General features: G+C 45.5%; 1 protein-coding gene and 3 pseudogenes across 1 annotated transcript; 3 read left to right on the top strand and 1 right to left on the bottom strand.

Moving 5' to 3' along the window:
• Positions 1 to 1178: 1178 nt before the first annotated feature.
• Positions 1179 to 1532, top strand: LOC107970390 (large ribosomal subunit protein eL34-like; annotated as a pseudogene).
• Positions 1533 to 3658: 2126 nt separating this feature from the next.
• ACBD3 (acyl-CoA binding domain containing 3) lies at positions 3659 to 45750 on the top strand. The gene is made up of 8 exons (XM_001140648.6): positions 3659 to 4011; positions 24428 to 24569; positions 25499 to 25639; positions 28742 to 28900; positions 31067 to 31241; positions 35601 to 35787; positions 37817 to 38101; positions 43607 to 45750. Exons 1-8 carry the CDS (start codon positions 3726 to 3728, stop codon positions 43816 to 43818), a joined length of 1587 nt encoding a protein of 528 aa, XP_001140648.1. The 5' UTR covers positions 3659 to 3725; the 3' UTR covers positions 43819 to 45750.
• LOC129143121 (uncharacterized) lies at positions 43938 to 44970 on the top strand (annotated as a pseudogene).
• An 18006-nt stretch (positions 45751 to 63756) lies between the features above and the next one.
• On the bottom strand, positions 63757 to 64054 carry LOC112208640 (NADH dehydrogenase [ubiquinone] 1 alpha subcomplex assembly factor 8-like; annotated as a pseudogene).
• Between the last annotated feature and the right edge of the window lie 7149 nt (positions 64055 to 71203).

Genomic DNA, 71203 nt, shown 5'->3' on the forward strand with positions numbered 1-71203 from the left:
CCAACCATATTCAATATGTTAAATTACAAAACAATAAAAAAGTCCATATAATTTTTTTTAATGTATGTCTTTTTTTGAGACAGAGTCTCTCTCCATCACCTAGGCTGGAGCGCAGTGGTGTGATCTTGGCTCACTGCAACATCCACCTCTCAGGTTCAAGCAATTCTCCTGCCTCAGCCTCCTGAGTAGCTGGGATTACAGGTGCCTACCACCACGCCCAGCTAATTTTTGTATAAAAAGTCCATGTAATTAATTAATTACCATATTTTACCTACCTTCCTAGGTATATTCTATAGGTTTTAATAATTATTGTATACTTTTTTAAAAAATAACATTTTTTTCTGATTACAAAAGAAATGCTTATCGTGAAAACTTGGAAAACAGAATCTAGCATTTCATGAAGAAGGGTTATATTTACCCTACTCATTATCATCCCAACAGTTATTGAATGTTAAAGGTAGAACACTGAGCAAAACACAGGGGAATATATATGTATATATAACATTTTGAAGGTTAGGCACATAATATGCATATTTTTAAGCTAATGAAGCTAAATATAAAGATCCAAGCTAAGTGGGAAGAACACAGACCTTAGAGCAGTAGAATTAGAGTTTTTAGTCCTCTACAACTAGAAGTGGGTTTACCATAAAGTTAATGAAGCTCAAGCTTCAGGGCCCCTTGCTTACACAGGCCCCTCCCAAGGCCCTTAGAGCGGCCTTAGCAGTATACGCTTCTGTAACAGTTTTGAGAGTAAGATATGTAAGACCTCTGTCTTCGTTTCTAACTTCCCTTCGTCATCCTCCTCTGGTTAGGAGGTATTGAAATGGCTATAGGCTTTGTGGGGGATTTGGCTAAGGGGACAATGAATAGGGATACATTTAATTTGGGGTCAGTGGCATGCATTTAAGTGGTTTGCAGTCACTTCTGCATGTTTTTAAATTATTGCTCACCATGGGTGTAGGAATGGCTTTCTGGAATATACCTACTGCCCATTATGTCAATTCAGCCAGCACCATGTCACAAAAGTGCAAGGCCAAAGGGCGAAGGAACCCTATGTTGCCTGACACAGGAAGTACTTGGGTAGTGGAGGAGCAACAAGGTTTGAAAGAAAAGAAAGAGCTAGTAAAATTCTTCCATTCTTTTTCCTCTTCTGGGGATGTTGTCTATAGGCACACAGAATGGTCCAGCGTTTGACATACTGTTGTAGGCTTTCCTACAATACAGCTTCTAATAAAACTAGGCTGTCCTGAACCCCTGGTAATAGAATTGCTTACCTTTATACCAAGAAGGCTGGGAAAGCACCAAAATCTACTGTGGTGTGTACCCACGCAGACTTCAAGGGGTTCGTGCTATAAGACCCGAAGTCTTATGAGATTGTCCAAAACACAAAAAACCATGTCAGCAGGGCCTATGGTGGTTCCATGTGTGCTATATGTGTTTGTGACAGGATCAAGCATGTTTTCCTTATCGAGGAAAAGAAAATCATTGTGAGAGTGTTGAAGGCACAAGCACAGGGTCAGAAAGCTAAATAAAAAATGAAGCTTTTTTGAGTAATTAAAATTAAAAGACTTAAAAATATGCTTCCAACCATCAGAAGTGGAAGATTATAAGGAGAGGGATCAATTCTCTCAATGCCTAATCAAAATGAAGGTTCTCACTCACTGAGAATCTAAGTCATATCTGCAATTATAACTGCACCATACTTCATGTTTTTATGTGAAGCATGCAAAAGGGAATAGATTAGAAACCCTATGTTTATGGGACAAAAACTTATAGTTGTACTACAGTGAGTCTGTCTGTATGTGAAGTTATATGTCTTATCCACCGTAATGAATGAGATCCTGTCTGAATGCAGCATACAAATCTTGTCCTGAAAAAACCCTCGGCCAGGCGCGGTGGCTCACGCCTGTAATCCCAGCACTTTGGGAGGCCGAGGCGGGCATATCACAAGGTCAGGAGATTGAGACCATCCTGGCTAAAACGGTGAAACCTCGTCTCTACTAAAAATACAAAAAAATTAGCCGGGCATGGTGGTGGGCACCTGTAGTCCCAGCTACTCAGGAGGCTGAGGCAGGAGAATGGCGTGAACCCGGGAGGCGGAGCTTGCAGTGAGCCGAGATCGCGCCACTGCACTCCAGCCTGGGCGACAGAGAGAGACTCCGTCTCAAAAAAAAAAAAAAAGAAAAAAGAAAAAAACTCTCTAGGGCTTCAGTAAAAACCACACACAAAATTGTCACTGAAGCAGCCAAACGGCCATAAAAATCTCATAGCATATCCATGAAACTTGAGAGAGGTTTCCCAAACTGAACAATAACCCTAAAAAAGTACGTTAACAATATCAGTAATGAGTTGTGATGCTGAAATAAATTTATAAACAATTATTAAGAAACAAATTTAATCAGCCATGCTGGAGAAAAGACTGATCTTTCTCTTTTCTTTATAGAGAATTACAAAATACGCCGGGCGCGGTGGCTCTCACCTGTAATCCCAGCACTTTGGGGAGGCTGAGGGGGGCAGATCACATGAGGTCAGGAGTTTGAGACCAGCCTGGCCAACATGGGGAAACTCTGACTCTACTAAGTTTACAAAAATTAGCCGGGCGTGGTGGTGGGCACCTGTAATCCCAACTACTTGGGAGGCTGAGGCAGGAGAGTTGCTTGAACCCGGGAGGCAGAGGTTGCAGTGAACCGAAATTGCACCACTACACTCCAGCCTGGGTGGCACAGCAAGACTGTCTGCAAAAAAAAAAAAAAAAAGTTACAAAATAATTGTTATAGGAAAAGGCAATCAGAAGTACGCAGCCAAAACAAAGGTGGGAAAAATGATCATAAATGGTGCTCCCAAAGTCTGGAAACACAGGTGAATATACATAATGTCGGGGGCGACTTCAATCTTTTAGAAAAAAATAGGTTTCTGGGCTCTCAGACGCCCTGTAGAAGAATATCAGGCAGTCAATGAAAATATTACGGTTATGTGTGTGATGTTTGTGGGTTTTATTAACTTTTAAAATATCATTTGTTTTTTCTTTCTCTTTCTAAATATACATTCACTTTCCTACCCTTCTGCGCGTAACTTTTCGTACTCCTTCCTAATGAGGGTCCCCACAAATTGTATGAGCTGCGCTTCCTGCAAAACCAGGATTAGCCCCGTCTGCAACCTCAAAGTCACTGAATTTCTCTGCAGTCTCAGTTTCCCCTTTTAAAAAAATTGGGAATTTGCCCTGCATTTCCTTAGAGTTGCTGTGAAGGCCAAACGAGATGGTGGTGGGCAAAAGAGCTCTGCCAACCACGCAGGCCCCTGCAAATGTGAAGGGCCTCTGACCTGGAGGGTTGGGTGCTGGCCGACCTCGTCAATCCTCCCTACTCCGACCCCCGCGCGGGGCTCCACTGACCCCGCCCCTGCTGGGCACTGACAGCCGCAGCACCGAACCGAGCGGTGGGGGTGGTAGCACCCGCCCACCTGGAGCAACTGGGATCCGAAAGGATGGGGTGGGGGGGAGGGGAGTTCGGGACCAACGGGAGTTGGGGAGCCTGAAGGGTGGTCGCTGAGCCAGGGCAACTGACGATTCCGGAGGGGGTGGGGCACCAGGCCTCAGCCCCTCTCCCGGAGCCCTCCAGCCTCCTCAGCAGCGGAAGTTCCGGTGTCGGTAAGCGGAGGTCAGAGGTCAGCAGGAAGTCGATACGTGGCCGCCGTCTGTCCCCGCTGAGGAGGTGCAGCAGCCGGAGATGGCGGCGGTGCTGAACGCAGAGCGACTGGAGGTGTCCGTCGACGGCCTCACGCTCAGCCCGGACCCGGAGGAGCGGCCTGGGGCGGAGGGCGCCCCGCTGCTGCTGCCACCGCTGCCACCGCCCTCGCCACCTGGATCCGGTCGCGGCCCGGGCGCCTCAGGGGAGCAGCCCGAGCCCGGGGAGGCGGCGGCTGGGGGCGCGGCAGAGGAGGCGCGGCGGCTGGAGCAGCGCTGGGGTTTCGGCCTGGAGGAGTTGTACGGCCTGGCACTGCGCTTCTTCAAAGGTGAGCCGGGCCAGCCCCACCCCCGCCGCTTCTGCCCGGCCCCGGGAGCCCGGCGTGGGCTGTGGTCCCCAGGGTGACTGGACCAGACTTGCCCTCACCCACTCATACTGGGCTGTGGTGACTCAAGCGGGGTTCCCTCCTTGGGGGTACCCGAAGTTTGTCACTACCCGCTTGGCCACTAGGTCACACCCCTGACGGGCCTGCAACCTTGGTTTAGCAGTCATGTCCCGCCTCCCAGAGGTTACCGGGACATTTTACCTGATTTAGCTTCTGGGATTTCCAGGAGCCCAGGTGGAAGAATGAGCCCACTTTCTTCCAAAGGATCCCATTCTTGGATTGCCTTTTATTATTATTATTTTTTTAACTGACGCTTTTCTTTTCCTATTTCCCATGGCTTGTCACATCAGAACCCGCCGATTTTTACCCTTAGTGGAAGAAATCTGTCAAGAGGTTCCATACATAGCTTTTCCAGCCATTCTTGGGAACCATAAACTGGAACAGGACTTGATCCCCTGGCAGATTGATGTGGCAGAGAGGAGGAAGTAAAGTGTTAAGCTCATCATCCTCTCCGGCTTGTCAAACTCTTGAGGAGAGATGTCCACTATGTTCTAGTAACTTCTAGGTGGTTAAAATTTTACATTGTAAGCAATGTGCAAGAGTGAATTCTCAGAGTAAGGCCTAACAGTACCTTCTGTGCTTTTCGCATAATTAATTGTTAAATGTCTCTTGTCTTAGAGCAAGATTGTAGTGTGCGGATTTTTTTTTTTAATTGGGTGATTCACTTAGTCAAATGGTGGAGAGACCAATCACATGATTTTTGTCAGTGGGAAAAACTGATGAAAGCCCGTTAGTTTGATTCTTAAAGATACTTAGTCTTGTAGGGCGAATGGACAGGGAGGGACATCAGCAAATGCAACTTTAAAAGTGGTTGCTAGGTTCCACGTACATTCCAGAACAGCATATTTATGACACTTTCCCCAGAGGGAGTACCTTTTGGAGTACATATTTTACTAGCCAAAGTTGAGTAGTTCAATGTAATGATACACACGGAAGTTGTTTTCTCTCAAAATAACTTTAATTGTGCAAACTAGTGAAAGTTTTATAAATTTTCCAGAACATTTGATCATTTCACATTCAATGACATATCCGTGGTCATTGCACAATGAGTTGAGCCCTCTGTGTACTAACTAGCTTGGGGAATTGGTAATGGCTAATGGGTTTTGGATCATTTGACTTTTAGATCACCGGCTTGAATTTAGAGTTTGCTGTAGTGATGATATATTACCACTTGATAAAAATCAGGTGGTTTCTGTACAATTCATATAGCTACATTCCATCTTAAATTTTTATTCTTGGAACTTATTTTTCAGTAAAGTATATTGTAGCAGAGAGTAAGAGTAGAAATGAACTAATTCCTTTTTTTTTTTTTTTTTTGAGCTGGAGTCCTGCTCTGTTGCAGGACTGAGGGAGGCTGAGGCAGGAGAATCACTTGAACCCGGGAGGCGGAGGTTGCAGTGAGCCAAGATGGCACCATTGTACTCCAGCCTGGGCGACAAGAGCAAAACTCCGTCTAAAAAAAAAAAAAGAATCGCTTCAATATGGGAGGCAGAGGTTGAGGTTGCAGTGAGCCGAAATCATGCCACTGCACTCCATCCTGGGCGACAAAGTGAAATTCTGTCTCAAAACAAAGAAAAAGATTAAAACACTGTAACGTGTAGTATACTTAGCATTGTTTGGAGAGTCAGGAAGCTCTGGATTCTAGTTACCTTGTAAACTAGACAATTAACTTTTCCAGAATCAGTTTCATATGTATAAAGGGAGCTGGATTCGATAAAATATGGTGTCTCAGATTTAAGATTCAGTGGTCTTAACCTAACAGATTATTTTAACATGTGTCTTGAGTGGTAGGAATCCTGGGGAAACTTATAACATGGGGCCTAGGTGTTAGTCACCTTAGAGAATAAAGCTACACTGATAGGTGTGGTTCACTCACTTCCTAAATGAAGTTCTCAAAGCAATATCCAGGTACTAAAAAGGAGAAATAGCTGTGTAGCGATTAAAAGCTACCTTTCTGCATGTATCATTGGAGACTGTTAGTATATGAGACACTAACTGACGAAAGGGAAGGATGTAAAAGCAGTCAGAAGAATTATGGAATGTGGAGTGAGCCAAGTAATGCTGCCTTTGTTTTGTTTTTTGTTTTTGAGATAGAGACTCACTCTGTCGCCCAGGCTGGAGTGCAGTGGTGCCATCTCGGGGCTCACTGCAAGCTCCACCTCCCGGATTCACGCCATTCTCCTGCCTCAGCCTCCCGAGTAGCTGGGACTACAGGTGCCCACCACCACGCCCGGCTAATTTTTTGTATTTTTCGTAGAGATGAGGTTTCACCGTGTTAGCCAGGATGGTCTCGATCTCCTGACCTCGTGATCCTCCTGCGTCAGCCTCCCAAAGTGCTGGGATTACAGGTGTGAGCCACTGTGCCCAGCCTGGTTTTTTTTTTTTTTTTTTTTTTTTTGGCAGAGTTTGATTCTTGTTGCTCAGGCTAGAGTGCAATGGTGCGATCTCAGCTCACTGCAACCTCTGCCTCGAGGGTTCAAGTGATTCTCCTGCCTCTGCCTCCCGAGTAGCTGAGATTACAGGCATGTGCCACCACGCCCAGCTAATTTTGTATTTCTAGTAGAGACGGGGTTTCTCCATGCTGGTCTCGAACTGCCGACCTCAGGTAATCTGCCCGCCTTGGCCTCCCAAAGTGTTGGGATTACAGGCGTGAGCCACCGTGCCCGGCACCTTTGTTTTAATGTGTGGATTTTTCTGGTGGAACACTTGGTGTTTTGTCAGTCTTGCTGGGACTTTCAATCGCTATTCTATGGTTTTATACCAGTATCTCACGAGAATTAGAAATAACATTACATTTTCGGCTGGGTGTGGTAGCTTTTGCCTGTAATCCCAGCACTTTGGGAGGCCGAGGCGGGTGGATCACAAGGTCAGGAGATCGAGACCACCCTGGCTAACACCGTGAAACCTCATCTGTACTAAAAATAAAAAAATTAGCCGGGCGCGGTGGCAGGCGCCTATAGTCCCAGCTACTTGGGAGGCTGAGGCAGGAGAATCACTTGAACCCTCAAGGCGGAGCTTGCAGTGAGCCAAGATTTCGTCCCTGCCCTCCAGCCTGGGCAACAGAGCAAGACTCCATCTCAAAAAAATAAATAAATAAAGGAAAGAACATTACATTTTCTCTTCCACTGTGGAATAAATACGAATCTTGAAAGCATGGATATATTTTTCCATTGCAAATAGCTTGGGTTGGAAATGACAAGCCCTATTTCTTATTCCATCCTTGTCAGGGTGGTAATAGGCCAGTGACTGAATCAATTATGTCAACTATTCTTAATTTTTTATGACAGTAAAAGTAAAATAGATGAAGATGTGGGTAAATGTAAGTTAGCATTTTACCATCTAAATTTCAGACATTATTGACTTTTCAGTATGGATAGTTTTATATTAGGTTACAACTATAAATGAATAGTACGTTATCTTTTGCTTAGAGTCCAAAAGAGGAGTTAAGGACCCAGTGACAACTGCAATACAGTGTGGAGGACTGAGGGAGCAGATGCCATTCCAGAGGGGGGAAGGCCAAGAGCCATGAAAGCCATGAGAAGTCAAAGCATGTGTGTTTGCAAAATGGAAAATAGAAAGCAGTTTGATGGAGAGACCTGGGAAGGTAACTGAGTTCAATTCTTGGAAGGACTTGCATGCCATTGTCATTTTTTTTTTTCTGAGACGGAGTCTTGCTCTGTCACCCAGGCTGGAATGCAGTGGCATGATCTCCGCTCCCTGCAACCTCTGCCTCCTGGGTTCATGTGATTCTCCTGCCTCAGCCTCGTGAGTAGCTGAGCTTACAGGCTTGTGCCACCACACCCAGCTAATTTTTGTATTATTAATAGAGATGGGGTTTCACCATGTTGGCCAGTCTGGTCTTGGACTGACCCCAAATGATCTCCCCGCCTCGGCCTTCCAAAGCGCTGGGATTACAGGCGTGAACCACCGCGCCTGGCCATGTAAGTATTAATAGTTCGGCCTTTTTGTCAGTAAATTAGAAGATGAGGAACCACTGGAGGTTTTTAAAGGGAGGAACAAAGTTGCTCAATTTTTTTTTTTTTTTTTTTTTGACAGTCTGGTTTTGTTATGCAGGCTAGAGGGCAGTAGTGCGATCTTGGCTCACTGCAGCCTATGCCTCCCAGGCTCAAGCCATCCTCCCACCTCATCCTCCTGTGTGACTGGGACCACAGGCACGAGTCACCATGCCCGTCTAATTTTTGTATTTTTGTAGAGACAGAGGTCTCGCTTTGTTGCCCAGCTGGTCTTTAGCTCCTGAGCTCAAGCGATTCACCCGCCTTGGCCTCTCAAAGTGCTGGGATTACAGGCATGAGCTACCACGCCCGGCCAGAGTTGCCCAGTTCTATTTTAGCAATGTTAAGCTAGGTTTTCTTATCTCCATGGGTTAAGGACCCACAGGAATCCAGTGGGTTCATTTTATTATGGCCTTTATACTTCTTGGATGGAGTTGACCTGGGGAATTGTATTTTGGTTTTTAGAGTTCTTTGGGGTGGACTTTTCCTTCTCTAATACTTTATTACTGTATTACATTAAGCTGGTAGATTGTTTACATCAATTTAAAATTTCAGAGTAATAATTGTCAATAGTTATTGAGTAGATGTTTACTAAATCTCAGGTACTATGCCAAAAACTGTATGTACATTATTTTGTTTAATCCTCCAAGAGGCCTTCTGTAAGGGTATTAATCCCATTTCTGAGTTAAGGATCCTGCCTCAGGCCCCTCAGTTATTTGGAAGGTAAGTCTTGGACTCATTTTCTTTATGGAATAGTTCTACTAGCATTGCTATTGATTATACCCAATTATGTTACTGATAGCAGAGTATTATATGTTGGGAGAGTTATATTAATGATAGCAAGCAAATGGACAACTGAAATGGTTCCATTTCCTCTTGTCTTCTTTAAACATAGGCAACTACAAGAGCATTTATAAATGGCTTCCTTAATGTTTTAAAATACTGTACAGCTGTAATTTATTCATTAGAAACATATATAATTAGTGTGCCTCCTGGACTTCAGTGGTCTATCCTCAGATAATTTCAAGTTTGTTACTATGGAACATCTATTAGAGTTCTTTTTCCCTTTTATTATCTTTACCTTTAGACATAAGTATGTAATACTGTAGGAGGATATATAGACCTAAGAGAGACAGATGTAAGACAGAAAAACAATTATAGCCACCAAGTTCATGTTAAATTTGAGCTGAACCAAAACTTTCCTTTGACTGGATTCAGGAATGTGTATGTGTTGTTGTTGTCATTGTTTTTTTTTTTTTTTTTTTTTTTTGAGATGGAGTCTCATTCTGTCACCCAGGCTGGAGTGCAATGGCGCGATCTCAGCTCACTGCAACCTCCGCCTCCTGGGTTCAAGCAATTCTCCTGCCTCAGCCTCCCAAGTAGCTGGGATTACAGGCACATGCCACTACGCCCAGCTAATTTTTGTATTTTTAGTACAGACAGGGTTTCACCATGTTAGGCTGGTCTCGAGCTCCTGACCTCAGGTAATCCACCTGCCTTGGCCTCCCAAAGTGCTAGAATTACAGGCGTGAGCCACTGTGCCCAGTGTGTATATGTTTTTAATGTAAGTGATTTTAACATTTTCCCGAGGCTTCCCTTTATCACACATGCAGTGCACTAAAGTACACAAATACTAAGTGTGTAGCTTGATGAGTTTTCACAAAGTGGACAGTGTAGCCAATGCCCAGGAGCAGATGTTTTATCAGTTAACTAACACAAGAGCTACTGTGAATCAGTATTTAGAAAGGTAAGCTCTGGAGTCAACACTCTTTAGGGTGTGTTTTCCTTGCTCTGCCACTTAATTTTGTTAACTTTTTGTGCTTTCCTGTACTCAAAGGGTTGTTTTAGGAATTATAAGAAATTATATATATAAACTCTTAGCAGAATGCCTGGCTATTGGTATTTTTGTGGCTGCTTATGTTGTTGAAAAGGAGGTACTTCTGAGAATTGATTATGGATGTTTTGAGTTAATGGAGGGGAAGTCTTAAAACTTTTACTAAGCAGTTAGTATATGCTAGGCAATTCCCAGAGTGTTTCCTACTCATTGATTTAGGAATACTGCATTGTTTTATCCTTTTTTCTTTTTTTGGAGACAGAGTCCTGCTCTGTTGCCCAGGCTGGAGTGGAATGGCCCAGTCTTGGCTTACTGCAACCTCCGCCTCCTAGGTTCAGACGATTCTCTTGCCTCAGCCTCCCGAGTAGCTGGGACTACAGGCACGTGCCACCCCACCCAGCTAATCTTTGTATTTTTAGTAGAGACAGGGTTTCACTATGTTGGCTAGGCTGGTCTTGAACTCCTGACCTTGTGATCCACCCACCTCGGCCTCCCAAAGTGCTGGGATTACAGGCGTGAGCTGCTGCACCCAGTTGGTTTTTCAGTTTTAATATTTGGTTTTTTTTTTGGAGATGGAGTTTCACTCTTGGTGCCCAGGCTAGGGTGCAGTGGTGCGATCTCAGCTCACTGCAACCTCCGCCTCCTGGGTTCAAGCGATTCTCCTGCCTCAGCCTCCCAAGTAGCTGGGATTACAGGCGTGCACCACCACACCCGGCTAATTTTTGTATTTTTAGTAGAGATGGGGTTTCTCCATGTTGGGTCAGGCTGGTCCCAAACTCCCAACATCAGGTGATCCGCCCACCCGGCCTCTCAAAGTACTGGGATTACAGGCGTGAACCACCACGCCTGGCCCAGTTTCAATATTTCTAAAAGATGGATTTTAATCAAAGTGTATTCTCTGTGAGGCAACAGTGTGATGTGGCCATGAAATAAAACAGATTTGATCTTAAGCTGCTTTGGTGGAAATATGGTAACTAGGATGAGGGAAAGAGAGAGATAGTCCTGCTCTCCTCTGCACCAAGGAGTACACCTCAAACAAGCCATGGATACTGCTTGTTTGAGGCATCATCCTTTAGGGTTAAAAACAAAATGGAGCTCATTCAGAAGAGAGCAACTTGTACCTAGTGGGAATTCAAATCCCTGCCATTATTATCATAATGGCTGCTGTTTAGTCAGTGTCTGCTCTATGCAGGCACTATACGAAGATTTTGGGACACATTTCTAACACTCATATGAACCCTAAGGAGCAGTATTTATTTTATTGATAACAAAACAGATTTCAAAAGATTAAATAACTTGTCCATGTTATATACTTAATAGCAGAGCTGGGAATTAAATTTAAATTTGAAGTATGATTGACTAAGCTGGGAATGTGTAGCCAAGAGAATAGAGAACTCAGGGCAAACACAATACATATTTTGTGACTTTCTTGAGGTCTAATTAGTTAGATGTGTTTTAGTTAATGCTGAGGACAGGAAATAAACCCTGTGGATGGAGTTGAGAGATACCACCTCAGAATAAAGAGCTAAGAATCACAGCTATTCAAAGATGGATTAGACTGCTTTGGGACAGTGAGTTCTTATCACCAGGAAGTATTCAAGCATAGGTTAGCAATTGCTGGGTGGATATTGTAGAGAGGATTTGAGATTTAGTTTGCAGTTCAATCACCTATCTTTAACATCCTTTCCACGCCGTAGATTTTATGGCCTTCTTTCATTAAATGAAGGCTAGAAGGGACATTGAAATAATTTGGTACTTTCCTTTGCCTCCAGAGAGAAGAGAAAAAATATGATTTCTCCTATAAAATAGCAATTGAGGTGTGAGCCTAATAGTCTTTTTTTTTTTTTTTTTTTGAGACGGAGTCTTGCTCTGTCGCCCAGGATGGAGTGCAGTGGCGCAATCTCGGCTCACTGCAAGCTCCGCCTCCCGGGTTCACGCCATTCTCCTGCCTCAGCCTCCCGAGTAGCTGGGACTACAGGCGCCCGCCACCATGCCCGGCTAATTTTTTTTTTTTTGTACTTTTAGTAGAGACGGGGTTTTACCATGTTAGCCAGGATGGTCTCGAACTCCTGACCTGATGATCCGCCCACCTTGGCCTCCCAAAGTGCTGGGATTACAGGTGTGAGCCACTGCGCCCGGCCCCTAATAGTCTTTTGTATACTTAATTTCAGGTGGGAGGGACTTAATTGTAATCTTTCAGAGCTTTGGATTTGGTATCAAATTATGCTGTCCTATTTGAACTGTAAAGTTAAATACTTGTGAGTTTAGTAAGAACATAATGTAGATCCCATTATCTGTTTTTAATTGCCTGAAAAATGTGTTTTGTGTATCATGTTAGTTTCCTATTGCTCTTGTAACAAATTACCACAAATTTATTGGCTTGGGCTGGGTGTAGTGGCTCACGTCTGTAATCCCAGCACTTTGGGAGGTTGAGGCAGGTGGATCACTGAGCTCAGGAGTTCCAGACCAGCCTGCGCAATATGGGAAAACTCCATCTCTGCAAAAAAAACCCACAAAAATTAGCCAGGCTTGGTGGCTTGTACCTGTAGCCCCAGCTACTCAGGAGGCTGAGGTGGGAGAATCACATGAACCTGGGAGGCAGAGGTTGCAGTGAGTGAGATCGTGCCACTGCACTCCAGCCTGGGCTACAGAGCAAGACCCTGTCTAAAAAAAAAAAAAAAAAAATAGTGGCTCAAAACAACTCATACTAAAAATCCATCTGCACTTTAGATTTTCCTGCAAGCCCTAACGTGTACCGGACAACCTGTTCAGACTCTCATGGTTGGGAATATCCTCTGATGATCTGACTCCCCTAGTCTATGGATTAAATTGATAGAAGATCTGATTTGTATAGTAAACTCCTCTGTTCATACGGGTATTGACTGTTCCTGATTCAAGATGACAGCTACAATGGTACTGTCAAAAACAGCTATGTGGGGCTGGGCACGGTGGCTCATACCTGTAATCCCAGCACTCTGGGAGGCTGAGGCAGGCGGATCTACGAGTTCAGGAGATGGAGACCATCCTGGCTAATGCGGTGAAACCCGTCTCTACTTAAAAAAAAAAAAAAAAGCCAGGAGTGGTGGTGGCCACCTGTAGTCCCAGCTACTTGGGAGGCTGAGGCAGGAGAATGGCGTAAACCTGGGAGGTGGAGCTTGCAGTGAGCTGAGATCACACCACTGCACTCCAGCATCAACTGGGACCACTTGAACCCGTCTCGGTTCAAGCGACAAAAGCAAGACTCCGTCTAAAAAAAAAAAAAAAAAAAACAGCTACATGGGAATTTGTTCCTCTGCCGCATTGTGCAGTGACTGGTTTCACCCAGTACTTTGATGTGAGAATAAGCACTTTCCTCATATCAGGAATATTGTGGGTGTTTCCTGTTACTCACGGCTGAATGTAATCTTCGGTACATTACCAATTATGTTTGATTGTATGTGATTAAAAATAATGTGCACATTTTTTCCTCAAAGTTGCTGGACATGTTTCTTCGAAAGCAGTTAATAAATTCTAACAATTTATCTACTAACAAATACTGTTTTTTTAAATTTACTGAGAAGAAATATTAAAATATCTCATTGACAGTCATGGATCAGATAAACTTTATAATTAGCCTTATAATTTTGCTGATTATTTGACATTGTGAGTTCACAAAAGTTGAGGCATTTTTTTCTTCATGTATATTTTACTTTTCATATTCAAATAGTCATAGTTTTTATGATAATAATTTCTCATTCACTCATAATACCAAAAGTTAAGTCGTGCTTTTCTGAGTGCCCTCTTGCCAAAGACCACCAGGATCACAACTATTGTTAAAGAAGGTGTAAAAAATTGTAGTAATAAATATGACCACAAGCAAAGCAAACAAAAACCACACACACACTCTTAACGTTCTGTAGGTTAGAGATAGGTCCTGTTGGGGTAAAATCAAGGTGTCAGCAGGGCTTTGTTTCTTCTGGAGAGCACCTGAAAGCTTTTTTTTTTTTTTGAGACGGAGTCTCGCTCTGTAGCCCAGGCTGGAGTGCAGTGGTGCGATCTTGAGTCACTGCAACCTCTGCCTCCTGGTCCCGGTTCAAGCAGTTCTCCAGCCTCAGCCCCCCGAATAGCTGGGAATACAGGCACGTGCACCATGCCCAGCTAATTTGTGTATTTTTAGTAGAAACAGGGCTTCACCATGTTGGCCAGGCTGGTCTTGAACTCCTGACATCATGATCCACCTGCCTCGGCTTCCCAAAGTGTTGGGATTACAGGCGTGAGCCACCACGCCCAGCCGCAAGCTTTTGTTTATGCCCCTTCCTCCATCTTCAGAGCCACCATAGCCTCTTCAGATCTCTGACTCTTCTTTCTCCCCTTCCATTTATAAGGACCCTTATGATTACATTGGGCCCACATGAGTAGTTCAGGAAAAGGCCAACTGCAACCTTAATTCTGCCTTTGCAAGTAACCTAACATATTCACAGGTTCCAGAAGTTAAACATCTTTGAGGAGCCATTATTCTGCCCACCACTTGTGTCATAGTAGCTTATGAACTGATTACTGAAATTGTGCATGAGTTTATTCGTTTTACCTTTTTATTAAAAATGGAAACCAGAGCAATTGAAAAGGTGAAATTGGACTACAACATTTATAATGAATAATAGTCATCCTGTTTTCTGGTGTTTTTCCCATTTCCTAGGCCCTCTCCCCAGAGGCAGCTGCTTTCCATTATTTTAACTGTTTCTTCTGGTATTTGCTTCCATTTTCCTACTGCTGCTTTAATTTAAAAAAAAAAAAATTCTAATGTATGTCTGTATCTCTCTTTCTCCTTTCCTCTTCTCAGACTCTTAATTTTGTTTTGTGGTTAAATTGTTGTCTGCTGTTTGTTTTTATGTTATTCATTGCTGAAACAGATGATACACTTTGATTACATTTTTGTTCTTGTGCAAACCTTTTTATAAAGACATCTATCTTAAATGTCCTTAAATTCTTGAATCAGTCTCAGTGTTTGTGGTAAGACTTAGTTAAGTCGGCTGCCCAACTGTCATCCTGGAAATTACCTTCGTCTTTTCCTATTGTGGTTAGATTTTGTTTTCCCTGAATCACTTATTTTCCTTTGTTGTTGTTTTTATTTATTCCATTACTTTGGAAATGCACACCCCTTAATATCTTCTTGTGAAAAGAGTGCATGAGACCATGCCTTTCCAAAAATGTGTTTGTTTTACTGTCACTTTTGATTTATTTGATTGGGCATAAAAGTCTAGATTGGAAATAATTTCCCTCCGGAATTTTGAAGGCATTATTCCATTCATTGCTTTCTTTTTTCTTTTTCTTTTTTTTTTTTTTTTTTTTTTTTTGAGATGGAGTCTCACTCTTTTGTCAGGCTGGAGCACAGTGGCAATTTCGGCTCACTGCAACCTCCGCCTCCCAGGTTCAAGCGATTCTCCTGTCTCAGCCTCCTGAGTAGCTGGGATTACAGGTGCATGCCACCATGCCGGGCTAATTTTTTTTTTATTTTTAGTAGAGATGGGGTTTCACCATGTTGGTCAGGCTGGTCTCCAACTCCTGACCTCAGGTGATCCGCCTGCCTTGGCCTCCCAAAGTGCTGGGATTACAGGCCTGAGCCACTGTGCCCACCTTCCCATTCATTGTTTTCTAGCATTCAGTATTCTTTTTTTGTTTGTTTGTTTTTGAGACGGAGTCTGGCTCTGTCACCCAGGCTGGAGTACAGTGGCACGATCTTGGCTCACTGCAACGTCTGCCTCCCGGGTTCAGGCGATTCTCCTGCCTCAGCCTCCCAGGTAGCTAGGATTCCAGGGCGTGCACCACCACTCCCAGCTAATTTTTGCATTTTTAGTAGAGACTGGGTTTCACCATGTTGGTCAGGGCTGGTCTCGAACTCCTGACCTCAGGTGATCCACTCGCCCTGGCCTCCCAAAGTGCTGGGATTACAGGCGTGAGCCACCACACCTGGCTTTTTCCAGGGTTCTCTAAATTGGCTTCCTTATTCCTTTTAGTGGGATTTCATTAAGGATCAGAGGTAATTGTCTGTGTTCAATCCATCATGTTTAATTAGAGGTTTATCTGCATGTTTTCTTTTCCAAGCAGAATTTGTGTTTGGTTTTGTTTGCCATAGAAAGCAGAATTCCAAAATTGATTGAATTAAATAACTTTGTAATATTAATAATTAATGAGTGCAAGAGCCGAGGATGATGCTTGTGTTCCCTTCTGGGAGGACTGAAATAGAACTTTCCTTTAGGAATAGGGCCCTGGTTAAAGATTTTTGAGTTTCTACAAGGCTTTTTGTGTTTGTGCAGTTAGTGGTACTTATTATTTTCCTGCTAACTACATTTAACGTTTATGGTACCAGAAATAATTTAGAAGAAAATTATTCTTGGTCGGGTGCGGTGGCTCACACTGTAATCCCAGGTCTTCGGGGCTCTGAGGCAGGCGGATTACCTGATGTCAGGAGTTTTGAGACTAGCCTGGTCAACATGGTGAAACCCCTTCTGTACTAAAAATAAAAAAATTAGCTAGGTGTGGTAGTGCACACTTCTGTAATCCCAGCTACTGGGGAGGCTGAGGCAGGAGAATCACTTGAACCTGGGAGGTGGAAGTTGCAGTGAGTCGAGATCGTCCCACTGCACTCCAGCCTGGGCAACAGAGTGAGACTCTGTCTCAAAAAAAAAAAAAAAAAAAAGAAAAGAAAAAAAAAGAAGAAAATTATTCTCACCTGATTTAAAATACTAAACTCTTGTGATGTGTCAACCGGAGCCACCTGAAGAGTAAGAGAGCTGTAACCTTTTGTGTAATACTAATAGTCTGCATAGCAATATAGATTGTGAAGGATTTTTATTTTTCTGTGTGTGTGTTTTTTTTTTTTTTTTTTTTTTTTGAAGCTTAGAACTTCAGTATTGTGTGAACTGTGCTATACCAAAAGTGGTTGGGGTTAGCACAGCCTCCTGGGTTTTGTATATTCCTTGGGAGAATAATCTCTTAACCTCATCCCAAAGGCTGAAAATACATTGCTTCGACTTTAAAAATGTGTGTTAAAAAAGATAATGTGTATGTGTGTTTGATTACAAAGTACATATGCTTACTGAAAATTTGGGGAAATAAAAAATGAATAAATAAAATAAAATTAATTTGTAATACAGTCTTTCAAAAATAATTATTAGTATTAACATTTTGAGTTTTGTTTCGAGACAGGGTCTCACTCTGTCACTCAGGCTGGAGTGCAGTGGCACCATCATGGCTCACCACAGTCTCAATGCCCAAGATCAAGGGATCCTCTCTTCTTGGCCACCCTAGTAGCTGGGACTGTGGTACACGCCACCATGCCCAGCTAAATTTTGGTTTTTTGTATGTGTGTGGAGACAGGATTTCACTTTGTTTCGCAGGCTGGTCTCAAACTCCTGGGCTCAAGCAATCCACCTGCCCTAGCTTTCCAAAGTGCCAGGATTATAGGCATGAGCCACCAGGCCCAGCTGGGTTTGTTTGTTTGTTTGTTGCTTAGACAGGGTCTTCATCTGTCACCCAGGCTGGAGTTCGGTGGTGCTTTCACAGTCTATTGGAGCCTCGACCTTCAGGCTCAGGCAATCCTGAGCCTCCAGAGAAGCCTGGACTTCAGGCGCATGCCGCCACACCCAGCTGTATGCCACCACACCCAGCTGTATGCCACCACACCCAGCTGTTTTTTAGTTTTTTGTAGAGATGGGGTCTTGCAGTGTTGCCCAGGCTGGTCTCAAACTCCTGGACTCAAGTGATCCTCCCCCTTCAGCCTCCCGAAGTGTTGGGATTACAGGTGTGAGCCACTGCACCTGGCTGTTTGTTTTCTTGATTTTTTTTTGAGACAAATTTGGCTCTCATCTAGAAAAATTATTAATTTGGAGATTCAGTAGTAAGATTTAAAGAAAGGATTATAGAGCAATTATTTTTATTTTCTTCAGAGTCAGAATCTTAATGGATTGCCCAGGCTAGATTCTAACTTGTGGATTCAAATGATCTTCCTGTCTCAGCCTCCCAAGTAGGTAGGACTACAGGTGCATGCCACTGCAGCTGGCGATAGAGCAATTCTTAAAACTAGTAAGTGCATAAAAGAGTAAATGGGAATGCAAGGACAGTTCACAAGAATGGATATACTGTTTTGTTCATTCTCATAGTAGTTGACCCATAAAGTCAATTTCTTTTGTGAGATTTGCTGGGCGTGTTTTTTGATGAGGGCCTGTGAACAAAAATGTAGGCTTAAGCACTGAAGTTCACAGAGGTCAGCGAATCTGTTTGCCTGACCAGGACTAGCACTGAAAACGTATTCCTCTTTTTTTTTTTTTTTTTTTTTTGAGATGGAGTTTTGCTCTTGTTTCCCAGGCTGGAGTACAGTGGCACGATCTCGGCTCACTGCAACCTTCGCCTCCCAGGTTCAAGCAACTCTCCTGCTTTAGCGTCCCAAGTAGCTGGGATTATAGGTGTGCGCCAGCATGCCTGGCTAATTTTTGTATTTTCATTAGAGACGGGGTTTCTCATGTTAGTCAGGCTGATCTCAAACTCCTGACCTCAGGTGATCCACCCACCCCAGCCTCCCAAAGTGCCGGGATTACAGGCATGAGCCACCGTGTGTGGCCACATATTCCTCTTTTTAAAAACACATTTATTGGCCAGGCACGGTGGCTCACGTCTGTAATCCCAGCATTTTGGGAAGCTGAGGCGGGCAGATCACCTGAGGTCAGGAGTTCAGGACCAGCCTGGCCAACCCAACATGGTGAAACCCCGTCTCTATGAAAAATACAAAAATTAGCCAGGCACGGTGGCGCACACCTGTAGTCCCAGCTACTCAGGAGGCTGAGGCACGAGAATCGCTTGAGCCCGGGAGGCAGAAGTTGCAGTGAGCCAAGATCACGCCACTGTGCTCCATCGTGGGTAACAGAGCAAGACTCCATCTCAAAATAATAAATAAATAAATATACTTTTTAAGTTTGCACTGTATTTTTAATTCTGTCAGGTGTAAAAAGGGCAGACGTTAAAATAACATCCAAAAGTACTGAAACTCAACCAGGCACAGTGGCTCACACCTGTAATCCCAGCATTTTGGGAGGCCAAGGCGGGTGGATCACCTGAGATCAGGAGTTCGAGACCAGCCTGGCCAACGTGGTGAAACCTCGTCCCTACTAAAAAGTACAAAAAGTAGCCAGGCGTGGTGGTGCATGCCTGTAATTCCAGCTACTTGGGAGGCTGAGGCAGGAGAATCCCTTGAACCAGGGAGATGGAGGTTGCAGTGAGCCGAGATTGTGCCACCACACTCCAGCCTGGGTGACAGAGCGAGACTCTGTCTCAGAGAAAAAAAAAAAAAATTTGTTTACTTACCATCCCTCAAAGCCCCTGCACCTAGTTCACATTATCAAATGCTTGAATAAAGAAACAAGTTGGCCAGGCATGGTGGCTCATGTCTATAATCCCAGCACTTTGGAAGCCTAGGGCGATTGATTACTTGAAGCCAGGAGCTCGAGACCAACCTGGGTAACATGGCAAAACCCTCTGTCTACAAAAACACAAAAATTAACTGGGCATAGTGGCACTCACCAGTAGTTCCAGCTACTCAGGAGGCTGAGGTGGGAGAATCCCTTGAGCCCAGGAGTTCAAGGCTGCAGTGAGCTGTGATCGTGCCACTGCCCTCCAGCCTGGGTGACAGAGTGAGAACCTGTCTCAAAAAGAAGCAAACGTATCATCTGGTAGGAAATGAACCCTCCCTCCATTAGTAGAAAACCCAAATAGCAGTATTTTACAGATAACTTTATAGCAATAGTCAGGGATTTCAAAAAATTTTTTTCATATCCACTTGCCCCATCTATTAGTTCAAATCATCTTCCTGCAGCAAAAAAAAATTTTGTGTGTGTGTATGTTCGAAATTGCTATTTTGCATGACTAATCAGAAAAGTTGTCTTCAGGTGAATAGTTTCCATGTGATTTTATCTTTACTGACATTTATTTAGATAAAACTACTTAATTGAATTTATTCTTAAAAAAAGAAAGGCCAGGCACGGTGGCTCACGTCTGTAATCTCAGCACTTTGGGAGGCCCAGGTGGGCAGATCACGAGGTCAGGAGATCGAGACCGTCCTGGGTAACATGGTGAAACCCCGTCTCTACTAAAAAAAAAAAAAAAAAAAAAAAATACAAAAAATTAGCTGGGTGTGGTGGCGGGCACCTGCAGTCCCAGCTACTCGGGAGGCTGAGGCAGGAGAATGGCGTGAACCCAGGAGGCGGAGCTTGCAGTGAACCGAGATCATGCCACTGCACTCCAGCCTGGGTGACAGAGTGAGACTCCGTCTCAAAAAAAAAAAGGAAAGGAAAAATGCACTCTCAGTCTCAGGCCCACCACATCTTTTTTTCTTGAATCATTGGCAGCATATGTTCTTTTATAGGCTCAAGATAAAATGACACAGGTTAATGTCTTTTTTTTTTTGAGATGGAATCTCGCTCTGTTTCTTAGGCTGGAGTGCAGTGGTATGATTTAGGCTCGCTGCAACCTCCATCTCATTCAAGCGATTCTCCTGCCTCAGCTCCCTGAGTAGCTGGGATTACAGATGTGCTGCACCACCACACCCAGCTAGTTTTTGTATTTTTAGTAGAGAGAGGGTTTTGCCATGTTGGCCAGACTGATCTCGAACTCTTGACCTCAGGTGATCCATCTGCCTTGGCCTCCCAAAGTGCTGGGATTACAGGTGTGAGCCACTGTGCCCAGCTGCTTAATGCCCTTTTTTTTTGTTTTAAAAAACAAAAACTCGGCTCACGCCTGTAATCCCAGCACTTTGGGAGGCCGAGGCAGGCCGATCACGAGGTCAGGAGATCAAGACCATCCTGGCTAAAGCAGTGAAACCCCGTCTCTACCAAAAATACCAAAAAAAAAAAAAAAAAAAAAATTAGCCAGGCAGTCCAGGCGCGGTGGCTCATGCCTGTAATCCCAGCACTTTGGGAGGCCGAGGCGGGCAGATCACGAGGTCAGGAGATCGAGACCATCCTGGCTAACACAGTGAAACCCCGTCTCTACTAAAAATACAAAAAAAATTAGCCGAGCATGGTGGCGGGCGCTTGTAGTCCCAGCTACTCGGGAGGCTGAGGCAGGAGAATGGCGTGAACCCGGGAGGCAGAGCTTGCAGTGAGCCGAGATCGCACCACGGCACTCCAGCCTGGGTGACAGAGCGAGACTCTGTCTCGAGAAAAAAAATAAAAATAAAAAAAACCTCTCTAAATCACAAGGCTAAGATCAGGAGCTGGAGCTATTTTTCAAATTATCGCCATTTGTTAAAAGCGAGAAGGGGGTGGGCACAGTGGCTCACGCCTGTAATCTCAATACTTTGGGAGGCTGAGATGGGTGGATCACCTGAGGTCAGAAGTTGGAGACCAGCCTGGCTAACATGGTGAAACCCCATCTCTGCTAAAAATATAAAAACTAGCCGGGTATGGTGGTGCACACCTGTAGTCCTAGCTACTTGGGAGGCTGAGGCAGGAGAATCACTTGAACCCAGGAGACGGAAGCTGCAGTGAGTCGAGATTGTGCCACTCACTGCACTCCAGCCTGGGCAACAGAGCGAGACTCCGTCTCAAATAAAAAGTGAGAAGGAAGTTGTTCTGGGCTGTGTTTCTCTAATAATTACCTGTGACATAGTAGTGTAAGAAAACTTTTGGTGATTAATATCCTTATCAAATATTTGATGATTAATGTCATCAAGTATTATGTGTTGTATGTGCTATATATACTTTTATACAGCTGGCAGCACAGTAGGTTAGTTTACGCCAGCATCATCGTAAATACTTGAGTTATATGTTGCATCATGTTATGGTGGCTACCACACCACTAGGCCATAGGAAAATTTCAGCTCCATTATAATAATCTTATGGGACTACACTCATATAAACAATCTGTCCTTTACTGAAATGCAATTATGCAGAGCATGACTGTACCACATTGTTTCGACTTTCCCTTATTGATAACCTTTTAAGTTATTTCCAGTAACAAGAAAACAGTGCTGCAATGAATGTCCTTGTATCTGCCTCCTTTTATATATTTGGGAGTGCTTGTCAAGCATATGTAATGAGAACTGGAATGACTGGATCATAGGGCATACACATTTATAGTTTTGAAATACAGGAGTCTCTCCTTGTCCATGGTTTTGCTTTCCCTTCTTTCAGATACCCGGGGTTAATCAAGGTCTGAAAATAGGTGAGTAGAATACATTCAGATATTTTGAGAGAGACAGAGATCCCACATTCACATAACTTGTTGTTGTATATTGTTATATAATTACAATATACAAATATAATACAGTATTTTATTGTTAATCTCTTATTGTATCTAATTTATAAATTACAGGTATGTACATTTAGGAAAAACATAATATATGTAGGGTTCAATATTATCTGCAGTCTTAAACATCCACTGGGGGATAAGGTAAGGACTATTGTGTATTGCCAAATTGACCTTCAAGGTAACTATAACAGTTTATACTTTCAGCATTCATATATGAGAATGGGTATCTGTTTGTAGGATCTTAATAACTTTAGATGTTATCTAACTTTTTTGTTTATCTGATGGGAGGTGGGGGTCTTGGTATCTAATGCTTTTAATTTGTATTTCTTGACTAGTGGGGTTGAATATCTTTTTGGGTGTTTATTGGCAGCTTCTATATTTTTTCTTCTCTGAGTTTCCTGCTGTTCTTTAACCCATATTCTTCTCACTCATTAGTGATTTTATTTCACCACTATATACATGAATGAGACATATAAGTAGCATATACTACTTTCAAGGGCCCTCCCCGTTTTCTTTAAATTTGGTAGTCTGTTGTCATTGGAATCAACCAGTAGTTAATGCTACCATTTATCAAAGAAGTGGAACTGTTCTCTGAATATTTCCCATTTTACCAGAACCCAATTTCATACGGCTTTTAAATGTTGGTAGCAGTTAGTCTTTATTGGTCAAACTGGTTGCACTCTTAATTGCCTATATGGAAACCTACCAGAGCCAATCAGGTGAAGGAAAGAAAAGCATTAATAAGTTAGTAATAATAATAATCCTATTACCTCTGAAGTAGCAACCTCTGAAGGGTAACCCTTTCTTTATTGATGAATAAACTGAGAGGTTAAATAGTCACATAGCTAGGAAGTGTCTCAGCTGAGATTTAAACCCAGGCCATCCAATTCCAAAGCCTTTTCCACCACATCATACTGCCTTAGTGGGATGGATATATTTTTTAATACAGCCTTTCAAAGTGTACATAATCTTCTATGCATGATCATGTTAAAAGGGACTAATATAAAATTATTTTAAGTTTTTCTTTTCTCTTTTGGCTAAAAATTATTTTTAAAAGCTATTTTAAAAACCGATTGTTGGGCTGGGCATGGTGGCTCACACCTGTAATCCCAGCACTTTGGGAGGCTGAGGCAGGAGGATTGCTTGAGCCCAGGGTTCAAGACCAGTCTGGGCAACATTGTAAGACATTGTCTCTGCAAAAAGTAAAAAATTAACCAGATGTGGTGGCACATGCCTGTAGTCCCAGCTTCTCGGGAGGCTGAGGCAGAAGGATTGCTTAAGCCTGGGAGGTCAAGGCTGTAGCCTGACTGCAGCTTGACAGATGGGTTTTTCTGTAGTAGCTTTAGCATAAGTATTGATAGTTGGCTTATTTTTACAACCTAATTCAGGGTAGGCATGGTGGTCCACACTTGTAATGCCAGCACTTTGGGATACTGAGACGGGAGAATCACTTGAGCTCAGGAGTACGAGACCAGCCTGGGCAACATAGTGAGACCTTGTCTCTACAAAAATAAAAACATTTTCCACGTATGATGGCGCATGCTCCTGTAGTCCCAGGTAGTTGGGTGACTGAGGTGGGAGGATCACTTAAGCTCAGCAGGTTGAGGCTGCAGTGGGCTGTGATTGTGCCACTGCATTCCAGCCTGGGCAATAGAGCGAGACCTTGTCTCAAAAAAAAAAAAAAAAAAAAAATCAGCATACCGGATTTCCGTCTTAGGTTCTGTTATTAATAAAATGTAGTAATTGGGCTGGGCATGCTGGCTCAAATCCCAGCACTTTTGAAAAGGAGGCCAAGACGAGAGGCTTGCTTGAGCCCAAAAGTTCGAGACCAGCCTGGGCAGCCCTGTCTCTGCCAAAAGACAGGTTTGGTGGCACGCACGTGTAGTCCAGCTACTTGGGGGGCTGAGGTGGGAGGGTCATTTGAGTCCAGGAGGTCAAGGCTTCAGTGAGCCGTCGTCACACCATTGCACTCCAGCCTGGGCAACAGAGTGAGACTCTGTCTAAAAATAAAAAAATTTTTTTAAAGTAGTAATTGAAATAAAAATTTCACTATTAGTGTTTGTGTCTATTACAGGCAGTTTGTGACATGCTTTGTAGCAAAGCTTTAGTATATAATGCTGAAAATTATGTATTTTGCCTATGCTAATTGTTTTCGTGTTTCTTTTTCTTATAGAAAAAGATGGCAAAGCATTTCATCCAACTTATGAAGAAAAATTGAAGCTTGTGGCACTGCATAAGCAAGTTCTTATGGGCCCATATAATCCAGACACTTGTCCTGAGGTTGGATTCTTTGATGTGTTGGGGAATGACAGGAGGTAACAGTGTTTTTCTGTATAGTGAATTTAATGAGGATAATGTTGGCAAAGGGTACAATGTGTATTGGTTAAGGTGTGAATAGCTCGTTCATTAACTTAGGATAAGAACTGAACATTTTTGCTTGCAGCTTCTGGAGTCTTCAGATATTTATCTGTTTTTAGCTTAGAGATGTTTATGGTTAAATATTGTGGAAGAACTGTATTCATCTGATTATGAACATAAGACAAGTAGAGCTTCATTTGATTCTTCCCAAATAATATTAAAAGTAGCCATTTAAAATATATAGTAATTGATTCCCTTATTGAGGCATAAAAAAAATTGTGACAAAAAAAGAATACATTGAGTATTTTTGTTTAATTAAGGCTCAAATATTATATAAGAAAAATAGGCCAGGTGCGGCAGTTCATGCCTGTAATCCCGGCACTTTGGGAGGCCGAGGTGGGTAGATCATTTGAGGTCAGGAGTTCAAGACCAGCCTGGCCAACATAGTAAAACCCCATCTCTACTAAAAATTAAAAAATTAGCCGGCGATAGTGGCACATGCCTGTAATCCTACCTACTCGGGAGGCTGAAGCAGGAGAATCGCTTGAGCCTGGGAGGCAGAGGTTCCGCTGAGCCAAGATCACACCAGTGCACTCCAGTCTGGGCAACAGAGTGAGATCCTATCTCAAAAAAAAAAAGAAAAAAGAAAAATTGATACTCTTTTGCTATATGGGAATCATCAGCAATGCAGTTGTTTGGATTGTATGTGGCGTATCTAATTTAGTAAATCAATACATACTTGTTAAAACTTGAAGTTTTGAGCCTTTTGCTCCCAATAGAATCATTCATTTTACTTACAATTGAGAATTATTCATATTTAGGTTTAAATTTAAAAGTTCTCATTCTACTAAGAAGGGGAGGTAACTTTTCTTGTTATTCCTTACAGGAGAGAATGGGCAGCCCTGGGAAACATGTCTAAAGAGGATGCCATGGTGGAGTTTGTCAAGCTCTTAAATAGGTGTTGCCATCTCTTTTCAACATATGTTGCGTCCCACAAAATAGAGAAGGAAGAGCAAGAAAAAAAAAGGTGAAGTTTGAGGGCATGGAATACTTTATTGCTGCGCAGCCCAGTGTACTGATGCTTTTGTTTTGTAGAGTGTCTGTTCTAGTTCTAGATCAGGTGTCTTGCTTTCCTTGGATCCCCACTTCTTGTGGCAATTGTTCAAACTTCCTGATGTGAACAGGTATTTGTATTATAAGTTTTGGGGGGAGGGAGGACTGCTTCCTACTGGCCGTGCCTTTAAAAGGAACCTCCCATCCATCATGGCAGCCTTCCTTTTCTTTTATTACACTAAGTTTCTGAATAAGCCCCACCATAAACTCAACCACTCCCTCCTCCCTATCCTCTGGTCTGACATACCCTTTGTTGCAGTCTCCCTCGAGCTTCTAGAATCCTCATGCTCCATTTCATGGTTTGCAACTATGCTACCTTATATAGACATTCATGTTGGCTTTGGCTTCCAGCTGGCTTATTGATTATTTTCAAGTTTTGGAGGAGGAGCTACTGAATGTGCTGTTTATGCTTATGGGATTCTCTATTGTAGTTGTGAATTAGAATTATAGTTACACCTTATTTTTTTAGTGGCTATATTTTCATCAGTTTTGACTATCTAAAATTTTAGGTGATGAAAATGATGCTACAAAACCAATTTTTCTTCAGGTTATGTTATACTTTTTTTTTTTTTTTTTTTTTTTTAAGATGGAGTCTTGCTCTGTTGCTGTTGTTCAGGCCGGAGTGCAGTGACACAATCCTCTGCCTCCTGGGTTCAAGCAGTTCTCCTGCCTCAGCTTCCCGAGTAGCTGGGAGAGGGATTACAGGTGCCTGCCACCAACCCAGCTAATTTTTGTGTTTTTAGTAGAGATGAGGTTTTACTATGTTGGCCAGGCTGGTCTCAAACTCCTGACCTCAGGTGATCCACCCGCCTGGTCCTCCCAAAGTGCTGGGATTACAGGCATGAGCCACCTTGCCCAGCCGATGTTATTCTTTAAAAACAATTGATTCTCTGGTTTCCTACCTTAACCTGGATTAGAAATAACAGATTAGAAGAGAAAATAGCTTGATAATTAGGGACATAATAGAAAGCATGAAAAATAGACACGAGAATTATAAAAGCATGGCAGTCAGGGGTCATTTAATATGAAGGTAAACTTCTCCATTACAGTAGTATGGTGTACAATTTTTATGTTTACAGCTGTAACCCCTGAGTTATCAAGAGATGGAACATTAGATATGATTTATTCCTGTTTAAGATAATAGGAAATTGCTTGATTACATTTTCAGAAGATATTTATCCAAAGAAATTTTTTTTTTAATCTAAAGGAAAGGTTTTGATTCTTATGAGAAAAGAATGAGATTTCTTTAACTGGAAAATTGATTTATGTCCTACAGTCCATTGTGTAGTGATGTTGGATCAATCAGGTATTGCTAGGATGTCTGTAGAAGTATCTATATATTGCTTTTTAAGTTCTTATTTTAATGATATATATGCATATTTCTCTTAAGCATTGTCAAAAGTTACTACTCAACATATAGAGCTGCATTTTCTTTTTAAAAATATACTTTTGTCATGGGATAAAGTCCACATAGAATTATTTTAAAGTGTTTAAGAGTAGACTTCATCTATCCTGAAGCTTAAGCTCTGGCTTGTGAACCTTCTTGCTCTGTACCAGCTGTGACACATTAAAAGTAGGTCATGGCCGGGTGCAGTGGCTCACGCCTGTGGTGGCTCACATCTGTAATCTCAGCACTTGGGGAGAACGAGGCGGGCAGATCACTTGAGTCCAAGAGTTCAGGACCAGCCTGGGCAACGTGGCAAAACCCCATCTCTACAAAAAAAAAAACACAAAAATTAGCCGGGTGTGGTTACAGGTCCCTGTAATTCCAGCTACTCAGGAGGCTAAGGTGGGAGGATCATTTGAGCCTGGGAGGCAGAGGTTGCAGTGAGCCAAGAACGTGCCACTGCACTCCAGTCTGGGTGACAGAGTGAGACCCTGTCTCAAAAAAAAAAAAAAAAAAAATAGGTCATGTTATTACAATATTTTGAGACTTGGCTGTGGCTCAGGTAGTTGTTAATCACTTATAGGAGTTAGAGGGGAGAAAGGTGAGGTAGCCCAGACAATTCTCGTGGTAGGTTCATGAAATAGTGTCTTATCTGATACTCCTTAGAAATCTTCCCTTTCATCCTGTCTGCAGGCTCCCTGAACACCATACCACTCTCAGACCCGGAAGATGTCCATTCCTAGCACAATAGGATCTGTTCTTTTTGGAAGGGTCTTGTGGGGTGGGTGAAAGCTGGGCAAGGGCTGCCCTGAGAGGTTAACCGTTCTTTTTTAAATTAAAAGCTTTATAAAAAATTTTAATTTCAGAAATAATACACAAATATATGCAATATAAAATTTTCATTTATGGCAGTATATGAAACACAAACTGAAAAAAATCTTTTTTCCCACATTTCTTTTAATTCCACTCTCCTCTGCATAGATAATAACTGATAAATTAAGGGTATGTCCTTCCAGATCTTTTCCTTTGTATTCACCTTTTTTTTTTTTTCATTAAGCAAGTGTATTAAATGTCTTTACATATTAGGCAATGTATTTGTATCCTTTGGCTCTGCGATGTTTCAGGGTGGATTTTTTACTTCTGTACACGTTTGTCGAGTGCTTGTTCTTTCCAGCACTGTGCTAAGCCCTGAGGATGTCGTGGTGTGAGATAGGCAGTCTCTTCCCCTATGGAGCATCTAGTTTAATGGGTAATGCAGATCTATTGCTGAATGTATCACACAAATTTAATTATAATGACAGCAGGTATTATGAAGGAAAAGCTTTTAGTGCTGTGAGCATATATTAGAGGGGATCCTTCAGGGTATAGGAATATCATAATGATTTAAGTAGTTTCTTATGATGGACACATTTCTGTTGCTGTGCAACAATAATTATTCTTGATGTGATTTGTATATTGTGAGATTGATTCCCTATAAGTTTCTGCTAGTAAAGTGTATGTATTTTAAATTTTGATGTATATATCCACATTGTTCTCTAAAAAGGTCATGTCAGTTTTCCCTGGGAGCTAAAGTTTTATTTTTAAACAGGATTCAACGTATAGGGTTCATTCTCTATCTTTGCCTTGTAGGAAGGAGGAAGAGGAGCGAAGGCGGCGTGAAGAGGAAGAAAGAGAACGTCTGCAAAAGGAGGAAGAGAAACGTAGGAGAGAAGAAGAGGAAAGGCTTCGACGGGAGGAAGAGGAAAGGAGACGGATAGAAGAAGAAAGGCTTCGGTTGGAGCAGCAAAAGTAAGTTTATTATGTGGCTTATGTTTTAAAATGAGAAATGGAAAAAAAATAGAATAAAAATAAGAAATGAGCGGGCCAGGTGTGGTGGTTCACGCCTGTAATCCCAGCACTTTGGGAGGCGGAGGCGGGCAGATCACCTGAGGTTGGGAGATCACCTGAGGTTGGGAGATGGAGACTATCCTGGCTAACACGGTGAAACCCTGTTTCTATTAAAAATACAAAAAATTAGCTGGGCGCAATGGCATATGCCTGTAATCCCACCTACTCAGGAGGCTGAGGCAGGAGAATCTCTTGAACCCAGGAGGTGGAGGTTGCAGTGAGCCGAGATCGCGCCATTGCACTCCAGCCTGGGTAATGAGTGAAACTCCGTCTCAAAAAAAAGGAATGTATTAGAAGGTTTGGGGGTTCACTTGCAGAACCCAGAGATTGGAAGCAGGAGCTGAGGTTGCTTGGTTGCGCTCTCTGTTTCTTGTCTCTGCTTCTCTCAGCTTATGTCTCTGCTTCATCCTTGCTCTCTGCAAATTGTCAGCTGTCTGCTTTGGCATATGCAAGGCTGTCCGAGGATTTATTTGGTCTATGTTTCCATGCATCTGACAGAGACTGGCTGGAATCTGTGAGACCCAGTTGCAGTTTCCCAGGACGGAGAATCTTGTTGGTCCAGTGTATGTCAGATATCCATTTATAGTCCTTAGTACAAGATTTGGAAGCTTCAACTATTGCTTACTCAGTAAGGGCTTTGAGACTCAGAGACTGACAGGTTCTTCAAGAGGGAGCTGTGGGTACAAGGAGGCAGTGATTAACACCCATAAAACACTGGGAAGTAAGTCTGAGTTTGTAGGGGTGGCATGGCTTGTAGGTTAAACCAGAGAACATGAGAGTCCATTGATTTCTTCTCATTATTTCTGGGTAGTTCCTCAGAAAAAGGTTTAGTGCTAGCCTCAAACTAATCCAGGCCCTCATTCAACTTTGGAGAAAGACTATGAATGCAGCTCTTTTTTGGGGGAGGTTGTCCTAGGTGGATCGAGTGTTGTGCTGTATGTAGGAGTTTGTGAGGCTTTGCTTTGTTATCTATTAATAGATGGCTTTGAGGTCTCTGTTAAGTTGGTCACATAAGTAAGTTAAGAAGCATGTGGTTGCTGGCCGTGGTGGCTCATGCCTGTAATCCCAGCACTTTGGGAGGCTGAGGCGGGCGGATCACTTGAGGTCAGGGGTTTGAAACCAGCCTGGCCAACATGGTGAAACCGTCTCTACTAAAAATATAAAGATTAGCCAGGTGTGGTAGCAGGTGCCTGTAATCCCAGCTACTTGGGAGGCTGAGGCAGGAGAATCGCTTGAACCTAGGAAGTGGAGGTTGCAGTGAGCTGAGATCACGCCACTGCACTCCAGCATGGGTGACAGAGTGAAACTCCGTCTCAAAAAAAAAAAAAAAGCAGCAGCATGTGGTTTATCTATAAAAGAATATGAGTATCTCTAAACTAAGCATGCCAAGATATTTTCAGTATTTCCTCTATTAAGACAGGCTTTAAATTAAATGCTGTGGACCCTTAATTTTTCACTGGCTTTATTTATACTTACCAGGGCCACCTGTAACATCTTCCAGCTATTCTTCTGCCTCTTACTGTTTTTTATGTATTTAGGTACAGAAGCCATAGCCAACAGTTAAATACCTCATCTATGTCAGAGATGACAATCCATCATCTTAAAGCATCATGGTAAATTAGTGTAGCTCTAGAGCCAAACTGCCTGGATTTGCATCAGGCTGTAGCATCTGCTAGCAGTATAGTCTTGGGCAAGTTACTGAACCCTCTGTCATAGGGTTGTTGTGAGGACTAAATGGGTTAGTATGTGTGAGTACTTTCAACACTGCATGGCACATAGTAAGGGCACAATAAGTGTTAATAATTATGATGGTGGTCATGATGATGATGATCATATGCTTATCTTCCATCCCGAATTTTCCTGGAAAATCCTAAGTAAAAAATTAGAGGCCAGGCTTATTTTCTTAAATCTTTCTTCTGGACCCAGAACACATACTAATTGGTGTACATTACTAGCTTAGTTGTTTTTAAGAGTTACAGACTATAAAAGTAAGTAATAAGGACATTTTATTTTGTCATGAACAATCTCCTGTAGCCAGACTAGTATATATATTTTTAATGTTTTTAGGCAGCAGATAATGGCAGCTTTAAACTCCCAGACTGCCGTGCAGTTCCAGCAGTATGCAGCCCAACAGTATCCAGGGAACTACGAACAGCAGCAAATTCTCATCCGCCAGTTGCAGGAGCAACACTATCAGCAGTATATGCAGCAGTTGTATCAAGTCCAACTTGCACAGCAACAGGTACGATAGACAACCCTAGAATTCAGCCTTAGAGAGAGTTTTTAGTTTCATTGGAACCCAAGTTCTTTTTTAACAGTCGCAAGTGAATTTTGCATTAGTTAGCCTCTAAGGTGTAAAGTAACTTTTGGGTGATCTTTTAGGCAGACTTGAGAATTGCACGGGCAATTGTGAGAGAAAATATGTGTTATCGAAGCAACCGATGATGTTATATTGTCATAAGGGTATTTGGGAGTTGTATGGGTTGAGTGTCTTTACTGTGAGTCTGGCATAGACCCTAATAGTGGTCCTGGAACATGAGGACCTGAGTAACTAGCCATAGTTCAGAGATGTCCTTCAGGCAGTGCATTGTCAGAGGCTTGGACAGCCTCCAGTGGGAGGACTCCCCTGCCCTAAGACCATGGGCTGGTTCTGCAGAGCTAGATTGGGTCCATTTGACTTTGTGTTAGGCACCATAGTTAGGCAGTGCTCATAACAGCACATTGCTATTCCTCCTCCAACTGCCTGCCCCCAAGTATTTTGCTTCCACATAGGAGAGGTTGGTTTAGGTGAAAGAACATGGGACTGGGAGTCTCATAACACTTGGATTCTCTTTGGGCTTTGACATTACCTTGTTTGATCTCAGACAAGTTATTACTGTTCTGATTGTTCTGCCCTTTCTTTCAGTCCGTAACAATAGGATATAAAATCAAAGCACCTGTCCTGTTAACCTCACAGGACTATCAGAGGAGTCAAATGAGAAAAGAGTTACCCTGTGAACGATTTTTGTACTTGTAGAAGACACTAATTTTACATTCATTTTTTACATCTTGTGCAGGCATAAAATACCTCCTTAAACTTAACGTAGCTTAGTTTAACTTACTTAATTTTCACTTATAAAGCAGTTACCACCTGTCAAAAAATCTGAGTGAAGAAAAGTGTTATATTATAGTTGCTCAGCATTTCTTACTGCATGAAATAATCTTTGTTGTTTTTGCCAAACTCTTTAAATTCCTTGAAAATGTGTATTCTTACTAAACAACCTTTTCTCCTGAGTCTTTGGCATCAGTTAGAAGTTAAAAAGCACTGCAAGTTTTTTGTAATCCTGAAGAGGAGGAAAAGATGCCAAACCAGAGTTTATTCGAGATAATAAGTGGTATTTTTGAGAGACTTATTCTCTCTCCTCTGAAGCCTGTTTCTACTTTAGTTTCACTTCCATTTTCCTGCTTCTTTGATAGGCAGTGAGATCATTTTTAATAGCACATACACTCTGTCCTGTTTATAGGTTGCTATCATTTAATGAGAAGAAAGTCAAATAGGACAAAACCACAAATCTTTGAAACAAAACTAGAAAGCCATAATGGAGGCTGGGCATAGTGGCTCATGCCTTTAATCCCAGCACTTGGGGAAGCCAAGGCCAAAATGGTTACTTGAGGCCAGGAATTTGAGACCAGCCTGGGCAACATACGGAGACCCCATCTCTTAAAAAAAGAAAAAAAAAATTAGCTGGGCATGGTGGTGCATGCCTGTAGTCCCAGTTACTTGGGAGGCTGAGGCGAGAGGATCACTTGAGCTCAGGAGTTTGAGGCTGTAGTGAGCTGTGATGGCGCCACTACATTCCAGCCTGGGTGACAGAGTGAGACCCTGTCTCGAAAAAAAAAAAAAAGCCATAGGCCAGGTGTGGTGGCACATGCCTGTAATCCCAGCACTTTGGGAGGCTGAGGTGGGTGGATCACTTGAGGTTGGGAGTTCGAGAACAGCCTGACCAATATAGAGAAACCCCATCTCTATTAAAAATACAAAATTAGCCTGGCATGTTGGTACACATCTGTAATCTCAGCTACTCGTGAGGCTGAAGCAGGAGAATCACTTGAACCCAGGAGGGGGAGGTTTCGGTGAGCCAAGATTGTGCCATAGCACTCCAGCCTGGGCAACAAAAGCGAAACTCCGTCTCAAAAAAAAAAAAAAAAAAAATCCATAATTGAGATTAGAGTGATCAAACTCAGTTTATCAAATTTATTGGTTGCTTCTGAGAAGAGAAAAGGAAAGAGACTGGGGAAGGAACAAAGGGAACTTTACTCCTATAAAATACTAATTTTTATATAAATAGCAAAATGAACACATTTGTTAATTTTGGGGTGTAGATACATTTGTGGGTGTTTGTTACATTGCTTTTATACCTTTCTGTGCTTTTTTAAACTTCCTAATAACAGGAAGAGAGTATGGAAATATATCATTACAATCTATTACATGTAGTACAATAGATTCATGGTCGGGGGTTCCCAGAGAAAGTTGTTTTTCTGCTAGAGCCTTTCAAGAAAGGATTAGTGGAGATGAGGGACCATTTGAGCTGGGCCTATTGATCATCAAAAATGCTCTTTTGCTTTCCTGTCATGCAGTGAATGTTCTGAGCGTGCTGACTTGTTTTGATTTTAGGTACTTTCTCTGGAAGCTAGTATCCCTTCTAGAAAATTGATGTGGAAATTACTGAAAATCCAGACCTTGGAAGAAGATATCTTAAAATCTTAATTGTGTTATTAACCTATATTAGCAGCAAAGAGAGGCATTGCTATTCATTTAAGTAATTGGCTTGTAAATGATACATTCAATGAAATGTGTGTAGAGATATGCCAAAATATATCATTATCCCTACCCCATGGGATCATAAAGGCTTTTTCCGTGTGTGTGTGTATGTGTGCGTGTGTGTATTTTTTTTCCTGCAGTGAACATATACGTACTTGCTTATTTGTGACAGTGTTTTAGTTTAAAACATTGCTTACATGCCCAAATGCTCATCAACAGTAGAATGGATAGATTTTATCTTTTCATGATGGAATAACTTAAAAGTAATGCAAACAACAAAATACAATTACTTGTGACTCTATAGATGTAGCTTATAAAAGTAATGTTGAGTGAAGGTAGCCAGACATAAAAAAGAATGTATACTACACAACCCATTTCTTTAAAGTTTTAAAATAGGCAAAGCAAATCTATAGTGTTATAAGTCAAATAGTTGTTACCCTTCAGGGCAGGTGCCCAGAAAGGGGTACCAGGGAATATTCTGGATGCAGATACTGTCTTGATCTGAGTATTAGTTACATGGATGTGTTTGATTTATGAAAATTGATCAAGCTGTGTAATTTATCATTTGTACACTTTCTACATGTATGTTGTAATTCAATTTATAGTTCCCCACCAAAGTTACCTAAGTAATACTCAGATATTTGAAGTAGTATCTGTCCATATTGATTTAGAAGAGGAATGTCCCAAAATAGTCCTTTGGATTTAAGATGTTTTTACTGCCATTTTGACTCAGAGGACATTTTGATTTTATATTTATGAATACACATTTCAATCATAACTATATAAACAGTGACAAATTTTCATTGAGAAAATATTTTTAACCTCAAATTGCATCCTGTAAGTCTGTTTGATTCTTAGGTCAGCATTTTACAACACGATTAACAATTTTCAATTTCATTGTGATCATAATTTTTCCCTGAAGTTTTAATTTATTGACTTTTTGGGGTCAATTATGTTAGAATAAATTGTCCATATTTGATTTTTTTATTGGTTTGGGGGCCCATACCAGATTTTGCCAATTATAGCTTCTGCCTTTGTGAATTTTCTTCTGTGACTATTCCCACCAAGTTTAATTTTTCTAATTCAAATTTTGTGTATTTAAAGTTTATCAAGATTTTTTTCTTCCATCAATTTCAAGAGCACGTTACTGTGTTCAATTTTTGCCTTTAATAGTTTTATTTTGGGTTGATTATTTCTACTTTTTTTTTTTTTTTTGAGATGGAGTTTCGCTTTTGTTGCTCAGGCTGGAATGCAATGGCACGATCTCAGGTCACTGCAACCTCCGCCTCCCGAGTTCAAGCGATTCTCCTGCCTCAGCCTCCCAAGTAGCTGGGATTACAGGCGTGTGCTGCCATGCCCAGCTAATTTTGTATTTTTAGTAGAGACGGGGTTTCACCATGTTGGTCAGGCTGGTCTTGAGCTCCTGACCTCAAATGATCCACCCACCTCCGCCTCTCAAAGTGCTGGGATTACAGGTGTGAGCCACTTTGCCTGGCCTTACTTTCGTTTTTCCTGGTTAGTTTTTATGGTGATTCTCAGATCACAGAAATTATGAGCCTTAGTTGCAGGTTTTTGTCCACATTAATTTTTATTGATTTTTTATTATTTTTAGCTGTCAGTTTGATATTGTACTAATAATATTCATTATAGACAGGATAAAAACTGATAAAAATTTATTAGTAATTTCTTGAGCATAGCACTTTGGTAGGGCAAAAGCATGGTATCAGATGTACTCCAGGGCAGATGTCTTATTTGCTAGCCTTCCTGGTCAGTGTGTCTTCACTTTCTCTTGGTTTGTAGGCAGCATTACAGAAACAACAGGAAGTAGTAGTGGCTGGGTCTTCCTTGCCTACATCATCAAAAGTGAATGCAACTGTACCAAGTAATATGATGTCAGTTAATGGACAGGCCAAAACACACACTGACAGCTCCGAAAAAGAACTGGAACCAGAAGCTGCAGAAGAAGCCCTGGAGAATGGACCAAAGGGTAGGTTTTGCATATGTGTTTGTCCAGATGTCATAATTCCGAATCTGTGAAAGGCAAAAGTCATGAAGTCAGGTTATAATTAGCTTTTGAGAACAATTACATATTTGTGAGAGTTGAACATTTTTTTACTCTTTTTAGTCTGAATCTAATGCTCTGGTGACTCATAGACCAGTGTAGAAGAGCAAATCAGATGTCTTTGGACACTTTTAAGACAAAAGTTATGTTTTGTCATATATATATATATATAAATTATCTATTGCTGCATAACAGATTACAGGCTGGGCGCAGTGGCTCATACCTGTAATCCCAGCACTCTGGGAGGCTGAGGCAGGAAGATCACTTGAGCCCAAGAGTTTGAGGCTGCAGTGAACTATGATTCCGCCTGCCTGGGTGACAAAGCAAGACTGTCTCTCAAAAAAAAAACAAACAAAAATTAATTACACCTAAATTTAGTAGCTTGAAATAACAATAAACATTTATTACTATCTTGCACAGCTTCAGTGGGTCAGGGTTTCAGGAGCAGTTTAGCTGAATGGCTCTGACTTAGGCTCCCTCATGAGATTGCAGTCAAGATGTTGATGCCAGGACTAGAAGGTCTGCTTCCAAAATGGTTCCCTCACATGGCTGGCTTTTGGCTGGAAGCTCAATTCCTGGCCCCATGAAGCCTCTCCATAGGGCTTCTTGAGGGTCCTCAAAACAGTTATTGGCTTCCCCTAGCAGAAGTGGCAGTGTCTTTTATGCCTTGACTTTGGAACTCCCACCATATTCTGTTGGTCACACATACCAATCCTAATATATTGTGGGTGGTGACCTCACAAGTGCATGAAGACCCAGAGGTGAGAATCCCTGGGGACCATCTTGGAGGCTGGCTACCATATAAATAGATATATTTTTGAGACTAATGTATCATGTTGCCTAGAAAATAACTGCATTTTCAAAGCTCTACTAGCTTTCCATGGGCAGCTCATTTGTTCATTCAGCAATTAGTTGAAGGTTTCCTGAGTGCTAGGAGTACAGTGGTGAGGCAAAATAACACACAGAATATGTAGATTGTAGCTGTGATAAGTACGGTGATGGAGAGAGAGGTACATTATCTTTGAGAGAATGTAAAACAGGGAAGTATGACCTAGTCAGAGAGGCCACCAGAGGCTTCCCAGAGGAAGGGACAATTGACCTGAGATATCTGAAGCAAGAGGAGTTAACTAAGTAAGGAGGAAGAGGAGAGCATTTCAGTGACAGTGGTCAGGGATGGTGGTATGGTTCATAAGAAATTTGGTTTTAGAGATCTTCCTTGTCTGTTTAGAACAAGTAATAATTGCTTCAGAAAAGGCTTTGAAATCCCTTGGTTTACTGCCCCCTTCCCTTTTTTTTTCTTATCAAGGGATTATACTAGCATCTTCAAATGAGAGAAAATATTTCAAAGGCTCTGTGACTAACTTTGAAAAACTTATTGCATAGTCAAGTGCACATAGGTACTGCTCAGTAACAAGACTTTACCCCTTTTTCTCAGTCCCTAGTGGTTCTAATCCTGTCCGAGTTTTTGTTTCTTTGAGCTCCTTTAGAATAGCCCCTAGAACTTTGGGATAGTTGGAGGTGAAGAATTTTTCAACAGACAGGCTGAAGTCAAAGTCCAGCTTTCTTTGTTCACATCCACAAGAGTAATTTATTCCTAAAGCCAGAATCTCTCTTCCTTGCTAGAATATTTCCCTCACTCCAGCTGGGGCCTTCCCAAGGTCATTCTTGAATCCCCATAGAGGGAGTGTTGAAAAAAATTCGTTTCTAAAATTGTGGGCTGCCGTTGTTACTTGAAGAAGTACGATGACCTCTAAGTGCCTGCAACATTGTTAAACATAGTAATCTGGAGAGACTCCCATGGGGAGGCTTTTTTATTCCTCCAAGTCCTTGATCTAAGCTAGACCATATTGTACTTGGTGCCTGAGTACAACTGATCAGGTAGTGCTATGAAAATGTGGCTACCTGCAGGGTGAAGGCTCTTTTTCTTTAGCTTTTTAATTCCTATTGCCTTTAGAATCTCTTCCAGTAATAGCAGCTCCATCCATGTGGACACGACCTCAGATCAAAGACTTCAAAGAGAAGATTCAGCAGGATGCAGATTCCGTGATTACAGTGGGCCGAGGAGAAGTGGTCACTGTTCGAGTACCCACCCATGAAGAAGGATCATATCTCTTTTGGGAATTTGCCACAGACAATTATGACATTGGGTTTGGGGTGTATTTTGAATGGACAGACTCTCCAAACACTGCTGTCAGCGTGCATGTCAGTGAGTCCAGCGATGACGACGAGGAGGAAGAAGGTAGATCCCTTGGTCCATATTCAGTAGCTGCTGGGTTGTGTGTTGGCAGAAATGGTACATAGTTCAGGTGTCACCCAGCCTTATGCTTCCTGACTAACACTTCATGGTTAGGGAACACTTTCTTCATTAGTGGGACCTTGGGCTGAAAACGTTGTGAGGCCAGGCTCCTGTAGGGGACTGGGGCCTAAACCTGAATTTTTCTGAATGCCAGGAAAATCTATTTGGCAATTTGCTATTTTACTCCTTTCTGAATACTATTTTACTTCTAACCTTGTGTGTTGAAAAGCCAAATATGCAAGATTACTTCAAAAAAAAAATTTTTTTTTTTGAGACAGAGGCTCACTCTGTCACCCAGGCTGGAGTGCAGTGGCGTGATCTCTGCTCACAGTAGTCTCGGCCTCTTAGGTTCAAGCGATTCTCCTGCCTCAGCCTCCTGAGTAGCTGGGATTACAGGCACGCACCACTGTGCCCGGCTAATTTTTTGTATTTTTAGTAGAGACGAGGTTTCACCATGTTGGTCAGGCTGGTCTCGAACTCCTGACCTTGTGATCCACCCGCCTCGGCCTCCCAAAGTGCTGGGATTACAGGTGTGAGCCACAGCGCCCGACCCACTTTGAAAAATTTTAAAGGAGCAAGTAAGAATTCCTGTCAACCCTGGCATTTATTTAAATTTATATTGTTGATATTAGCATTTTAGGTCATTATTCTAAAATTTTTTATGTAAATACAGAAACTCACCAGAATAGTCCACTTAAAAAAATTTCAATTATTTTTCCATTTGGAAATCCCTATTTTGCTAGAGTGGAATTTTTTTACTTCCTCTGAATAAGTAGACAAAATTGGGTGTTTTAAAGGACAGTCTAAAATATCTTGGTCTAAGAAATAGGTTATAAATGTATTGCTTTTTGAGAAGAGGGTCTCTTTATTTCTGTTACCCAGGAAAGTTAGAATGTAGGGTTTGTTTATATACACAATAAGCACTTAATTTATTTGTTGACTTGATTGAAAGTGATATGGAATGCATGCCCTGTGAGAATGGAAAAGCACCATGTCTCAGTTCTTCCAGACTAACTGACCTTTCAGGTGGCTTGTAAACAGACTGCTTGTTCTTGAAGAGGGTTGGCAATGTTGCTTTACAGATTACAGTGGGATAAAGTTAAAAAGATATTATTGAAAGTACATGGAATAAGCCTGAAAGTTCTATCAACTTGTGAAGTACAGAGTTGTCCAATCATATTACCATACCATGCAACACCCTGGGGCCTCTGGGGCTATCTACAGAAACATACACTGCAGGTGTGCCATAACATTTCTTGAAATTAAGTTTAATATTCAATTTAACAGTTAATATTTAATGCTAATCAAAAGATAATCCAAAGATAATTCCGTATCATTATCTACATGAACCATCAGAGTATCCCAGAAATTTCAGTACATCTTGCAGATTGACTTTTACCCCAGAAGCAGATTTAAAATCCTTCATTATACCACAGGTCCAGATTCTAGCTGGTAAATATGGAAGCATGAGCTGCTTTGTCTTACACGGCATTTTGTTTTCATCAGTCTTTATTCCTGAGTACCACCAGCAAGGCAAAGCATTGCTCATAAATAATACTGACTGAGACAGAAAGAAAAAATGTAAGATTGAAAAAGCCTGGGCCGGACGCGGTGGCTCACGCCTGTAATCCCAACACTTTGGGAGGCCGAGGTGGGTGCATCACAAGGTCAGGAGTTCGAGACCAGTCTGGCCAACATGGTGAAGCCCTGTCTCTACTAAAAATATAAAAATTAGCCGAGCGTGGTGGTGGGTGCCTGTAATCCCAGCTACTCGGGAGGCTGAGGCAGGAGAATCACTTGAACCTGGGAGGCAGAGGTTGCAGTGAGCCGAGATCACATCACTGCACTCCAGCCTGGGCAACAGAGCGAGACTCCGTCTCAAAAATAAAAAAAAGAAAAAGCCTGTCTGGGCATGGTATCTCAGGACTGTAATCTCAGCTTTTGGGGAGGCCAAGTAAGGAAGATCTCTTGAGGCCAGAAGTTTAAGACCAGTCTGGGCAACCCGTTTTGTAGAGTGACACCACATCTCGAAAAAAAAAATTTTTTTTTAGTTAGATGGGTGTGGTGGCATGTACCTGTAGTCCCAGGTACATGGGAGGCTGAGGCAAGAGGATTGCTTGAGTCCAGGAATTCGAGGCTGTAGTGAGCTATATGATCACACCACTGCATTCCAGCCCGAGCGACAGAGCTAGGCCCTCCCTCTAAAAAAAAAAAAAAAAAAAAAAAATTAAAAAAAAAAAAAAAGCAGTTAGAGAGCAGGACTGTAGCAGATTAGCCAGGGGGCACTACTGTTTTCTCATGTGACCTTCAACAACAGAACCTGTTGTGTCCTTTCTGTTACATCACAGGGACTCATTAAAGTCAGACTCTCTGCAGATGTCTGGGAAGGAAAGTTTTTTGTATGCATACAAATTACTGTACTTACAAAGAGCTTTGTGAGGCCAGGCACGGTGGCCCCTGCCTGTAATCTCAGCACTTTGGGAGGCCAAAGCGGATGGATTGCTAGAGCTCAGGAGTTCAAGACCAGCCTGGGCAACATGATGAAACCCTGTCTACCAAAAATACAAAAAACTAGCTGGGTGTGGTGGTGTGCACCTGTAGTCCCAGCTACTTGGGAGGCTGAGGTGGAAAAATTGCTTGAGCCCAGGAGGTAGAGGTTGCAGTGAGCTGAGATCAAGTCACTTCACTCCAGCCTGGGCCACAGAGCCAGACCCCATCTCAAAAAAAAAAAAAGATGGCTGGGCGCAGTGGCTGACACCTGCAATCCCAGCACTTTGGGAGCCTGAGGCGGGTGGATCACCTGAGGTCAGGAGTTCAAGACCAGCCTGGCCAACATGGTGAAACCCCATCTCTACTAAAAGTACAAAAATTAGCCAGGCATGGTGGCACATGCCTGTAATCCCAGCTACTTGGGAGACTGAGGCAGGAGAATCGCTTGAACCCGGGAGTTGGAGATTGCAGTGAGCTGAGATCGTGCCATTGCACTCCAGCCTGGGCGACAGAGCCAGACTCCGTCTCAAAAAAAAAAAAAAAAAAAAAACGAAAGAGCTTTGTGAATAAGAATTCTCTGTTCAGAAGTTGGTTGAGGTAATGTATTTCTCCTGGCTTGCCTATTAGAGAGCTTCTAAAAGGTAGTTACTGCCTAGTCTGAACCCTCAGCTGATGATAGTTTTGGGGTTATATTGGTGTTGGGAAGATCACTAGTGAAAATGGCAGGGGTTCATTTCTAGAGGTAAGAACCTTAATATCCTTGATCTTAGTTCTAATATGTCCCTCAAATGAAAGATGGCATTCCCTGTACTTGTACCATTCCTAATCATAAAATGATTTGCAGCTAAAACATTTTAGCCTCACAGCAGTGAAGCTTTATCATTCCTAAGAATTGTTCATTACGTGAGCGTCACTTCATCCCATTTAAAGATTTAGCTCACAAATTGTATTTGTCCATATGCCTTAGAAGCTACTGTCCTGCCGTATCTTGTATTTCATATGGTAGAAGAGTCTGAGTTTTTTGGGTTTTGGTTTGGTTTTTCTTCCTTAGGTCTTGAAAGGTAGACAGAGGAGTTTGCTTTCTCTGAAGAAGCATGGGTGGTAACACATCCTCCTGTTTTAATTCTCCATTTTCTTCATTGTTTACAGGTCCTAAACCTTGGCTTAAATTCATAAAAGATGTCTTTTCATCTATCCCAGTAATCTTTAGTTTTATAGATTTAGAACAAAATTTGAGTCTTGAATCAATGGACCAGTCTATTTCTTGGGTGTCAACAATAGTGTACATTTTGGATGGTTCTGTATTTCTCATTTGCACGTGAAACATGCTTAATTATAGGTATTTCTGTGGTTAAGTAAATCTGGTTTTGACCTACCTTTATAAGAGTGCCATCTGCTTTTTAAAAATAAACTTTTAATTTTAGAATAGTTTTAGATTTACAGAAAAGTTACAAAGATAGCACAAAGAGTACCCATATACCCTGCACCAAGTTCCCTCTGTTGTTAGCATCTTACATTGTACTGTGGTGCACTCTTCACAGCTAATGAAACAATATTGATACATTGATTCATTAATTAACTAAAATCCATATTTATTCAGATGTTTTTTGTTTTTACCTAATGTTCCAAGATCCTTTCCAGGATGCCACATTATAGTCAGTCATCATATCTCCTTAATCTGCTATAGACGGTGAGAATTTCTCCAACTTACCTTGTTTTAAATTCCTGATAGTGGCCATTGACAAGCATCACTCAGTGTGTTGCCAGAATTCACTCTGCCATGTTATAAACCTGAAAATCCATGCCTGTAGTCCCAGTCTCTTAAACAAACAAACAAACAAACAAAACAACCATAAACCCGAAAGTCTTGTCTTCTGTGCTGAATACTCCCTTGACCTCTTTGAGCCGGTTTGTATTAAATATGTTAAACTGTGACTTCGAAGCTGGTTCATAATTTTCTCATTCCTGTAGGTTTCTAGAGGCATTTTTTTTCCTAACCTCATAGCATTACAGTTCAAAAAACTATTAACCGGGGCAAACCTTTCAGAGCCCATTTTTTGCCACTTAGATCATCTCTGGGTTAAATTGGCCTAGTGAAAATAATTGAATTTTCAGAGTATCTCTGAATGCCTATCTCTCTACTATGGTTTTTTCATTTTACTGCTTATATTTAAGATATACAGAAAGCAATAGTCCTCACAAATCATCTTCCATCTTTCTAAAATGGGGAGGACTCATATTGGTCAGAAGGAGGATGATGAGAGCAACATTTTCATGTTACTCAGATGAGTGAAATTCCTGAGGATGAATTAGGAATTGAATGGCTATGGAAAGGGGAAAATGGGACCTTGAAATAGGAATGGTAGTAAGCACAGAAAGAGATAGGATGCTGACCACTGCTACCACTAGATGTTCATCACTGGGCTCCCAGGGCTCAGAACAGGGTTTGATGTATAGCACATACTTAGGTATTTGAATGAATGAGTGAATGAATGAATGAATGAACAAACTAATAAATGCTCACATGCACATAACTTGTTAAATGGTTCAACAGAATTCCCAACAAGAGCAGTTTCTCAAAGAAAGGATAGGCTGGGCACGGTGGCTCATGCCTGTAATCCCAGCACTTTGGGAGGCCGAGGCAGGTGGATCACAAGGTCAGGAGATTGAGACAATCCTGGCCAACATGGTGAAAGTCCATGTCTACTAAAAATACAAAAATTACCTGGGTGTAGTGGTGCACGCCTGTAATCCCAGCTACTTGGGAAGCTGAGGCAGGAGAATCGCTTGCACCCAGGAGGTGGAGGTTGCAATGAGCTGAGATCACGCCGCTGCACTCCATCCTGGGTGACAGAGCAAGACTCTGTCTCCAGAAAAAAAAGAAAGGATAGATTTTAATTGCTTCATGCAAGTGTGGTTTTCCTGAATCTGTTCATTGACTTGTCTCTGTTCTTACAGAAAACATCGGTTGTGAAGAGAAAGCCAAAAAGAATGCCAACAAGCCTTTGCTGGATGAGATTGTGCCTGTGTACCGACGGGACTGTCATGAGGAGGTGTATGCTGGCAGCCATCAATATCCAGGGAGAGGAGTCTATCTCCTCAAGTTTGACAACTCCTACTCTTTGTGGAGGTCAAAATCAGTCTACTACAGAGTCTATTATACTAGATAAAAATGTTGTTAACAAAGTCTGGAGTCTAGGGTTGGGCAGAAGATGACATTTAATTTGGAAATTTCTTTTTACTTTTGTGGAGCATTAGAGTCACAGTTTACCTTATTGATATTGGTCTGATGGTTTGTGAACTCTTGCTGGGAATCAAAATTTCCTTGAGACTGTTTAGCATTCATACTTTGGGGGTTAAAGGAGATTCCTCAGACTCATCCAGCCCTTGGGTGCTGACCAGCAGAGTCACTAGTGGATGCTGAAGTTACATGAGCTACATGTTAAATATTTAAAGTCTCCAAAATAAAACACCCCAACGTTGACCTTACCCGGCTGATGGTTAGCCCCTTGCTGCCTGCTCCATGTGTCTTATGAGAGCCCGTAGTTACAGTGTCCTCTAATTTGAAATCCATAAGTTAACAAGTCTATATCAGGTGCAGCTGGCTTTGATTAAAGGTCATTTTTAAAACTTAAAAACTCAACACCTCACAGATTATAATAGAAAAAGAAATGGCCTCAGTTTGATCTCGTTCGGAATGACCCAGATTGTTTCTGCTTTGGGTGCAGCTGTTTAGTTCAGAGTTATATTACAGAGAATTATTTTCTGAGATAATCTTAAACTAGAATGTTCAAAACTAATTGATAATTGAAGTATCAAGATATGTAGAACACCTCAGAGATTTTTCTTCAGGAACTTCCACAAACTTTGAATCCTTGTGTCTTTATTTGGTATTCATACTACTAGTAGCAAAATACAGGTTTTTTATTTTGTTTTGTTTTGTTTTGGCTTCATAGAGTATCTCAAATTGAAACTTTTCTGCACAAAGAATAAAATTAAGGATTTTGTAAACTCAAATTGGCACCTACTGAATTAAAATACATAAAATCATTTAAATATAATTCAGCATATGGGAAGTAACATTGCACTAATATGGAAATCACTGCCAGAGACAGTCTATTTTCTTTTAATTTGTTACTACTTAGTCACAAACCCCACATTATTCCAGTTTGGAATTACTTATTAAGGAGAATTGGAAATACATATGCCCATGCTTAAATTTTATAGCTTTAATTTGTGTTATTTCTTTATTGACGGGAAGAGGTACATCTTTTTTTCCTTACTGAAAACAAATATGGATTAATTGCCTCAAATTTGTATAAGTGATTGGCTAGTGATTCTTGTTTTCAGAAGGGAGAGTGGTATAGATAGAAAATGACAAAGATGGCAATATACACTTAATGTTGTTATTATATGTTGTTACTGAAGTACTTAGATTTTTAAAATTTCAAATCCTAAATCACTTCTTGTAGGAGGGTTTTCATTAACTGCAGTATATACAGTTCACTACATATGGGTTGTTTGAGTTTTTTGTGTGCTGTATTTCTTTCTGTTTTTTAATACCTGGTTTTGTACATATCTAACTCTGTTCTCTTTTGGTTGTTCAGAAACTGGATTTTTTTTTCTTAAGCAGTGCTTAATTTGTGTTTTTAAATTTTGATTCAGAAGTAGTCCCAGCTCATAGGTGTTCATACTGTTACATCCAGAACATTTGTCAGGCTCTCTGTCAGCTTTCATGTACATATGGTATAGAAACCATGGAGTTAGGCACTTCCTGGATTTTTTTTAATGAGAAAAAATACTGTATTTAAAATGTAAAATAAACTTTTAAAAAGCAGGCACTAATATATATTTCTTCCAGCCTTTGATTACAAATTTGTCCTCGCACATGTTAAGATGAATTATCTCCTAAAAATATCATTGTTCTTGGGAGCAGTGTATGTTACTTTACATAGCAGCGGTTCCTGTCATGTGTTCATGTCAGAATATTTTTGGTTTTAAACTTTTTTATTGCCTTTGGCTGTTGATTAGTACAGTACAAGTGCGATTTCAAAAAGATCTTGAAAGTAATATATTTAATCAATTAAAATGTTTATCTGTAACTTGTTGATGTTTCATTAATATAGTTACTCTCTGAAGCGTTAGTACAGTATTTCAACATTTGGGTAGGAGAAAAAGAAATGTTTCAAACATCTTTTTTGTTTTAAAAGGCTCTAGTTGAAAAACAACTCTTTCTGGCCGATTATTTAGTTTTACTATTAATTACCTTAGTGAGTTAAAATAGATTTAAATTTTTCCACACTTTTAAATGCAAAGGCTAGCACTGATTTTTCTTATTGAAAATGACTAGGTTATAAAGTTGTTTCTCTACACTACCATGTATGTAGTGTGTTCCATTAAATATGTGGACCCCGCACACTTTAATGGATCTCCAGAGGCAGAGCCCTCGCTTGCTCAGGGTGGATGATTGCAGAGCACTTGTGGGGAAGTGCGCGATCAGTGTGATGTGGAGTCCCAGAATGAGGTTGCTACATCCAGATGACCCCACTGATAGGCAGGGTGACTGGCATAATTTTTTTCTTTTGAAATCTGGGGAGACAGATGAGGTGACCATCTTGGTTATTTTTGCTGTGTGGGATACCATAAAGCCAGACTGAAGACGCATTAAGGAGAGCAGTTGAGGTAAGCACATCTTGGAAAGTATGCTACTGAGTCTTGACCACCTATCTTTTGGAGCAGGAGAAGCAACCGGTTCAAAATAATAAATAATTGCTAATAATTCATTAGGGCTTAAAGTTCAACAGTCAGGGGCCGGGCGCGGTGGCTCACGCCTGTAATCCCAACACTTTGGGAGGCCGAGGCGGGCGGATCACGAGGTCAGGAGATTGAGACCATCCTGGCTAACACGGTGAAACCCCGTCTCTACTAAAAATACAAAAAATTAGCCAGGTGTGGTGGCGGGCACCTGTAGTCCCAGCTACTCGGGAGGCTGAGGCAGGAGAATGGCGTGAACCTGGGAGGCGGAGCTTGCAGTGAGCCAAGATCACGCCACTACACTCCAGCCTGGCTGACTGAGCGAGACTCTGTCTCAAAAAAATAAATAAAAGTTCAACAGTCAGTAGCTGTGCATGGGGATGCACACCTGTAGTCCCAGCTACTCGGGAGGCTGAGGCATGAGAATCACTTGAACCTGGAAGGCATAGGTTGCAGTGAGCCCAGATCACACCACTACACTCCAGCCTGGGCGACAGAGCAAGACTCTGTCTTGGGGAAAAAAAAATAAAGTTCAACAATCTACAACCAAAACCATCTTTGCTTCTCTCCCTGGCTTTTTCTCAGTTCAGTACTTCCATCTGCAACCTAAAAACGTGTGCCTGTGTATCTACTTGGGGTAGAGCAGATCTTCATTTCTATTCATTAGCTTTTCAAATTACATGTGAATCAGTATTGGACTTTTGTCTCACATATATCTCAGTTCTTCAGTTTTCTTAAAATGTATTTTCTTTTTTCTTTTTTTTTTTTGAGACAGGGTCTCTGTCACCTAGGGTGAAGTGCAGTGGTACAATCACAGATCACTGCAGCCTCGACCTGAGCTCAAGCGATCCTCCCACCTCAGCCTCCCCAGTAGCTGGGACTATAGGTGCATACACTACCATGCCTGGCTAATTTTTGTATTTTTTGTAGAGATGAGGTTTTACCATGTTGTCCAGGCTGGTCTCAAACTCCTGGATTCAAGTGATCCACCCGCTTCAGCCTCCCAAAGTGCTGGTATTACAGGCATAAGCCACAGCACCCTACCCTAATTTTTTTTTTTTTTTTTTTTTTGGTGAGACGGAGATTTACTCTTGTTGCCGAAGCTGGAGTGCAATGGCGCGATCTCGGCTCACTGCATCCTCCGCCTCCCAGGTTCAAGCGATTCTCCTGCCTCAGCCTCCCAAGTAGCTGGGACTACAGGCATGTGTCACCACGCCCGGCTAATTTTGTATTTTTAGTAGAGACGGGGTTTCACCGTGTTGCCCAGGCTGATATCGAACTCCTGACCTCAGGTAATCTGCCCGCCTCGGCCTCCCAAAGTGCTGGGATTACAGGTGTGAGCCACCCGGCCACCCCACCCTAATTTTTATATTCTTAGTAGAGATGGGGAGTTCACCATGTTGGCCAGGCTGGTCTCGAACTCCAGACCTCAGGTGATCTGCCTGTTGTAGGCCTCCTAAAGTGCTGGGATTATAGGCGTGAGCCACCGTGCCAGGCCAATAAAAATGATTTTTATCTTTTTCCAAGGTCATTAACTTAAATGTCTCCAGTTAAAGGTAACACCTTTTTTGGGCATGGCACAGTATGGAAATGTGAACATGTTTTTCATAAGGTCTACATTTTGCAACTTATAATTCCAGGTTGTGTTTTGGAGAACTTTATTTTTATTTTTATTTTTTTAATTTTTTTGAGACGGAGTCTCGCTCTGTCACCCAGGCTGGAGTGCAGTGGCACGATCTCGGCTCACTGCAAGTTCTGCCTCCTGGGTTCACACCATTCTCCTGCCTCAGCTTCCCGAGTAGCTGGGACTACAGGCACCCACCACCACGCCCGGCTAATTTTTTGTATTTTTAGTAGAGACGGGGTTTCACCGTGTTAGCCAGGATGGTCTCAATCTCCTGACCTCGTGATCCGCCCGCCTCGGCCTCCCAAAGTGCTGGGATTACAGGCGTGAGCCACTGCACCAGGCCCGGAGAACTTTCAAGTATTGTTCTATCGTGTTCTTTTAATCAACTGTGTGTTCTTCCATAGAATGTCTTTTTGGCTGGTTTTCTGTTACTGAACATTTAGGTTACTTCTGATTTTTTTTGTTATCATTGTTAGTAGAAGTGATGTTCCAATTATTTGTCTCTCCACAAATCTGCATGAGGTTTTCAAAAGTATATACCAAGAAGTGGATACTGGGCCAGGTGTGGTGGCTCACACCTGTAATCCCAGCACTTAGGGCGGCTGAGGTGGGTAGATCAATTGAGGCCAGGAGTTCAAGACCAGCCTGGCCAACATGGCAGAACCCTATCTCTACTAAAAATACAAAAAATTAGCCGAGCGTGGTGGCAGGCACTTGTAATCTCAGCTAGTTGGGAGGCTGAGGCACAAGAATCGCTTGAACTCAGGAGGCGGATGTTGCAGTGAGATGAGATCGTGCCACTGCACTCCAGCCTGGGTGACAGAGTGAGACTCTGCCTCAAAAAAAGAAAAAAAAAAGTGGATACTGGATCATAAATTCTTGGCATTTTTATTTATTTTATAAATAAATAAATTTATTCCTTCCTGAACTACTAGGGAGGCAGAGGCCAGAGGATCACTTAAGCACAGGAGTTGAAGGCTGCAGTGAGCTGATGGCACCACTGCACTCCAGCCTCAGTGACAGAGCAAGACTCTGTCTCAGAAACAGAATTCTGAAAAGAAAAAAAATTCTTATACATGTCTGCTTATGCTCATGTGCAAGTTTCTCCAGTGTTTATACCAAGAAGCAGAATTGTTAAGCCGTAACTATGTAGGTCTATTTTAGACAATACAAAACTGCTCTTCAAAGGTGGTGCCAATTTAAACTGCCAGTAGTAAAAGAGTTCCTGTCTTCCATATCTTTGCTGAATTGTCAGATTTTGTAATTGTACCAGTTTGGTGGGGTGTAAAACAGAATCTCATCTGTGGTTTCAATTTATATTTTCTTAATAACCAGTGGAGCTGGGCGCAGTGGCTCACTCCTGTAATCCCAGCACTTTGGGAGGCCGAGGTGGGCGGATCACTTGAGGTCAGGAGTTCAAGACCAGCCCGACCAACATGGTGAAATCCCGTCTTTACTAAAAATACAAAAATTAGCTGGGCCTGGTGGTGTGTGCCTGTAATTCCAGCTACTCAGGAGTCTGAGACAGGAGAATCGCTTGAACCCAGGAGGCGGAGGTTGCAAGAGCCGAGATCATGCCATTGCACCCCAGCCTGGGCAACAGAGTGCCACTCCATCTCAAAAAAAATAAAATAAATAAAAAATAATAAGCATGGATAACCATCTTTTCATATGTTACTGGCCTTCTGTGAGTTGTATGTTTATATCCTTTGTTCATTATTCTGTTGTACATGTCTTGATTTGTAGGCGTACTTTAAATATTCTGGATACTACAGTCTTTTTGGTTGTGTGCATCATAAATAATTGGTGCCACACTTTGGGTTTTTGGTCTCGAACTCCTGACCTCAAGTGATCTGCCCGCTTCAGCCTCCCAAAGTGCTGGGATTACAGATGTGAGCCACCACACCCAGCCTTTTTTTTTTTTTTTTTTTTTTGAGACAGAGTCTCACTCTGTCGCCCAGGCTAGAGTACAGTGGCACCATCTCGGCTCACCGGAACCTCCACCTCCCAGGTTCAAGCTGTTCTCCTGCCTCAGCCTCTCAAGTAGCTGGGATTACAGGCACCCACCCCCATGCCAGGCTAATTTTTTGTATTTTTTAGTAGAGACGAGGTTTCACCATGTTGGCCAGGCTGGTCTGGAACTTCTGACCTCAGGTGATCCACCTGCCTCAGCCTCCCAAAGTGCTGGGATTACAGGCATGAGCCACTGCACCCAGTCCTCATTTAGATGTATTAAACTTTCATGGTTCGAGCTTTCCATATGTTTTGTTTGTGACATGGTTTCTCTGGAGTACACTGGTACAAGCCTTGAACTCCTGGGCTTAAATGACCCTCCCACCCCAGCCTCCCAAAGTACTAGGATTACAGGTGTGAGCCACTGTGCTTGGCTTCCCCTGCTCCTCAAATTCTTCAGGTAGAAACTTAAGTTATTGATTTGAGCCTCCCTTTTTCTTAATCCAAAGCTAAAAACTTTTGAGTGTTGCTTTTTTACATCTCATAAATTTGGGGTTTCGTTTGCATTTAGTTTAAAATTCTTTTTTTTTTTTTTTTTTTTTTTTTTTGAGACGGAGTCTCACTCTGTTGCTCAGGCTGGAGTGCAGTGGCGTGATCCTGGCTCACTGCAACCTCCGCCTCCCAAGTTCAAGCGATTCTCCTACCTCAGCCTCCCGAGTAGCTGGGATTACAGGCACATGCCACCATGCCCAGCTAATTTTGTATTTTTAGTAGAGACAGGGTTTCACATGTTGGCCAGGCTGGTCTCCAACTCCTGACCTCAGGTGATCCACCCACCTAGACCTCCCAAAGTGCCAGGATTGCAGGCGTGAGCCACCGAGCCTGGCCCAGTTTAAAATATTTTCTAATTTCCTTTGTGATTTCTTCCTTGTTACATGGGTTATTTAGAAGTGTATTAGGCTCCATGTATTTGAGGATTTCCCAAGTCTTTTTCTGTTGTTGATTTCTAATTTAATTTCATTATTTCATTTTTTTTTTATTTACCAAGGCTTGTTTTATGTCCCAGAATGGTGTCTTTTAGTGGATGTTCCATGTTCACTTGAGTAGAATGTGTAGTCTGCTGTCATTGGGTGGAATGTTCTGTAAATGTCAGCCAAGTTAAGTTGGTTGGTAGTGATGGTAAGGTTTGCTTGTTCTGTCAGTTACCAAAAGAGGAGTTTTGAATTATTCAACTAAATTGTAGATTTGTTCCTCCCCCGCGCTCCCCACTTTTTTTTGGCCATTTTTGCTTTATTTATTTCGAAGTTTTCTATTGGTGTATACACGTTTATGATTGTATGGCTTCTTGATGAACTGACCTCTTTATTATTATGTAACATATCTCTTCATGTCTAGTTATATTCCTTGTTCTGAAGTCCATTTCATCTGGTATTAGTGTTGCCACTCGTGCTTTCTTTTGATTAAAGTTCACATGATATATCTTATTCCATCTTTTTATTTTTTTATTTTATTTTATTTTTATTTTCTTGAGACAGGGTTTTGCTCTGTACCCCGGGCTGGGGGACAGCTTAGAGCACAGGAGGTCAAGGCTGCGGTGAGTTATAACCGGTGGTGCAGTTATAACTCACCGCAGCCATGGCCTCCTAGGTTCTAAGCTGTTCTTCTGCCTTAGCCTCTCATGTAGTTGAGACTACAGGTTTGCACCACAACACCTGGCTAATTTTTTTTTACTTTTTGTATAGACAGGGTCTCACTTTGTTGCCCAGGCTGGTCTCTAACTCCTGGATTCAAGCCATCAACCCACCTTGGCCTCCCAAAGTGCTAGGATTACAGGCATGAGCCACCGTGCCCAACCTATCCATCTTTTTACTTTTTAACTTATCTATGTCTTTATATTTAAAGTGGGTTCCTTGTTGACAGCATATAATTTGAGTCTTTTTAAAATCCAATCTGACAGTCATTTTCTCTTAATTGGCATGTTTAGACAATTTACATTTAATGTAATTATCAATGTGATTGGATTTAAATATACAGTTTTGCTATTTTCTCTTTGTCCCATCTGTTTTTTTTTTTTTTTTTTTTTTTTTTTTTGAGACAGAGTTTTGCTCTTGTTGCCCAGGCTGGAGTGCAATGGCGTGATCTCGGCTCACCGCAACCTCTGCCTGCTTGGTTCAAGCGATTCTCCTGCCTCAGCCTCTCAAGTAGCTGGGATTACAGGAATGTGCCACCACGCCCGGCTAATTTTGTATTTTTAGTAGAGACAGAGTTTCTCCATGTTGGTCAGGCTGGTCTCAAACTCCTTACCTCAGGTGATCCACCCGCCTCGGCCTCCCAAAGTGCTGGGATTACAGGCATGAGCCACCGCACCCAGCCCCTATCTGTTCTTGGGATTATTTTTTCCCTTTTGTATGGCCTTCTTTTGGATTGAGTATTTTTTATAGATCTGTTTTCTCCTCTTATTGACTTATTACATTAGTTCTTCTGTTTTATTTTTAGTTTTGTTGTTTTTTAGTGTGCTTGGATCCAAAATATATATCTTTAACACAGCACAGACTACTTTCAAATATATTACACTACTTCACATACAGCATAAGAACAATACAACAGGCCGGATGTGGTGGCTTACACCTGTAATCCCAGCACTTTGGGAAGCTGAGGTGGGCGGACGGCTTGAGGCCAGGAGTTCGAGACCAGTCTGACCAACATGGTGAAACCCTGTCTGTACCAAAAATACAAAAAATTAGCCGGGGGTGGTGGCAGGCACCTGTAATCTCTGCTACTCGGGAGCTTGAGGCAAGAGAATCGCTTGAACCCAGGAGGCGGAGGTTGCAGTGAGCCGAGATCGTGCCGCTGCACCCCAGCCTGGGCGTCAGAGTAAGACTCAGTCTCAAAAAAATAACATTACAGCAATATATTTCCATTTCCTCCCTAGTAGTTTAAGAGTAGATTCTTGCCTGATTTTTTTTGGAGACAGAGTCTCGCTCATTCTCCCAGGCTGGAGTGCAGTGGCGCGATCTCAGCTCACTGCAAAGCACCACCTTCCGGTTCACGCTATTCTCCTGCCTCTGCCTCCCGAGTAGCTGGGACTACAGGCGCCCGCCACTACGCCCGGCTAATTTTTTTGTATTTTTAGTAGAGACGGGGTTTCACCGTGTTAACCAGGATAGTCTCGATCTCCTGACCTCGTCCCGTCGTGGCCTCCCAAAGTGCTGGGATTACAGGAGTGAGCCACCGCACCCGGCCCTTTTGCCTGATCTTTTATGTGAGGGGTTTGCTTCCCTTCCCCGGTGGTTTAAAGTTTTTGTTTCATAGAAAAGAAGGGTTCCGGGAAAGGGTTTTCCTGCCTGTCCTTGGGATCAGCTGATCATTTCTACTTGTCTGTGCTGCCAAGGGTGACTCTCCCCAGCTTCCTGCTCTGTACCACTGGAGGCCCATCCTGGGAAAGTGTGTAGGTGACTGTGATTCCTCTTGTCAGGGTCTCCGCTGTTCAAAATTGATGCCCCAACACTTGACCTTTAAGAACTGTTAAAATTGGCCGGGCACAGTGGCTCACCCCTGTAATCCTAGCACTTTGAGAGGCTGAGGCGGGCGGATTGCCTGAGGTCAGGAGTTTGAGACCAACCTGGGCAACATGGTGAACCTCGTCTCTACTAAAATACAAAAGAAAAATTAGCTGGGTGTGGCGGCGTGCACCTGTAGTCCCAGCTACTCAGGGGGCTGAGGCAGGAGAATTGCTTGCACCCGGGAGGCGGAGGTAGCAGTGATCCAAGATCGCGCCACTACACCTCGGCCTCCCAAAGTGCTGGGATTACAGGTGTGAGCCACTGCACCCGGCCCTCTTTCTGGGTTTTTAAGCTTCACTGCATGAGGATAGGTGGGGAGTAGGTACCATCCCATGAGAGGCCAAGCGGTCCCTGCAGAGTGAGGGCAGGTGGTCAGCCAGGCCAGCGGAGGGGATACTGGAGGGAGCTGTCGATGCGGGGTGAGGGGGCAGGGGACTATGTTGCCCAGGCTGGTCTCAAACGCCTGGGCTCAAGCAATCCGCCCGCCTCAGCCTCCCAAGGTGTTGGGATTACAGGTGTGAGCCACCACGCTACACCCAGACTTCAAGTTTCATTTTAGGAGGAAAAAAGCTAATGTGCCCGGAGCCTGGCCCCCGCTAGCTTTTGCTGCATCTCCTTTCTGTCACACAGACGCAGGCTGCTCAGCAACGTCTTACACCCCTCATCTGTCCTGTCAACCCAGTAGGCTGGCTTCTGCCCTCACCAAAGATCACCAGCAGTTTCTGTGGATAAAACCTTTGACACCTTTGTATCCTGGACTGCTTTGCAATATTTCACCCTCTTTCCTGCCCCTTCCTCCTTGAAAGTCGGCTCCACCCGGTGCTCTCCATTGCCTGCTGCCTCCCTGGGCACTCTCCCGCCCTCTCCCTGGCTCCCGCCTGCCCCCGAAATGCAGGTCCCTGGGATTCTGGCTGCAGCCCTCCTCCCTCCCCTGTGCGCTCCCACCCGGCCTGCTGGTTTGGGAGCCTCCTCTCTTGTAGTCCGGGAAACATAAGCACCCCCTGCAAAGCATTGTTTGAGGGTTTTGAGCAGTCTTGTGTGTAAAACGCCTTTGGTAGCCCGTGTTAGCAGCTTAGACACTGGGGGAGGGAGGGCTCCTCGGTCCTTCCTGGAACCCTGTGGATCGGCTGTGGTGATGTGTGAACCCCCTGGAAACCTCAGTGCAAGATGTGGACACCTAGGCCTTTTCTCAGTTTCTACCCTGTTCTCAAAGGACACTGACCACGGAAGTGAGTGTCCACTGCTCTGCACGCTCCGGCTGGTCTCTCTCCCCTCCTGCAGCTCTCACTGGCTCCTAAGCCCAGCTCCAAGCTGAGTGGGGAGTGGGTGTTTCCCCTAAAAGGAGTGCCATTTTCCCCACAGCAGGAAGGAGAGTGGACTTTGGCACTGGGAGAGGAGAGAGGTGCTGGTGGAAGGCCAGGCCTAGCACGGAGGCTGTGAGGGCGCCCTGCCCTGGGCCCGGCCTGCGCAGGAGAAGGGCCGAGTGCACGGAGGGCAGCAGCATCGGAGCCAGGGCCACGTGGGCTCACTCCTCAGCCTGACATTGTCCCTAGGTGCGGCCTTCACAGGCAGGGCCGTCATCAGGCTCCCAAACGCCAGGGCGAGGAAGCAGCGTGGAGCAGGGTTCTGCAGCATTCAGTAACAATTCATTGAACACACACTCTTGGAGCACCTGCGCTCCCGGCGCCAGACGCTGGCGAAGCCGGGCATGGAGCCCAGCACGGGCCCTGCTGTCAAGTAACTGACATCCTGTTGGCCAGAGGCAGACCAAATAAGGAAAGGAAAGAACAGATAACGAAAAGCAGTGAGAAAAGTGAAGGGATGATACGGGGACCACTACCTTAGCTTGAGAGGTCAGGAAAGGCTCTATGAGGAGAGGGCTGTTTGAGAACTTAACGATGTTAGCCCCGTGAAGATGTGGACAGAGCCTTCCAGGAGGGAACAGCCAGTGCAGAGGCCCTGAGGTAGGAACACGTTTGTGTGTGTGGAGGACAACGGCCAGTGAAGCGCGAAGTGAGAGGCGGGGGGAATAGCAGGGGATGAGATCAGAGAAAGCGATGGGGCACATCATTCCTTTGCAGGTGTGGTGGGGACCGTGGGGGAGGCATGAAGCCCAGGAAGGGCATGATCTGGCTTCTATTTGAAAACATTTCTCTGGTTGCTGTATAGAGAGTGGGGAAGCAGAAGTAGATGTAGGGAGATGAGTTAGGAGGTGAGGGCAGTGGTCCAGGTGGGGCTCTGGTGGCTTGAACTAGGCTGGAGCAGTGAAGACACGGGAGTCGAATGCAGGATACATTTTGGAGACAGCTGACAGGTGACAGGACCTGTCTGGCATGGCAATGTTTGGGGTGCTGCTGGGCCACCGTTTATGCTGAAAGTCACCCCACCTGGTGTCCTAAGCAGTGTTCAAAAGTCCTTTGGGATCCTCTGCCTGAGACCATGGCCACCACACCTGTACACAGTCTCACCCTGTGCACTGAGTGGGCCTCATCCTGTCCACTGAGTGGGCCTCACCCTGCACACTGAGCGGGCCTCATCCTGTCCACTGAGCGGGTCTCTCCCTGTCCACTGAGTGGGTCTCACCTGCACACTGAGCGGGTCTCACCCTGCACACTGAGCGGGTCTCACCTGCACACTGAGCGGGCCTCACCCTGCACACTGAGCGGGCCTCACCCTGCACACTGAGCGGGCCTCACCCTGCACACTGAGCGGGTCTCACCTGCACACTGAGCGGGCCTCACCCTGCACACTGAGCGGGCCTCACCCTGCACACTGAGCGGGTCTCACCTGCACACTGAGCGGGCCTCACCCTGCACACTGAGCGGGTCTCACCCTGCACACTGAGCGGGCCTCACCCTGCACACTGAGCGGGTCTCACCCTGCACACTGAGCGGGTCTCACCTGCACACTGAGCGGGTCTCACCCTGCACACTGAGTGGGTCTCACCCTGCACACTGAGTCGGTCTCTCCCTGTCCACTGAGTGGGTCTCTTCCTGCACAGAGTGGGTCTCACCCTGCACACTGAGCGGGTCTCACCCTGCACACTGAGCGGGCCTCACCCTGCACACTGAGCGGGTCTCACCCTGCACACTGAGCGGGTCTCACCCTGCACACTGAGTGGGTCTCTCCCTGTCCACTGAGTGGGTCTCTTCCTGCACAGAGTGGGTCTCACCCTGCACACTGAGTGGGCCTCACCCTGTCAGAGTGGGTCTCACCCTGCACACTGAGTGGGTCTCTCCCTGTCCACTGAGTGGGTCTCACCCTGCACACTGAGTGGGTCTCTCCCTGTCCACTGAGTGGGTCTCACCCTGCACACTGAGTGAGTGGGTCTCACCCTGCACACTGAGTGGGTCTCTCCCTGCACACTGAGTGGGTCTCTCCCTGTCCACTGAGTGGGTCTCTTCCTGCACAGAGTGGGTCTCACCCTGCACACTGAGTGGGCCTCACCCTGTCAGAGTGGGTCTCACCCTGTACGCTGAGTGGGTTTGGTGTCACCTGGGAGAAGACACATGGGGAAGGGAAGGGGAATCTCCTGTCGGTGCTGGAGGGAGGGCTGTGATGTATCTGGAAACGTAATGGAGGCTGCTCCCTTTATTCATGATGGGAACCGAGATGGCCAGGTTACGCTGAGCTGTCCTGGATTCCACCGTGGGGTCCCACTGACATCTCAACTTTGTCCAAAACTGCCCCCAAATCCACCCTCCTGGATCCCTGTGTTTGTGAGTGGTGTCCTCTTTCCATCCTCCCTCCTCATCAGCGCCCAAGTCCTATCGCTTCCACTTCCCAAAGACTCAAGCCAGCTCCTCTCCCTCCCCAGGCTCTCACTAGTTCTCGGCTGAGTTGCTGCCCAGCCTTCTCATCCATCCAGTCTCTGCAACACAGCCAGGGAGCTTTCCAAAAGGCAGATCTAATGTCCCTCCCCAGCTTAAAACTCTTCGGTCCCCAAAAAATTCTAGACAAAAGCCATACTTCTAAGCAGAGGTCACTCCAAAACGCAGCATCAGCTCCACCTCCTCCTCCCAGGCCCCCTCCCTGCTCCCCATTTGCCTCCAGGACATGGCCCCAAATTCATCAGTCACCCTTCTGGGCCTTGCCCTTCCTACTAACTTGACCTTCAGGACTCTGTCCTGCCTCCTCAGAGGTCCAGGGACCCCCTCTGCACACAGCACAGGGCCCCTGTCCTCACACAGCTTCTCACCATAGCCCTGACCTTGGACCACACTGGCTCTTACCTGCCCCTCTCTTCCACGACAGGAACCAAGGATCTAGCGAGCCCTGGAAGGCAGGGCCGTCTTTCGTGTGTGTCTCATGCGGTTCCTGTCATAGCAACAGGACATTAATAATACAGTGAACACCAGCCCCTTCCCAGGAAGGGAGGAGGTGGAGGGCCACTAAGAGAACAGAGGAACAAGTCTTTCCAGAAAACTTGCCAGGCTGGGGAAGGTTGTGATGGGTTCATTTGGTGGCACTGGAAGAGCTGAAGGGTGCTGCGTGGGCAGAGGCACCGGCAGAGGCTGCCCGGAACAGCATTGCCCGCTCACAGCAGCCTGCACACTGGTGGCACGCAGGGTCAGTGGCCCTCAGCTCACGCCCACACAGCTGTTCTGTAAGCATGAATTTGAAGACGGTGGCAAGGAAAGAAGGTGCACAGGTGGCTCTTCCATCCCCTCAAGCCAGTGTCCTAGGCAGTGTCCCAGCCTGGCCTTTGTTCCTTGGTCTCCATTCCCACCTAGGGAGGCCCTGGGAGCTGCCAGGGCGGCAGCCTGCGGGTGGAACTGGAACGAGACCCGGGATTGGTGTCGGCGGGCTGCATGCTCAGGAAGCTTTCCTGAGGGTCAGCTATGTGAGCAAACAGGATCAAATTTGCTTTCTGGAGGCCCCACAGGAGTCTCCCCGGGGGACCTTCCTGCCCCAGGGCCATGCCCTTCCCCAGCTGGCTCACTCTCCTGTCCCTATACCCCAACTCCACCCAGTCTCTCCCCAGAATCCCATAGTTCTTTCTAGGTTTTTTTGTTTTGTTTTGTTTGAGACAGAGTCTCGCTCTGTTGCCCAGGCTGGCGTGCAGTGATGTGATCTCGGCTCACTGCAACTTCTGCCTCCTGGGGCCTCGCTAGGCTAATTTTTGTATTTTTAGTAGAGATGGGGTTTCACCATATTGGCCAGACTGGTCTCAAACTCCTGACCTCGTGATCCACCCACCTTGGCCTCCCAAAGTGCTGGGATTACAGGCGTGAGCCACCACGCCCAGCCCTCTTTCTGGGTTTCTAAGCTTCACTGCATGAGGATACGTTGGAAGTAGGGGCCAAGCGGTCCCTGCAAAGTGAGGGCAGGTGGTCAGCCAGGCCAGTGAAGGGAGACTGAAGGGAGCTGTCAATGCGGGGTGAGGGGGCGGGGGGCTATTGTCTTATGTTCATTTCCACCCTCTGGAATAATCACAGAGGCGCACATTGAGCATTTACTTCCTACCAACTGCAGTGCTAAGTGCTTTCAACACGCTTTCACTTTTTATTCCCGTTTTACAGAGCGGGACACTGAGCCTTAAAGAGATCAAGCCATTTACCCAATATAGATTATAGAGAGCAAATAATTGGCAGACCTGAGAGTCAATTTCAGGGCTGTCTGGCTCCAGATCTCCAACTGAAATTAAGATGAAGGTTTCCAGAGTCAAACTGCCTGAGGTCAAATCCTGACTCCATAACTCACTCTGAAAACTTGGGCAAGTGACTTAGCTCTCTAAACTTCTGTTTCCTCATCTGTGAAATGGTGTTGGTAACAGAACCTATCTCACAAGTTGTTCTGAAGAGTGGAGAGTGAATGCATGGAAGGTGCCAGGCAGAGGGCCTGATGATAAGCATTCGACAGGCGTGGTCGTCACGATGCATGATGGTGATCATGGTCATCGTGGCCCTGGAACTGGCCTGCTGAGGTTTAGCTGCAAGGAAACTGAGCTAGGTGGACCCCTCCACTCAGCACCCTTCTTATCCTGCTACACAGGGCCCACAGCTGAACCCCTAGGTCTGAGGCACTACTGGATTTGCCTTTTTTTTTTTTTTTTGAGACAGAGTCTTGCGCTGCCACCCAGGCTGGAGTGCAGTGGCGCAATCTCAGCTCACTGCAACCTCCGCCTCCTGGGTTCAAGCGATTCTCCTGCCTCAGCCTCCCGAGTAGGTGGGACTACAGGCATGTGCTGCCATGCCTGGCTAATTTTTGTATTTTTAGAAGAGACCGGGATTTCACCATGTTGCCCAGGCTGGTCTGGAACTCCTGACCTCAGGTGATCCACCTCCCTTGGCCTCCCAAAGTGCTGGGATTACAGACATGAGCCACCGCACCTGGCCCCGGGTTTGCCTTCTTACTGGAGCCAGGAGAACACGTGTGCATTCTTCTCCATGTCCAGTCACCTCTTAAGGGAGTAAGTCTTCAGTCCTGGGACCATGACCTCCCAAACTCCTGGTGGGTTCCTATACCTGCTTTCAGGACCAGCATCACTGATTTTTCCTATTGGTCAGGCTCCAATACAGCTCAACATGGTACTGTTATTGAGACCATCTTTAAGTAAAGTTTCAATATTTTTTCATCATAGATTTGTTTTTTCATTTTTAAAATATTGCATTATCTATCTTGATTACTGACTTTTTTGGCATCCTGTTACATTTTGTGCCTGAGGCAAGTGCCTCACTCACCTCACTCTGGTCCCAGCCCTGCTGCATAGCGCTGCTTGAGTGTCCTCACAATATGGCAGCTGGCTTCCCCCACAGCCAGTGGTCCAAGAGAGCCAGGAAGCAGCGGCAATGTCTTTTATGGTCTAGCCTTGGAAGACACACTCTGTCACTTCTGCAATATCCTATTCATTACACAGGTCATCCCTGCTCAATGTAGGAGGCACTACATAGGAATGTGAATAGCAGGAGACAAGAATTATGGGGTCACCTTAGAGACTAGCTACCACACCGAGTCTCCAGCCCAGGCTCTTAGTGGTAGAGAGCAGCCTCCACAGAAGGAAACCAATAATCTGGTAAGGGAGTTTAGGGGTAGTGGGGAAATGTTGGTCACAGGATACAAAGTTTCAGTTAGGAGGAACAAGTTCTGGAGATGGAATGGATATGTTAACTATCTTGATTTAGTCATTCCACAGTGTATACATATATCAAAACATCATGTTGTACACTATAAATATATACAAGTTTTATGTGTCAATTTTTTTTTTTTTTTTTTTTTGAGACGGAGTCTCACTCTGTTGCCCAGGCCAGAGTGCAGTGGCAAGATCTTGGCTCACTGCAACCTCCACCTCCCAGGCTTATGCAATTCTCCTGCCTCAGCCCCCCGAGTAGCTGGGAATACAGCCGCGTGCTACCATGCCCAGCTAATTTTTGTATTTTTAGTAGAGACAGGGTTTCCCTATGTTGGCCAGGCTGATCTTGAACTCCTGACCTCATGATCCACCCACCTCGGCCTCCCAAAGTGCTGGGATTACAGGTGTGAGCCACTGTGCCTGGCCAACTGTTTTTAAAAAACAATAAAACTGGTGAGGCTTTATCCCTTCTCCACCACCCTTCCCTGCCTTAGACCCTGAGTGGTACTGACCCAGAGCTGGCCCATGTGGGGCCCACTCACCTGATCACAGTTCATTGGTCCAGGAAGAAGCACCTAACCCAATTGGCTGTCTCCCAGGGTTTTTAAATTTGGCAGCGAGTGAGTTCCTCTGGTGGAAGATGGACCCTGTGGGTGATTGTTCCCAGCTGGGTGGGGAAATTAGCCTGCAGAGACCGGAGAACCCAGGCCTCAGTTCCCATTGTGCATGAAGCCGAGTGACATCTCTGTACTGCTTTTTAGTCCATTTCCTGCTGCCATACAGAATTCCACAGAGTGGGCCAGACACGGTGGCTCACACACTTTGGGAGGCTGAGGCTGGCAGATCACTTAAGCCCAGGAGTTGGAGACCAGCCTGGGCAACGTGGTGAAACCCCGTCTCTACTAAAAATACAAAAATTAGCAGAGCATGGTGGCGCACACCTGTGATCCCAGCTGCTCGGGAGGCTGAGGCAGGAGAATTGCTTGAACCCAGGAGGCGGAGGTTGCAGTGAGCAGAGATTGCACCACTGCACTCCAGTCTGGGTGACTGACAGAGCAAGATTCCATCTCAAATAATAATAGTAATAATAGTATAAAAAATTTAAAAAAGAATTCCACAGACTGGGTGGAAAAGAAATTGATTTCCCACAGTCCTGGAGGCTGGAAAGTCCAAGAACATGGCACCAGCATCTTGTGAGGGCCCCACCATGGCAGAAGGATGGAAGGCAGAGGTAAGCATGTGAGACATGAGAGGGAAGTGGTCCAGAATCATCCTTTTTATCAAGAACCCACTCCAGAGATGATGGCATGGATCCATTCCTGAGGGCAGAGCCCTCATAACCTAATTACCTTGCAAAGGCCCCACCTGCCAATGCCACCATAACAACAGCAATTACATTTCAACATGAACATTGCTGGGGACATTTGAACCACAGCACTCTGTTTTGTCCATGGTCTGGGCTTAGAACCAATAAATTACCCCTTCCTCCCAAGCCTTCTTGAGTTGGGTGATGAAGTTCTGTCACCTCATCATCTCTTCCTGGGTGGCCTTCTGTGGAAGATGATGCTATCGGCAGTGTTTCTCAGCATGTAGCCAGTGCTATCGGCATCCACATCACTCAGGGCTCTTGAAAATATCAGTGCCTGGGCCCCACCTCCAACCTGCTGAATCAGATTCTCTAGGGTGGGCCCCAGGCTTCTGCAATTTTAACATTGGAATTTGGGCAGGACTATGACATAGTGACTCACTGCCCCTCTCCAGCTGTCCTGTGTGTCCTGCAGTTCATGCTGCTTAGTGTTGACAGTGTCTGAGAAACCCAAAGTGTTGTAGCCCTGGGAGGTGGTATGTGGGCTCATAACTTTGGGGAACCAAGTGGAGTTAAGAGCTGTGATAAAAGCACTGTGGGCGTTCCAGGCTGGGGTGGGGGCTGGAATCTGAGGAATGGAGGAGTATCTAGGAAAGTGGCTGGAAGCAGACAACCTTGTGCTGGCTGCAGCTCATTCTTAGTGGGCAGGTCTTAGCAAGTCGTGTCATTCACAGCCCAGTTAAAAGATGTACTGGGCCGGGCACGGTGGCTCACACCTGTAATCCCAGCACTTTGGAAGGCAGAGGTGGGCGGATCACCTGAGGTCAGGAGTTCGAGACCAGCCTGGCCAACATGGTGAAACCCCCATCTCTACTAAAAATACAAAATTTAGCCAACCGTGGTGGCAGGCACCTGTGATCCCATCTACTCAGGAGGCTGAGGCAGGATCATCGCTGGAACACGGGAGGCGGAGGTTGCAGTGAGCCGAGATTGCGCCACTGCACCCCACCCTGGGCAACAGAGCGAGGATTCATCTTAGAAAATAAAACAAAAAGTTGAACCAAGATTGCAAAGTTCCCTTCCAGCTCCAAAACTCAAGCCAGGGGCCCTGTGAGACTTTCCCGGAAGCCTGGGCCCTGAGGTTGCTGAGGGCGCTTCCATGCAGGTGCCGCTTCCATCCAGGAACTGAGCTCTGCCCTTCCGTTTGTTTGTTCACTTCACTCCTCCCCTAGAGGCTGAAGTTGCTTCTGGGAAGGAGGCTGGGCACTTCTGGGCTGAGCCTTGTTTCCATAGCACCCAGCCACCCTGCCAGGAAGACACAGGTTTCTCCTGGTTGACTGTGAGAGGACTTTGACCCGCGCTCCGTTTCCTGCTGGGCCAGACTTAGGAGGAGGTACCAGGGCAAGCAGCACAGTGGGACTTGCAGGTCCCGGACCCAGCCCTTTATTCAGACCAGTTGTTCTGGAAGTTTGGGCCCCAACCAAGAGCAACAGCAGCAGTATCAGGACACTTGTTAGAAATGCAAATTACTGGACCCCACCCTTGACCTACTAAATTAGAAACTCTAGGGTGGGGCCAGCCATCTGTGTTTTTGTAAGTCCCCAGGTGTCTCTCATGCACACCAAAGTTTCAGAAACACTTTATGCATTGTGTGTATGTGTGTGTGTGTGTGTGTGTGTGTGTGTTTTCTTTTTCTTTTTTTTTTTTTTTTTGGATTTGACAGAGTCTTTATCTGGCTTCTGTTACATCTGATTCTGACTCAGGTTTACGGACACAATGCTGGAAAACCAATTCCTGCTCTACCCACGCCTCAACTTGTTAAGAAGAAACACCGAGGCACGTCACATCTTCGCCATTCCCACTTCCTTTCTGCCCTAGGCATTCAATGTATGCCACCAGGGGCCATCAGGACTAGGGCTCTGCAACCACGGCAGCAGACAGGTGTGAAGCTCAGAGTCCCTCCTAACAGCCTCCCTCCAGCGTCTTCTTGGCCGCGGCGGCGAAGCAGCTCCGCAGGGCCTCGAAATCCCGCGCGCAGAAGTCCTTACTCGGCCCCGCAGGCGGCCAGCCGCTCGGGGAAGGCGCGGAGGCAGCTTCGCATGCGGCCCCATACCGCTCCGTCAGCCGACATGAGCGGCTATTCCCAGCGCCCCTCATGTGTGTGTTTTCAAAATGAGGTTTTGCTCTGTCACTGAGGCTGGAGTGCAGAGGTGCCATCATAGCCCATTGCAACCTCCACCTCCTGGCCTTAAGCAGTCCTCCTGCCTCAGCCTCCCAAGTAGCTGGGACTACAAGTGTGTGCTTGTTTTTTCTTTTGTAGAGATAGGGTCTTGCTATGTTGTCCAGGCTGGTCTTGAAGCCCTGGGCTCAAGCAATCCTTCCACCTTGGCCTCCCAAAGCACTGAGATTATAAGCATGAGCCTCCATACCCAGCCCAAGAACCCCCACTTTATTGTGTGATCAATTGTTCCAGTTTGCCCAGGACTCTCAGTTTTAGCACTGGGACTCTCTTTTTTTTTTTTAGACGGAGTCTTGCTCTGTCGCCCAGGCTGGAGTGCAGTGGCGCGATCTCAGCTCACTGCAACCTCCACCTCCCGGGTTCATGCCATTCTTCTGCCTCAGCCTCCCGAGCAGCTGGGACTACAGGTGCCCGCCACCATGCCCAGCTATTTTTTTGTATTTTTAGTAGAGACGGGGTTTCACTGTGTTAGCCAGGATGGTCTCGATCTCGTGACCTCGTGACCCACCCGCCTTGGCCTCCCAAAGTCCTGGGATTACAGGCATAAGCCACCATGCCCGGCTTTTTTTTTTCTTTTTTCTTTTTTTTTTTTTTGAGACAATCTCGCTCTGTCATCCAGGCTGGAGTAAAGTGGCACAATCTTGGCTCACTGCGACCTCTGTCTCCCGTGGTTCAAGCAATCCTCCTACCTCAGCCTCCCAGGTAGCTGGGACTACAGGTGTGTGCCACCATGTCCAGCTAATTTTTGTATTTTTTTGTAAAGACAGAGTTTCACCATGTCGCCCAGGCTGGTCTTGAACTCCTGAGCTCAAGCAATTCACCCACCTCAATCTCCCAAAATGCTGGGAGTACAGGCATAAGCCACCGCTCTCACCCATTCATTCAGTTTTTCAAAATCAGATCTGAGCTCCAGTCCTGGGAGCCTGGGGCAGCTTCTGATGCTAGGAGAGGCACAGGCCTGGCTACCACCATGGGTAGCAGAGGAGTGGGGTCAGCTCTGAACTTAGGAGAGTGATAGGAGGAAGAGGAGGCTGGGAGAGTGACAGGAGGGAAGGAGGGAAATTCTGCTGCCGCCGCCACCGCCGCTGCTGCTTTGAAGCTTTCCTGGGTAAATGGTGACAAGGACCACAAACCTCCTTACCTGGGCGAGAGCTTTGGGAGGTTTCAAAGCACCTTCACTTACATCACCCTACTGGATTCCAAATTACTCCTTAGAGCAGTGCCCATAAGAAATACTGCATTTGTCCAGTTTCTATTTCCTCTGCCTGAGCTTGAGCTGCTTTGGTGGCAGGGACCATCCCAGTGTCCTCATCAAACCTTCAGTGCCCAGTAGACAGAACCCTTGCCCAATCTTCCCGTCCAAATCCTGCATCTTCTGCAGGAGCTAGTTCCTCTGCAGGTCCTGGCAATATGGAGCACGGGGTCCATAGTTTTCCTCCCACCTATGGATTTCCTCTGGGCCATCACAGCCTGTTCCACAGACTGAATTTCAGCTCCCTGTCTTGGCCAGGGCACATCCTGTCTAATCACTCATGTTCACCCAGCTTTGCACCCTCTTCAGCCTCCCCACGTTTAAGCGAGGCAGCTGGCGGTGCAGGAAGAATATTCATCCATCTCCTAGGAGCTCAGGAGTCAGACCCTGGGCCCAGACTCCTGCAGCAAGTCGGGGCTTCTGTCACAAGCGCCTCACCTTACTGGCTTTGGCGCCATCTAGTGGACGCATATGGGTCTGCGGGGACCGCAGCCCTTCCTGTGACCCAGAAGCAAAACCAGCGATTTACCTGGCCGTACATTATTTTTGAGTCCCGAATCGCAAGAGTCCACTCCCAACCCAGCTCAGCATGTATTGTCCACTGCCTGCTTAGTGCCGGACCAACACACCTTCACCTCACATCAACAGGGACTCAAACAGAGCCTCTTCCCCTCAAATCCCAGCCCCATACTCAACTGTGTGCACAAAAGCAGGCATTCGTCCTAACAAAGCAGAATGAAACAACCCAAACTTCCCTCAAGATGGGGAGCATGCATTCTACGGAATATTATGAAATGGATAAAAGGGTTTGCTGGATTGGAAACGTCTCCAAAAGCACATTAAAGAACAATACATACAGCATGATGCCGTTTATTAGAAGAAACAAACCCAAGCCTGATCCACTGTTCGCATATTGGTGTGAAATGCAGAGGGAGGGCTGGACACACACCAAGCTAATCACAGGGACCTTTAGGGAGGGATGGGGGTGGGGTAAGGGTGAAAGAGGCCTTTCCTTTTACACACCTTTACTGTGTATCTTTTTATATTTCTAAGGCAAAAGGTAAATTAAACAACCCCTGTGTTAAAGGTGGAGAGTGTCCAGGTTCTTGGCATCTTGAACAAAGAATTGGAAGAGACACACAAACAAAGCAAGGAAGGAATGAAGATTTTATTGAAAATGAAAGTACACTCCACTGTGTGGGAATGGGCCTGAGTGTAGGATTCAAAAGGCCCTGTTACAGAATTTGGGGGAGTTTAAATACCCCCTAGAGGATTCATTGGTTACTTCGGGTATGCCCTATATAAACAGAGAGGATGAAGTAAAGTTACAAAGTCATTTACCTGATATGCCCTATGGAGAGGATATTTCCTGTTAGAGCTGAAGTGTGAATCAGCCTTATGTTCCCTGCCTGCAGACCCTATTTTCCTGCCTCACCTGGTGCCAGGAGCTGAGTCGCTGCTGCTCTCCCAGGTGCTCCATGATGAGCAGTGCTGGCCTTCTGATCCGACTCTCCCACACCCACACCAGCTGCCTTCCTGAGCCACCAGGCTCCCCAGTGGTGGCTCCTCTCCTTTGACGGCCTTGTCACCTCTCTGCAGTCTCTTCCCCTCACACCTGGCCGCTGCAGCCCCTCAGTGGTGAGCATTCGGTGGGCTGATCAGCATCCACACACCCCTCCTAGTAAGTGGCAATCCCCATTTTGTGAGCTGTCATGGGAGCCAGGGCCCCTCCTCCCACCTCAAAGGCTAAAGGGGGCAGCATTCCTTCTCCCTTCCTGGGCATCTAGCTAACCCAGGCAAAGATGCAGGGACAGGAGCCATCCCTCCCCGCTGTGGTGCCCAGCACCCCTGCCCATCATTACAGCCGATGCCTGTGGAGTTGTGGCAGGGGCTGCATTCAGCGATGCTGCAGCCCAGTAGTGGTGGTGACCACAGTCACCTCCCAAGACTGTCCCCGGCTGTGGCTGTGGCCATCCAGACTCCTGGTCAGCTCCCTGAGCTCCCCACAATACTCCCAAGGACTCCTTTTCTACTTAGTCATCAGGGTTGATTTCGATTGCTGGCCACCTCCCTTTGGGCCCTGGCCAGGCCTGTGGAGCTAGTCCTTTCCAAGTGTCACAGGTGAGTGATTGTGTGTGACGGACAGCGGGTCAGTGTGATAGATAACCTGTGGTCCACATAGGGAGATGGTGCCATACCAAGAAACTGCCAGGACCGAGATGTTAAAGAGTCAGGGGATGTGAATTGCTAAAGGCAACCATGGGAGATGACTGTTTCAAGAAAACTGGGAACCTAGGAAGCTTGGTGAGCACCCACTTGGATCTTCCCTGGCCTGGCAGGGCCTCCCCTTGGAGGGATAGCCCTGCAGCTTCCCCATCAGTGGGCAGGCTTGGGGAGGGCCTGGAGAGGAGAGGGGTCCCCTAAACACACCCAGCCCCAGGGCCTTAGCAGACAAGTGCTGGTGACCTATTATTTGTACTTATTGTAGTAAACAGTCACTTTTAGGCTGGGGGCTCACGCATGTAATCCCAGCACTTTGGGAGGCCAAGAGGGGCGGATCACTTGAGCTCAGGAGTTTGAGACCAGCCTGGCCAACATGGCAAAACCCCGTCTCTACTAAAACTACAAAAAAATTAGCCGGGCGTGGTGGCGGGCGCCTTGTAATCTTAGCTACTGGGGAGGCCGAGGCAGGAGAATGGCGTGAACCCGGGAGGCGGAGGTTGCAGTGAGCCGAGGTTGCGCCCCTGCACTCCAGCCTGGGCGACAGAGCGAGACTCCATCTCATAAAAAATCACAACAGTCACTTCTATGAGCAGTGCTCATTTCACCCCGCCTCTACCACACACTCGGCAGGGCGGCTTCACAGGTGCCCTTCCTGCTGTCTGGGACCCTTTGCCAGACTCCTCCCCACCTGGCCACCCTTCTTTCCAACCAACAACGTGGCTCCTCGGTTCCTCCAGGTTCCTTCCTGCCCTGTAAAACCCCTGGCCTCCTGCCAGGCTCAAGAAATGCCCTCGGATCTCTTCCGTGCTTTCGCCCCGCAGGAGACACAGCCTAGGTCCCGCCTCCGTCACGCGACAGAGACTCAGAGAGCGCCCACGCGGGCAGGGCCCGGGCAAGGCTACCTCACCGCCGCCCACCCATCCCCGGAGCCTTCAGCAGCACGGAGCTCAGGCTTCCCTGTCTCCCCTCTGCCCCCGCGCCGGCCGTGCGTGCAGTGCTTCGGCCCCTAGGCTGCTCCCACGCCCCGTCCTCCCTCCCGGGGTTGGTGCGGGTCTCCCAGGCCGGGCCGGGGCACTGGACCGACGCCCAGGAAGCGGCCGCCGCCGCAGCGAATTGCCCGCTCTCGCTTCGGCTTTCACCGCCCAGACAGCGGCGCCTCCGACCCGGCTCTTAAACAAGGGCGACTTTTATTATAAAGCCCGGGGGTGGTGCGGAGGAGCCCGCCACTCGCTGCCCCTCACTGCGGCCCCTGGCCTTCGCCTGGAGGGCGCGCGAGCCGGCGGCCCCGAGAGGCCGGGGGTGGGAGGCGCGGGGGCGACCCCGCCGCGTGGAGCCGCCCGGGACGCACGCGGGCCCCAGCAGCCCCGAGTGCAGTCCTGGCTGCGTTGTGGGAGCCGCGGCCACGCCAGCGCCGGGGCCCCTCCAGCCCGAGACTGGTGAGGCGGCGGGAAACCGCGGGACTGGGCACTGCCCGGCCGCGGGACGGCCAGGCTGGGGCTCTTCAGTGCGGCTTTCGGCGGGACTGCGGTCGCGGAACAAAGGGGCGCGGAGGTGGGCGGGGGGTGCATCGCCGGCGGGGCGGGGCCTCGGCGTCCGGGGCTGAGGTCTCCTCACCTCCGGGCCGGGCGGGGTCTGGCGGCCGCGCCCCTCCGCGGGCTCCCCAGGCGCCCAGCCGCGCGGCAACAACCACAGCCACCATTTCCGCTCCCCGCCCGCCCCTGCTCAGCGCTGGGGGCGCGAGGGCGCTGCTCGCCCGATTCAGAGGCCAGGTGTAACTACTGGTGTCACAGAAGTTCGGTGTTTCCAAGATGTGCTTCCTTTTTGTAGCGAAGGAAGCGCGGCCACCAGGCCAGGTCGTCCCAAAGTGCAGGGTCCCCGGCCCCCGTCATCCCCGCCCGGTTGCAGGCCCCGACGCTCCGCGCTCCCTCCTGCTGCGCGCGGCGGCCACCAGAGGGCGCCCGGCTGCCGTCACCCCGCGGAGCGCGGGACCCAGGCCGGGCGGGGGAGGTCAGCGGCGGGCCCGCCACCCCCGGCCCCTGCGCGGGGGGCCTGGCGCTGCTGGCGGCCGGGGGGACGATTGCGGGGTCCCTTTCCCAGACCGGAACCAACAGAGGCCGCCGGCCAGAGAACCGAGTTGGGTCGCCGTGTGACCTCGGGGCTGGTGCTAGCCTTCGTTGTGCCTCTGTTTCCCGCCTGTGAAGAGAGAGCGAGCACTGCCCGTCTGTGCATTGGGTCGCGATTCCCAAGCTCCCTAGGCTGGCCGTGGGGGAAGGCGGCCCCGCCGCCCCTGAGGCCCCGCGTGGGAACTCTCTTAGCAAGGGCACTGACGATGTCCTACTAACTGCCTTACGACTGTATTTTAAAGGAAGGTGGGAGGCAGGGCCCCTCATTTCCAAGTGCACCACCCACCAAAGCTGTGATCTTGTCACTGCTCAATACGAGCCTGGAAAATGATGTACAGCCCTTCCTTTAAGCGTGCTCGGTAAAAGGAGATCCATCCCAACAAGCAGAAGCTGATAATCTGCTTGAAAAGGGATTCCTCCACTTACAAAATTATTTGCAACGGGATTTTTCTCATTGAGTAAATTGTAGGCAAATCACCTGTGTAAATGAATATTTGTAACAGGCCAGCGGATTTGGAAATGAGTCTTACTGTAAAATAAGTACTTCCGTGGTAAAAATGGCTCCAGGGCCAAGGATGGGCCTGTGGTTCAGCTGGAGCATGCTGCCGGCTCACCTGATGGGCGCCTAGGACGTTCTCTAACGGGCCTCTGAGCCTGGTTCCCTCCCATTCCCTCTGCATCCACTCCAGCACGGAGTCCAGGAGGATTCTACCCTTCCTTGGCCAGAGGATGCTGAAGCTGGGCCCCTTCCTACCTGTTTCCTCTCTTGTGCCCCATCTCCTAGGGGAGATCCTTTGCTCCACTAGGCTCGACTGGAAGAGACCGGGAGGCCATGCAGGAAGCACCCTCACTGGCCAGGCACCCAAGATGTGCCAGGCACGGCCTCCCAGGCTGTAGCTCTACCAGGAGTGGGTGCTCCTTGTGAAGATTCTGACTTTGCTTGTCCCACCTGGCTTGGGGACTCCCACCCTCGCTCAACCACAGCATTGCCAAACTCAGTAGAGCATCTCTCTGGACACAGAGGGATGGAGGAAATGGCCACTCAGGCTCCAGAACTGCACGGGAATTCTGGGCCATATCTTGGCCCACCAGCCTCAGCTCACCCTGGCCACTCAAGCCTCGGCCTTCCTGGGGCCCCTTGGTTCTGGGGAGGGACCCATTAATAAATACCATTGCTCACTTGCTGCTTTTAAATCTCCTGAACGTTGGCGGGGCACAGTGGCTCACACCTCTAATCCCAGCACTTTGGGAGGCAGAGGTGGGTGGATCATTTGAGGCCAGGAGTTCGAGACCAGCCTGGCCAAGACAGTGAAACCCCGTCTCTACTAAAAATACAAACATTAGCCAGTCGTAGTGATGTACGCCTGTAGTCCCAGCTACTTGGGAGGCTGAGGCAAGAGAATCACTTGAACCAGTGAAGCAGAGGTTGCAGTGAGCCAAGGT

Source organism: Pan troglodytes, chromosome 1 (assembly GCF_028858775.2).
Source record: "Pan troglodytes isolate AG18354 chromosome 1, NHGRI_mPanTro3-v2.0_pri, whole genome shotgun sequence".
NCBI lineage: Eukaryota > Metazoa > Chordata > Mammalia > Primates > Hominidae > Pan > Pan troglodytes.

Coding starts and splice junctions, on each gene's coding strand:
- ACBD3 (XM_001140648.6), top strand. CDS start 3,726: ATGGCGGCGGTGCTGAACGCAGAGCGACTGGAGGTGTCCGTCGACGGC. Junction 24,570..25,498: donor GTGTTGGGGAATGACAGGAG/GTAACAGTGTTT, acceptor TATTCCTTACAG/GAGAGAATGGGCAGCCCTGG. Junction 38,102..43,606: donor TGACGACGAGGAGGAAGAAG/GTAGATCCCTTG, acceptor CTGTTCTTACAG/AAAACATCGGTTGTGAAGAG.